Genomic DNA, 72,089 nt, shown 5'->3' with positions numbered 1-72,089 from the left:
ATATTACCATGATTTGATCAACTAACAATTAACTTATATAACTTACTATCCTAAGCAGTCTGTAATAGCACTTTGAAAATACTGGAAATAAGCCTTGTATTATAATTGTTTATTTTTAATTCACTGATATAGAATTTTGTTTATAGATGCAAATTAAGATTAAGTGTAGGTACGTTGGTATAGAATTCAAGTTGAAGATGATTTTTCATGTTGGGTGGTGGTAGCCCATGTCTTTAAGCCCAGCACTCAGGAGGCAGAAGCAGTTGGATTGCTGTGAGTTCGAGGCCAGGCTGACCTACAAAGTGAGCCCAAGACAGCTAAGGCTACACAGAGAAACCCTGTCTCAAAAAACAAAAACAAACACAAACATAAAAGTTTATTCTTCACACACATTATATATATTTATACTCTAATATGCAGTATTGTACCCATACAACTCAATTATAATACAGGTTTTCTAAATGAGCATACAGTTTCTGTTGACTGCAAGAAAATACAGTCTGTGACTTCCACTGACTGGCTAGCAATATATGGAGTGACTTTCGGTCAGTGTACAGAGTTGAACTCCATATAGTTATTTTCATAATATTCCTATTGACTTTATTTTATTTTATTTTATCTTTTGGTTTTACAAGACAGAGTTTCTCTTTGTAGCCTTGATGTCCTAGACTTGCTTTGTAGACCAAGCTGACCTTGAATACACAGCAATCCACCTGTCTCTGCCTCCTGAGTGCTGGGATTAAAGGCATGCACCACCACATCAGCGTCTATTTTGAAGGGGTTATGTTTATATACCAATAACAATGTGGTCTTTGCACTACCTGGTGCAAGCTCTAGATTAATATTCATTTGTGAGATCCCCTATCAAAAAGCCATACATTTTTGGCTGAACTGCCATTAATATAAATATGTTATTCTAAGTATTTTGCAAAATAGTTACAGAGAGGAAATTAAATGTCTTTCTGGGTTTTTATTTTATATAAAACAAGGAGATTTTCAAGGTTTCATTTTCTTAACTGTGTTAATTAAGATTCTGGTTGTCTCCTTCATATCTACAAATGCTGTTTAGTTCTCCTCTGGTCACATCAACTGTGGCTATTTCTCATTAGAGTATTATAAAAGTTTACTAGCTGGCCAAAATATCCTAAATCTGGTATCTGCATAAACATTTAATAAAACATCATGACCTAAACCATAGTGAAACACTTGATCAGTAGAAAATAATAGAACAGGACTATTGCTGTTGCTTGATGTGAATTCAGATTGATCTGAACACTATTTTGTAATTTGGCCTATATTTTGTCCTCCATCTTTTTAGTAGCTTCTGATTTGTTAAGGAGAAATTCAAATATCTTATCATGTCCCATTAGTCAAAACACAAAAACTACTGCCCCCCCGCAAAAATGCACGCTGTCTTGTGTTTAAAATTAATGTTAAATCTCAGCTGCCACTTTACTAAGGTTTTAGAGAAGTTAAATGGAGAGCATCAAAAACAATGAATGAATGAAAGAAAGAAAGAAAGAAAGAAAGAAAGAAAGAAAGAAAGAAGAAAAACACTTTGGTCTCAACTTTTAGAGAATAACTGATTTATTTCATTGTTCTGTGACATATATAACACAGGCAAGTGCTTTGTCAGCACTACATGAAATTATTTTGAGGGTACTCAATTCTAACCTTGGATGAAGACAGAAGTACACAGATTTTACAAGTGTCCTGAAGTCTGTCTTGATCTGTCCCTTGTCTACTTTATACCATTATGCCACTGTGTTTTCTTTAACATTTCCTTTAAAATGTCATGTCGAGGGATAGATATGGAAGCAGTACACCGGACAGAGTGCCAAGAGTATAGGGTGGCCCTGCCAGGCCACAGAGAAAGAGGTCATATGTAGTACAGGGGACACTAGATGAGCTAAGGTCAGACTTTAGGGTAAGAGGGCTCCCCTTTCTAAGGACTAGGGGAAGGAGGAAGGGGGTGGGATTGGGAGTTGATGAGGGAGGGTTGGGATTGGGAGGGGTTGAGGGGGGCTGAAATTGGGATGTAAAGAATCCCAAATATGTGGGGACAGACTGTAATGTTGGACCAAATGAGATCAGAAGCGTTCTACAATGCTGTCTGTGAAGCTGTTCAATTAGGGGACAAGATCTTTTTAGGTCATGATAAAGGATTTAAGATAATAGAGATGAGATATGATAAATACTGAATTTCATTCAGAAGCTTAAACCCAACAAGACAGGAAAAAATGTTTACTTCAAGTCTGACAAATACAAATAGCCAAATCCCTATGAATGTAACATTTATATAACTCATGACTGTCTCATGGTTCTCCCTGTTATATGTAGTTTGTTTTATTCATGTGTAATAAAATAAATGTATATGTTAAAAAAAAAAGAATTTGAATTGCAGAACAAACAGGTAACTTATATTCCTAATCCTACAGCATGGGAATAGCTCTGAGACTGGCAGAAATATGAATGTAAATGCATACAGAGGCTTCATGTTGGCCACAGATTCTCTGTGACTTATTACTAGAGGCCATTCTTAGTACAGCATGAAGGACCATTTGCAGATGCCTTACATCGGCTCATGCAATGAGCAGAGAACTAGTCTTAATTGTTCTGTGCATCCTGCATACATCATACAATTATAATGTTAGAACCGTATAATGCTTGTGAGAAATTATGTTTGTAGAACAAAAGAACCAGACACTGATGCTGGATCAGACCTAAGAGGATCCATTCCTCTCATCATGCTGGACTCTGACATCCTACATCCTCCTTGTTCCAGCTCCAGATGCCTCTGCTGCTGTTACCCATCAGATTTAGGCAGCTACCTGGACAACATTGTAGAAAGCTTCTGATCCAATTTGGACCAGCATTTTAATCTCCTATTAAGGCTGGAATCACTCAACATTTAGAAACTGGACCACAGTGCAGTCTCTGGCTTGTTTAACCATTTTTCCCATTCTTAGGGGGCCCAATTAAGCCTGAAAAACCTCGAGAACACGATGTCACATTCAATTTAAGGGGGGTCAGGTTGCCCTTATTTAGGCAGAATTCTGTCTGTGGTAGAAATAAGGATATTTTGCATAGTGGCTTGTTTGCCACATTTGAAGTCATCTCTATAAGGAGGTTCTTTGATGCTCATCATCCTCTTTGAGGTGGGCCAGGAGTTAATCAGTCTCACTGTCAGTGAATCTTTAAAATAATAAAAAACATTTTTATATGCCATATTCTGCATTTCTCTGAGGTTTTTGAGGACCTTATCTAACTATCCTACCCTGTCTTTCTGGAATTTCTCAATATTTAGAAACTGGACTACAAATGTGATTCCTAGCTTGTTTAAACATTTCCCCAATTTTATTTGGACCCCAATTAGGTATTATTCCTCCCAAATCAGCCGGAAGAAACCTTAAGTGAATAACACCCCAATTCCTTTAAGGGGGGTCAGGTAGGTCTTTAGTTGTTCTCTTGGGCTATAGACGGTTATTATCAATGGACTTGGTAACAAGTTATTATTGGTCTTATTTAGAAAGGAAGCAATGTTAGACTCAGTGATTTCTCTCTTTTCCCTAATTTTCCATTCTTAGGTTTGAAGATAAAGGTTGAAAAGAAAGAAGGGTGAATATAGAAATATACAGAGTAGATAAAACAAAAAGTAGGTTTGTGAATCCACTGCTGAACTTAATGCCTCAATTGTCAGTCTCAAGCTTATTTTTAATTCACTGGTATAGAATTTTGTATATAAATGCAAAATATGTTTATTTCTAGATACCATGATATAAAGTTCAAATGTAAGTTTATTCTTCCCACACAGTGTGTGTGTATATATTAATATATATATAATATATATTAGATATATATTAATATGAGGCATTAAACCCATATAACTCAATTATAATTCAAGGTTTACATCCCATACTTTGAAAATTTATTGCAGACTGTTTAGGATAAATAAGTTATACAAGTTAATTCTTAGTTTATCAAATCATGTTCATGTCAATCACTAGTCTACTTTTATCACAAGAAAATACATGTTAGGTGTGGCAATAGATATATTTCTATTAAAAATCATTTTTTAAAATAAAAAATTCTGCATTCTTCTCTATCTTGAAGCCTCTGATATTGCTCTCAATGTCTGCCCACCACAATATTTTCAATTCAGCAATGGAAGAATAAGTTTCATGAATGGTTGATGATGGACATTCAAACCAATTGTTCGGCAGAAAGTCTGCAAATACTGAATTAGTGACCCCTAAACTTTTATTCTGAAGGGAAACACATTGCTATCTCCATCATCATGTAGTCTCACCATCAACTAAATCCCCATTGATATTTAGATATTCATAGCTACAAAATGACCCAATCTCTTCAGTACCAGAGACACTTTCTTTTATATAACCCCTTTCTATATAATCTTTGCACCTATTTCTTAATATTTTTCTAGATTTTAGGATTATGAATTCCGTAGTCCTTGAGTACCTCACAGATACCGCATTCATATTTTCCACAAATTCCATAGTTTTAGTGTTCAGTGAATGTACATCATACTCATGAAAGAAAATTATCCATCTAACTGATGCTGAAGATCCTAATCCATGCATGAGATTTTCGGAACACCTGCTGCCCATATTACGCATGCAGATACTACTGCGAGAAGAGATATAGGTGTGAAAATTCATTAAATTTTAAATGCTTAATAAGAGTGTGTGCGTGGAAGCGTGAGTACCTTAAAGGGCCTGGAAAACATAGAAATATACATGTGTTATATACATATGAGTAAGTCATTGATTTATGCACAACTACAAAAATTTTACACCACAGAGGATTTAATAATTATTAGTCAAATGACATTCCCTTATCAATATTTTATTATACAAGGTACATGGATTAAAATAACTATTTGATGAGGTTTGGGATATCACTTATCTATTAATATAATGCAAACATGGAGCAAAGAGTAATGTCAGGTATGTCCCCCTTAAGATGACAGAGAGTGACAGACTCCCCAAAGCCCAGGGACGGGGATCATTTTGATATCTAGTTCATTCAATCTTACTTGTTTAGCAAATTTATGAAAAATGATTATATATAGATACACATACAAATTCCAGAAAATGTTGTTAAAGCTGAAGAAATTCCCTTTCTACCTACTATGGGGTGAAAGCGTTTGAGTGATGTTATACACAGCAGAATAAACTCAAGTGTAATATTTTGATCTATTAAGTAAAAATATGATTATATTTCCATGTGTAAGCAATGCTACACTTTTATTTAGAACGAGTGTAACACTTTGAAGAGACTTGATATTAACAAAATGGCATAAATATAACTTAAGTTATGGTAATTTCATTTCTAACTTCCTCAGAATAGAATATATCTTCTGTAGAAAAGAACAATTTGTATTTATCTTGAATGTTTTTTAATTATAAGAACCTTCCATGTGATTCAAGTGTAGATACAGGACTTATTTCTGGAGAAACAGTTGAGGCCTCCCAGGCAGGTTCTGAGAAGATGAGATGAATGATAACAGCAAGGAAACAGATGAGAAGTGAGTGCACAGTATAAGAAAATTCAAATGGGCTCACTTGTCTCCAAATATCTCCTCAATAATGCTTGCTATCCTAGCTTAAATCACTGTTATTAAAGCTGTAAATTTTGGCTGAAACATTGTTTTCAAGTTGACTGGGGTAAAAATATATTGTATTAACAATGACCCAATAATATCTACAGTAAAATGACAAAAATGTACCTCCTGTTGGGTATTTTGCAAGTGATACACAATGCATTGTTGACCTAACCTCCTACCCATCTTCCACTATCATCACTCTCAGATACTCTCCCATCACCAAAACTGAAGAGTTTAATTGTTTTTACAATGCATTCCTCCTCCCTCTTGAGAATTTATGAATTTTATTTTTTTTCCATTTTTAAATTTTTAATTATTAATTTATTCTTGTTACATCTCAATGGTTATCCCATCCCTTGTGTCCTCCCATTCTTCCCTCCCTCCCCTTTTTCCCTTATTCCCCTCCCCTATGACTGTTCCTGAGAGGGATTACCTCCCCCTGTATATGCTCATAGGGTATCAAGTCTCTTACTGGTAACCTGCTGTCCTTCTTCTGAGTGCCACCAGGTCTCCCCCTCCAGGGGACATGGTCAAATGTGAGGCACCAGAGTACGTGAGAAAGTCATATCACACTCTCCACTCAAGTGTGAAGACTGTTCATTGGCTAGATCTGGGTATGGGTTTAAAGTTTACCGCTGAATTTATGAATTTTAATAAATGCACATGGCTGTATTCTGATAATCATGTCTGCTATCATGGTGTCAGGTGATTATCAAAATTAGCTGTATATGAAATCCTAATTGTCCTTTAACAAATAATTTAACATATGCTCAGATATCAAATGTGGATACCGCTGTCTAGCTAGCGTTTTAGGTGATGCGTCATGCTTCATTTTATTCAGAGAGTCAATCAATAGACAAGTGTGATTTGAATATTAACAGAAAATCAATTTCCTTCACAGATTGATCATTAGACCAACATCTTAAAGGTGGTAATATCCCAACAATCATTAATGTATATCACCAAAACAAAAGCATTTTTAACCAAAAGCAGTCAGTGATGACCCAGATTTACATCCACAATGGTAAGTGTATATAGTCATGTAGTGGATACCAACAAATGCAATTTATTTATAAATAATAATAACAATATTGTAAACAGATTTTCTTTTTTTTCCTTCAATTTTTTAAATTAATTTATTCTTGTTACCACTCAATGGCTATCCCATCTCTTGTATCCTTCCATTCTTCCCTCCCTCCCATTTTCCCCTTACTCCCCTCCTCTATGACTATGCCTGAGGGGGAATTCCTCCCCCTTTAAGATAATACAAATATATGGAGTTTATCAGTAGGAATTACAGAATTAATATTGTGTAGTAACTATTTACATATTATCACATTTTCTGTCTTGTGTACTCTAGCAGTCTGACTAGATGCCAAATGTAAATATGCATTTGCTATGCTATTCTGTTCTCCAGAAACTTAGAGAATTTCTTTCCAAAAGTCATTCTTACACACACACACACACACACACACACACACACACACACACAAGAGCAAGAGAAAAATAACCAATATTATTTATTGTGTGCTTTTAAAATTAGTGATTTTATACCTTCTAGTACATTCTAAACTCAACTTTATGCTCATAGCCATCATGTACATATTTTTAGTAATTATGTGTCAAGCTGTCTCATAGTTACTCATTTTATTTATTTATTCTTATTTACATCCCTTTAATACAGTAACAGGGGAAACTGAAATTAAAGACCAAGTGCATGATATTAGTAACCAAACTTAAGACAGCACAGTATATTATGAAAACATCTTCTCACATCCCTGTAGCTTCTTCCAGTAAAGACACTGGTCTTGCACGGTGTGATTGAACAGTGGTGTTTCTTAATCTCTGAAATCTGAAGCATGCATTGACTTAGGGAAAATGTCAATGTAGGAGAAAAATACATAACAAAGTAGCAGTTTCTGATATGATTTCCAAATGTGAGTGTAATAACATTGTTACTAATATATAACTTAATATATATGTATATATATATATATATATATATGATTAATACATATTGTTCAACAATGCCTGAGGTATGGGTTTGCTATTTTAATACATTATATACATTATTTTATGCTTCAAAATAAGTTTAAAGCTATGATTTAAGAAAGTATTTTCATTTCTGTTTTCTCAGCAGGATTTTAAATAATTTATGACTTTGGTTATATTTGTTCTCAGAGTGAAATCTACTGCCCAATATAGCCTTTATGCCATTCTTTGTTTCCACGGATTTTATCTTAATGTCACCCATAAAAAAAAGACTATAAATCCTGCAGTAACTTTGCCATCTCAGCAATATTTTGTTAGCACTTATTTTTCTTTCTTTTTATTTTGATGTGGGTTTTTTTTGTTTTGTTTTGTTTTGTTTTTTTTTTACAATTTCTAAAATCCAAGGAAGGTTGGAGTCATTGTGAAACTTCAGAGTTTAGATTGGGGGAGGACACAAACACTGTCAAGTCAGCTTCACACAAAAATACCAACAGAAGTGCTCCTGTGAAGAACTAGGAGGTCAGGTGGAAGAAAGATCGGAGTCAACCAGGAAAAGAAATGAGCTGGCAAGCATATCTAAGGAAGGCGTGAGCAGACTCTTGACTTCAGTATAAAATACACAGGTAGAATTCTATTTCATGGGTGAAGAACTGGGCATAGGGCAGACTTGTCTTTAAAAGGTATAATTGAACATCAGCCATAAAAATTTTCTTTATTCTGAAGGATGCAAATCTTTGTGTCTGTGAGACATTTCCAACCCAGATTAGAACGGTTGTTGAGAGAAGACTTTGCTGTAACTATCTGAGAGTCACTAATAGTCTTTGGTATCATTTTCAAATTTCTCCAGGTCATTCCCAAATAAAAGCAACATCTAAAATTCGTGAACTGCAAGCAACATAAAAGGTAAAGGCTGAGGCAGAGAAGCTGAATTTGCTACATGTAGCTATACATCTAGTGTACAAGACAATTTTAGAATAATAATTTTGGTACAAAGTACAGCTCTTAACTCAGAAAGAATGAGTAGTTTGTTCTTGAAATGTGAGTGATCATGGACTTGGAGCATGGCTTCAGATTATCCCAAGCAACATGTTCCAACATGAAAAGACCTCAATTTCATCTTATAACTACATGACCAAAAATAAGAAATCAAGGTATTTCCAAATACATTTGTGAAGATATAAAATATATAAACTATAACAAATTAGTTCATATATGCTATAGGTGAAAGTTAGAGTCCTGCTAAATCAATATATTCCCGAATGACTTGCCTTAAAAATCACTATGACAACAATATTTACTTTCAACAATAAATTATCACCCCAAACTGACATCTGGCTTCCATGTGCATCTGTGTGCACATATACACATGTAAAGAAGGACACCGAGAGAGGGGAGGAGGAGAGAAAGAAGGAGGGAGACAGAGAAAGGGGTGGGGACAGAATGAACATTATCTGGGCTAAGACTTCATGTCTCATGAAAGCCGAGGCTGTCCTAACCTTGGAACTATATCCCCTACTTCTGTGTGGCCACAAGGCTATCCCACCAAGGATCAGTGATCAAATCGCAGGCCCAAAAGTTCATGTCAGAGGCAATCCCCACTCACAGTCAACCTCCTCCTCCATGATATCAGAATGGTCTATCCATCAGAGGATTGTCCTTGGCTGGTGCATCAGTTTGTGCACAACCCGGTGTTTCCAGATCCGCTGACTTTGGTCATGATCTCCCTGTGGAACTCCTGACCCCTCCAGGCCCTTCCATCACCCAACTATTCCATCCAAGTCTCAGCACTTCGTCCAGAGTCCAGCTGTAAATCCCAGTATCTGCCCAGTCTCCTGCTGGGTGGAATTTATTATAAGTGAGTATATACAATGCCTGTCTTTCTAGGGTGGTGTTAGCTCACCCATGATATACTTTTCCAGTTCCATCCATTTGCGTGCAAATTTCAAGATTTCCTTAGGTTTGATAGGTGAATAGTATTACATTTTGTAAATGTACCAAATTCTCTTTATCAATTATTTGGTTGAGGGACATCTAGATTTTTTGAGATTCTGGCCTTTATGAATAAAGCTGTTATAAGCATAGCTGAGCAAATGTCTTTGTTGTGTGGTGGAGCATCTTTTGGGAATATATCCAGGGGTAATATAGTTGGGTCCTGAGGTAGCACTATTTCCAATTTTCTGAGAAAGCACAGATTGATTTCCAAAGTGGTTGTATGAGTTTGTACTCCCAACAGCAATGTAGGAATGTTTCTCTTTCTCCACATCCTCACCAACAAGTGCTGACACTTGAGTTTTTGATCTTAGCCATTCTGAAAGTTGTAAGTTGGAATCTCAGAGTGGTTTTGATTTTCCATGATAAGGATGTTGAGAATTTCATTAAGTGTTTCCTAGTCATTCAATATTCCTCTGTTGAGAATCCTCTGTTTAGCCAGATGTGGTGGTCCACACCTTTAATGCCAGCACTCTGGAGGCAGAGGCAGGCAGATCACTGAGTTTGAGACCAGCCTGGTCTACAAAGTGAGTCCAAGACAGTCAAGGCTACATAGAGAAACCTTGTCTTCAAATATATATATATATATATATATATATATATATATATATATATATATATATATATATATAGAGAGAGAGAGAGAGAGAGAGAGAGAGAGAGAGAGTGCCCTCTGTTTATTATGTACTTCAGTTTTAATTGGGTTATTTGTTTATATATTTTGGATACTAGCCCTTTATTGGATATAGGTTTGGGGAAGATCTTTTCCCATTGTGTAGACTGATTCTTGTTATTGTTGTTGTTCTGTTAACAGTGTCCTTTGACTTACAGGAGCTTTTAATTTTCATAACATCCTATCTTTTAATTGCTGACCTTAGAGCCTGAGCTATTGGTGTTTTGTGTGGAAAGTTGCATCCAGTACCAAGGAGTAAAGGCTCTTCCATACTTTTTCTTTGAACATACTTAGTGTGAAGATATTACTGTTAAGACATTGCAGGAGTATCAGAAGAGACTTTGAACTTTGGACTTTTAAACAATACTAATACTGTGATAGAATATTGGGATGTTTGAAGTAAGTCTAAATATATTTTGAATTATGATATGATATAATCCTATGGAGGCCAGAGAGTGGAAGTGGTGGTTTGAATGAAAATGGTCCCCATAGAGCCACAGGAAATAGCACTACTGGGAGCTGTGGCTGAGATGAAGTAACTATGGCCTTCTTGAAGAAAATGTGTCACTGATGGTGGGGATTTGAGGTTTCAGGTGCTCAAGCTTGGCCCAGCATCTCCTTCTCTTACTGCTGCTTGCCAATACATGTGGAAGTCTACTTTCCCATTACCATGTATGTCTGTGTCCTGCCATGCTTCCCACCATAATGATAATGGAATAAAGTTTTGAATTTTAATCCATACCCAATTAAATAATTACTTTTATGAGAGTTGCCATGATATCTCTTCACAGCAATAGAAACCCTAAGAGACCGTCTCAATTTTATCACTTTAGTGTCTTCATCCATTCTGAAGCATAGACATCAGCTGTGTCATGTCACTTATTCAGATACAGGTATTATGGTTTCTATGGTTGGTCTCATGTACCAGAAGTCATTCAATCATACACAGTTTAATCAGGTAAGGAAGAGTAGGTTGTACATAGCTTATGAGTATACTAGTCATTCATTATTACCAAAGACTACAACAGCATTTCCAATTATGCCACAAAAAACTTCCATCTTAAATTAATACCCACCAGAGTCAGCTGGCAAGAGTGCCAAAATTCAACAAACCTGATGCCTTCACTGGTATCAGAAACACAGCTTTCCAATTAAATATTTTCTCCCCTATACCCTCGATACCACTATCATGTGCAGAAGTTCTTACCCTAATTATCTGTAAAATCTACAAATGTTTCCATATCAATGCAAGCAAGAAAAGAATATTAATGAAAACAAAGCATATTTTCTGTTTAGATCTGTACCCCATTTTTAATTGGATTATTTGGTTTGGTGGTGTTTAAGTTCTTGTTTTCTTTATATATTTTGGAAAGTAGCCCTTTGTCAGATGTAGGGTTGGTGAAGATCTTTTCCCCATCTGTAGGTTGACATTTTGCTCTGCTGACAATGTCCTTTTGCTTACAGAAGCTTTTCCATTTCATAAGGTCCCATTTATTAATGGTTGATCTTATAGTCTGAGCTGTTGGTTTTCTGTTCAGGAAGGTGTCTCCTGTGCCAATGAGCTCAAGGTTCTTCCCCACTCTTTCTTATAAGAGATTTAGTGTGTCTTCTTTTATGTTGAGGTCTTTAATCCTTATGGACTTTGTGCAGGGTGATGGATATGAATCTGGGATCCCATTTTATAGCTATTATAATAGCTAACATAAATGACTCAGGTGACAACACATGTTGGTGAGGATGTGGAGAAAAGGAAACATGCAGCAATTACTGGTGGGAGTGCAAACTTATACAACCACTTTGGAAATCAATCTGGAGCTTTCTCAGGAAATAAGGAATACTTCTACCTCAAGACACAGCCATACCACTCCTGGGAATATACCCCCAAAATGCTGTATTGTAAAATAAGGATGTTTGCTCAGCTATGTTCATAGCAGCTTTATTCATAATAGCCAGAATCTGGAAACAACTTAGATGTCCCTCAATGGAAGAATGGATAAAGAAACTGTAGTACATCTACACAACGGAATATTATTCAGCTATTAAAAACAAAGAAATCTTGAAATATGCAGGCAAGTGGATGGAACTAGAAAAGATAATCCTGATTGAGGTAACCCATACCCAGAAAGACACACATGGTATATACTCACTCATAAGCAGATATTAGCCACATAATACAGGAGAACTACACTACCATACAGAGACTGAAACATCAACCAAGGACCATGTATGAGGTGGACCTAGACCCTTTGCTCTTATGTAGTTGCACAGCCTCCTTGTGGGTCTCACAATGTAGAGTGAAGGGACTACTTTGGACAGGCACTATGGCCATTGATCTTTTATTATTACTTCCCTCTTGCTTAGCAGCCTTGCCAAGCTACTGAGGAAGAGGTTACAGGTAATACAGAGTGGATATGCTGAGGTCAGATGTTAGGGGAGGAGGACTCCTCTTTCTAAGGACTAGATGAGGGAGGGAGAGAGGTGAAGGAGGAAGGGGGTTAGGGAGGGGTTGAGGGTGGGGACATTTTTTAAAATTAATAAAGAAGAAAAACCACATATTCATTACAAACCTAAAAAAAAAAAAAAAAAAGAAAGAAAAAAAGGAAGGAAAACAAAGGCATATAATTCCACTAAGAGTATGCAAGAGAACACCAATGCCAACTTCTCCCAAATGGTAACACAGACTTTTCAAAGAGGACCTACAAAGAATTTTGAGAAGCAAAGCAAACTTTATGAAAATATAGAAAGATTCCGCAGTACATTCAAGACAATATTAGCAAAAGCATAACATTTCTGAGCTGAAAATGCATTAAATAAAAGGAAAACACAAATGTTGATTAACAATACCAGAGTTTATTTGGAGAAAGAACATAAGAAAGAAATTAAGACAAAGTATTGAGAATGTATTATAGCAGAGAAAATTTAAAAGTACTAAAGGAAACTTTGAGATTTATGTAAAAAAATGAAAAACACCAAGATTTTGATATGTGGTAGATTAAGACGTGAAAAACAGAGAGAGGGTTTAAAGACTGATGAAAGAAGACAGAGATGCCCACTCTTTTGCAAAGAATGTAAATATACTGCCACAAAAAGATCAAAGATCTTGGCCGTGGGGTGGTGGCACACGCTTTTAATCCCAGCACACAGGAGGCAGAGGCAGGTGGATCTCTGTGAGTTTGAGGCCAGCCTGGTCTACAAAGTGAGTCCAGGACAGCCAACGCTACACAGAGAAACTCTGTCTCAAAAAAAAAAAAAAAAAAAAAAAAATCAAAGATCTCAAGATCTCAAGTCAGAGTCAACACAAGCAAAGTCTCCTCTGTATAGTCAACTTCCAATATCAAATAAAGAGAAGACCTTAGAAGAGGTGAGATAAAAAGAGAATAACTTGCCATAAGAGGTTTGGATTTCTTAGGCATCTCAACAACTGTAAGTTCAAAAATACTATTGCCATAGTAAACACTTAAGTTTCATGATAGACATAAGTTCTATGATAATCATGATACAAAAGCCACATTGAAAAGGTAAGATGGTATGTGAAGAATCAAGGCATGACAGATGTAACCATGCTGCATTCACAAGGAAGTCAGCACATATAAAAAGTAGGTAGAGATTCATGTAAACTAGTTAACCTATAGAGTTGCAATGCAGCCCCTCCCCCCCTCTCTCTCTCACACACACACACACAAAACTCCGAAATAAGATGCCAAAAAGTATATCACATTAAAATCTAACCAAAACAATGTATAGTGACTAATAGTAGAGACATGAATTAATTCAGTATTTCTGAACTAAAACAAAGGTTATGATTGTTATGTAATAATGAAAGTGAATTGTACATATATACTCAAACATTGCCTCTGAAGTAAATGTACCAAGCAGTTTTAATAGTTTTGAAGTAAACTATAATACAATAACAACAGAAAAAAATTTGCCAATGATGAGCATATCCAGATAGAAAACCAGCATAGAAACATGAGATCTTAACTTCAATTTAGACAAAATGGGCGAATAAACATATATAGACATTGTACTCAATAACATAAGAATGTACATTCTTTTCAAGCACATGTAGAATGGTATATGTATGCACAATACTTTAGGCGAAAAGTAAGGACTTGAAACACCTGTGAGAACTGAAATGATCCTTTGTATCTTTCTAGGACACAGTATCATGAAACCAGAAAAGAAGAGGAAAGCAATGGAGAAGGAGGAAGAGGAAAAAGATGAGGAGGAGAAGGAACAGGAAGAGAAAGAGAAGGAGAAGTGTAGGAAAGATTGGGAAAATCATGGGGAAGATGGAGAAGATGAGGGAATGAAGATTAGAAAATGGGCAAATCGATAAAAGTTAGCTATATATATATATATATATATATATATATATATATATATATATATATATATATAGTGAAGAAAATCTTAAGTTTGAATTCTATACCAATGTATATAAAATTAAACTTATTTTGCATCTATATACAAAGTCCTATACCAGTGAATTAAATATAACCTTGTGAATGTCAAATGAGGCATTAAGTTTAGGAGTAGATTCACTAATCTACTTTTTGACCTATCATCCCTATATAGTTCTATATTCCTCCTTCTTTCTTTTCAACCCCTATATCCAAACCTAAGAATGGAAGATAAAGGAAAAGAGGAACAACCCAGAGGCCAATCTTGTTTTCTCTCTAAATAATACCAATAATAACTCTCATTGAAAATAACCCTCTATAGCCCAAGAAAGCAACCAAAAACATACCCCACTCCCTTAAAGGCAATGGGGCATCATTCTCTTAAGGTTTCTTCCACCTGATTTGAAATGAATACCACCTAGTAGGGGCCCAAAAAAAAAATTGGGGAAATGGTTAAACAAGCTAGGAATAACATTTGTGGTCCAGTTTCTAAATGTTGGGAAATTCCAGGCTTACTTAGATTCCTGTGTGGGACAATCCAAAATGCTGGACCAACTGGGATTGGAAGCTTTCTTCGAAGGTGGCCTGAGAGCTGTCTTGTTCTGATGAGGAACAGCAACTGAAGCACTTGGTGCTGGAACATGAAGGATGAAGGATGCCAATGTCCAACATGCTGAGAGGAATGAATCCTGTCAGGTCTGATCCAATCAGTGTCTGGGTTTTTGTTGTTACTGTTGTTGCTCTGAAAGTATACAATTTCTCACAAGCATTATACTATCCTAAAATTATAAATGTATAAGGTGTGTGTGATACACACAACAATTAAGGTGGGTTTTCTGCTCTTTATATGAGCTAAAAACAAAGACAACTGAAAATCTCCATTCACGACCTACTAAGAATGGCATATAATAATAATTCATAGGGATTCTGTAGCCAACAAGAAGCATTGTCTATGCCTAGACATTCATGTCTCAGCCAGTCTCAGTTATCCCCATATAATGGGATTAGCAAAATAAGTTACATGCTAGTTCTGCAGTTTAAATTTTTCATATTCTGATTGGAGATTCCTCCCTTACTCCCTCGCAATCCCCCTCCCTCCCTCATTTCCTCTCTCCACCTCCCCTAGTCCTCAGAAAGGAGAGCCCTCACCTAACATCTGACCTCAGTCTATCAAGTCTCATATGTACTACCTGTAACCTCTTGCTCTGTGGCCTGCCAAGGTTACCCTGCCAGGGGAGAGTGATCAAAGTTCAGTAGCCAAAATCCATGTCTAAAGTGGTCCTTATTCTCCATATTGTAGGACTCACAGGAGACTGTACTACTACATCTGAGGAGAGGGTCTAGGTCCATATCATACATAGTCCTTGGTTGATATATCAGTCTCTGTACTGTAGTGTAGTTATTCTGTATTATGTGGCTAATATCCGATTACGAGTGAGTATATACAATGTGCCATGTCTACCACAGATAGAATTCTGCCTAAAAAAGGGCAAGCATGGATGCAGGCAGAGTCCATGGCCAAACTCGGCCAAGGCCAGATAAGCAAGTCCTCAATAGTTCCTGCCTCACAAATATGCCTGTCAGATATATTGGGCCAGAAGGCTGAAGATGATGCTCCAATGTTATATAGAAAGTTTTGTGTGACTGCTCAGGTAGCAAACGTCTCTGTTATCTTCTCACTTGGAAAGCTGCTGACATGTACTCTCTGTCTACTGAAGTAATTAATTTCATTCCTTCTCAAGTCTCAGATGGGGTTGAATACCAGATAGTTTAATTTTGCAATTAAGCTTTGTGGTTTAGGGGTTAATATTCTTTTAGGTCTAGATAGATGTTTTAATTTGATGATGACAATATATGATAGACACAAATTTTATTCAGAATTTTAGGTGCACCAAGATAGCAAAGATGTTTCCTTCACGGCTGCCAAATACAAATAGCCAAACACTAAGAATGTAACATTTATATGATTCTTCATTGTTTCTTGCTTCTGCTTGCTGTTCATGGTACATATGTGTAATAATATAAATGTGTATATAAAAAAATAAAGAATATTTAATTTTTAAAAAGGGGAAAAAAAGAAAGAAGACAGTGCAACTGCCACCACAGGAAAACAAAGAATCATAAGCTATTATAAAACAAACTATACAAGTTTGTGTTAGATAACCTATAAGAAGTAGACAGATTCTGAGACACAAACTAATCAAAACTTTAAGATAAGAAATGGGGTGCTGGGCTGGAGATGTCACTCTGTCAGTAGAATGTTCGCCTAGACTACATGAAGCTCTGGGTTCTGCCCTCCTGTGATGGCTGTTCTTGGTTGTCAATTTTACTTCATCTGGAATGAACTAAATCCCCCAAATGGAGAACACACCTGTGCAGTGGGAAGATCTTCTTCTAATCTGAATCTTTGAGATAAGAAGACACACTTTTAATCCATACCAATAATCAAGATTTAATCTGGGTCATTCTGGAAGCCAAAAGTGGAAGCATATTGCCCTTTGCCTTCTTGCTCTCTAATTCCTATCAAGTCCATTCCTTAACAGGCATTAGAAACAATTTCTTCATATTCAGTATATACTAAGACCAACTTGGGCATTCAGCTTCCTGGGCTGAGAAACTACTGGATTTTTGGACCATCTGTTCATAACCAGCCATTTATTTATTAGCTGGAGCACTCTAGAAAAAAAGTACCTTCCAATACATGTATAGAAAGGTACATTATAAAATTTGAGTTACTCTAAAGAACCCTGACTAATAAACACCTAATCTGCATAAACCAGTTATGGTGATAGACACCTCAATTCCCCACATTAAGAAAAGAGAGGCAGGAATACTGGAAGTTGGAGGTCATGTTTGGTACTTAAGCACTTCCAGACCAGTATGGCATACATTGTGAGACAATACCTCAAATCAGTCAATGATTTATGAATCAATAAAGGCAGGCAGAGAGAAGGAAAGAAAGCAAGAAAAAAGAAAGAGTTAAGGAAATCATTTTAATGGTTGGCATAGATTTAATACAATCAGATAATGTTTAATCAGTTGGTATAATCAAATAATCAGATAAAGTCATGGAATCTGAAGATCTAAGTGAGCCAGTAACACAATTATTATTTCCAATATCATCATTTATTCCCACAGTCAACTCAATGCACATAAATGGTAAAATGCCTTTACCATATAAAACCAAATCACGTAGTTATAAATTAGGTCCCTTTACAATAAACAAGGCTGTCTGTTTTATACATACTACTTCCTGAGATACCCAAGGAGACAAACTGTTCTCCAAACAACAGAGACCTAAGCTCAGCAGTGTAAATGTGATGTTTCAGGAATGTTTGCATTAATGCCCCAGGAAGACAGAAATCTTGGTTTCATCACCTGAAAAATGAAATTGTTGAAGATGTGATCCTAAGTTTCCCTGTAGTTGTATGAGTTATTATTTCTTTTGAAATCTATCCATTTTGTCAAAACAATTGACAACACTTTTATATTTTCTTTTCTAGTGAGTGCTTGTGCCTGAACACATTCTCTTGCTCAGATATTGTGCAGCACCTTATATTTGTTTCCTGGAAGACATTTTATATGTATATGTATATGTATGTGTTTGTGACATATATTTTTTCAGCTTTTTTCACAATCACAGGGGTCTGAGAAAAACTTGAGATATGATAATGAGAAAGATTTACATTAAAATCATGTCTCAAGAGGATATAAGAAGCAATTCCCTTAGGAGCAGATTTCCATACCATGTGGTTAGACCAGAGTTTAGTCCTCAGCCATACATAAACGTGGTATAATGGTGTATGCCTTCAGTCTCAGCACTCAGATGTAGCAGACATAAGGATTGAAAGTCCAAGGCTATTCTTAGCTACACAGTGAGCTCAAGAACAGCCTAAGCTTCACGCAACTTCTTTCTTAAAATATTTATAAAGCAAGAAAAGAATAATACATCTTGAAAGCCAGGGGACATATTGTTAAGAACTCTGTGTACCATATTTCTTGTTTAAAAACCATCAAAACTCTTCAAGATTTAACATCTGAAAACTTGCCCTTCTGTCTCATTTTCATACAAGGTTTAAAGACGCATTTTGACATCTAGAACAGTACCTTTTTTAACTTATTAATTCCATCTAGACTTTAAGATTGTTACCAGTAACTTGACAATGTTTTTTATGTCTTAATTGATGAAGAAAGACTGTACGGTAAGAGCACCTAAAAAAGAAAAAGATATTCTTCAATAATCACCTCAGAGATTCTTTTACAGTAGACTTTGATGCTATAATCTTTCCTCCTATGTCGCTTCCCTACATTGAAATTGTTACATATTTTTCAACTTCTGCTTGTCAAACTACAATTATGGCATCTAACATGAGAATGCTACTGATAATTAAGTTTCTTTTTTAATTTTATTAATTTATTCATATTACATCTCAATGGTTATCCCCTCCCTTGTATCCTCCCATTCCTCCTTCCCTCCCATTTTCCCCCTACTCCCCTCTCCTATGACTGTGACTGAGGGGGACTTCCTCCTCCTGTATATGCTCATAGGGTATCAAGTCTCTTCTTGGTAGCCTGCTATCCTTCCTCTGAGTGCTACCAGGCCAAGATAATTACCCTTCATAGCAGAGATACACACACATACAGAACCTTCTCTGGTTCTACAATCTTCTTGTGTCATCAACCAACCCTGATGTTTTTGTAAAAGTACTATACAAAAAATGGGTTTTACACACCTGGACAATCCCCTTCACAGAATTTTTCTCAGTGAACACTGTGAAATCTTCAGCATGAACATCTGTCCCCCTTCAATTTCTGTTGGTGCTTCACGTTCAAGTCCTCTCTCCAGTCCATTCATGGATAGATTCATTCTCAAAACATAACTTACTGCTTACTTCACAAGAACCTCCTCTTAGTATCAGCTATAACAGGTAGGGTCCTTCCAAGAAATAAATATTACAATGGAATGCAGCATGCAAGAGAATTACAGTGGTGGGGCAGAAGGGATGGCTCAGCAATTAAGACAGCCCTTGCTATCACATAATATATTTAGTATCCATCACCCATATGGTTGCCCATAACCTTCTGTAACTCCAGTGCCAGGTGTTCTATGGTCCTCTTTTGGCCACTATGGGCATTGTATACAAGTGCTACATGTGCATGAATGCTAACAAGATACACACACACACCTATAAAATATTTCTCTTTATAAAGAGAAACAGGGTAGAAAGTTCCTGAGAAAAAAACTGGAAATGAAGAAAATTGACCATGAACCCCAGGACATTGTTGGCAAAATAAAACAGCTTTGTTGTTTTAACAATTTCAAAGTTGGTAAACTTCATTTTATAGCATAGAATATGGCTATATGTGTTATCTTAGTAAGGGTTAACTGTAGATATATATATATTTTAATATTGTCAGATCATTGCCTTAGTCAATTCTAGGTATCTAGATGACACTGTTAAATTATCTTTTTATACTAGTTTTCTATTTAGCTTATCTATCTGTTGTTGAAAATTATATTTAAATTAAGCTGAAGTAAAAGTGAAAATTAATAACTTTTTTTACTCATATACATACTGTGTCCTGTATTTAGTAGCTGTTTGGTAAGTGTCCATTAATAATACATTGTCTATTTGGAATATATTATTCCTTTTATCATTTTAATGTGCTCATTGCTTCATTAAGATTTTAATTATTATAATATTATCATTGGCACAATTTTTATTTCTTTAGCTCAATATTTGGATAATATGTTTCACATATCTCCCACTATGTGCTTTATTTAGGCCGAACCTCCTGTGAATCAGGTACATCTTTAAGTTTCCCCATAACCAAAGCCAACCTTGAACTTCTGACCCACCCCACCTCCCAACAACTCCCGGGCGCTAGGAGGACAGATATGAGCCACCATACTCAGCCACACTGTTCATTTGAATTCTATTTTTATGTATCCATGTTGGCTTTGACTGTATACATACACAATGCATATGTGACATACACAGAGACATATACATGAGTGTATATAGAGATATATAACTATTGTAGAGATGGTACTAAGTATTATTTGATATTACTAAGTATACAGAGTTAATTTAGATTCATGGTATCATTACTTTACAAATTTCACTGAAATGTACAAGGTTATGTTTACTCTTCTCCTGAAACCTTCTACATTTATAACATTATTATCTCAAAAATCTTTCTTTACTTAACTGAATGAAATCAGTGAATAATCCAGCCATGTTTCAATTCCTGCAGCATCTCCTGGACCAGTGTGTTCTTACATTGTCCTCTATTCCTCCCTTTTAGAAATGCTTTCTTCACTACTTCCTTTCCCTCTGTCAGTGTTTTCTCCACTGTCCCTTCATCAATATCTGTCCAACAATTGTCCACTAGTTCCTTTTTATCTACAAAGATCTGTCTTTCCTTTCATTCATTTTTGTTCTAACTGTAGATAGAACACTGAATTGTAAAGTCCTTTTATGATTTATTTTCTGCACTAAAAACATATGCTTTTTTCTTTCTGGCATCCTTAACTTGTGAGGATAAAACACAATCATTGGAATTTTGGGGGATTTCTTTAACAGGGCAAACAGATTTCTTCCCCTTTTTTCCTTATTTTTCTACATCATGGCTCTGTTAGATTTCTCAGAATTTTTCCAATTAGGAATGAAGTCAGCTTGTGAATTTATAATTTTATCTCCTTTTTCAAATGTTGTAACAATATCGTACTTTATAGCTAAAATTAAAAACTCCATAACCATGGAAACTTATAAGAGTAAAAATTTACTTTGGTGTTCACAGTAGTAGAGGGTTAGAATTCATGACCATCATGGTAGAGAGCCTCACAGCAGGCAGGCATGGTGCTGGAGTATATCTGAGAGCTCAAACCCTTGTCTAGGAATAGGAGGGAGAGAATAGAGGAAAGATAAATCTAACCAGAAATGGATCAGGACTTTTATTCTGAAACCCTGCCCCCAGTGTAATACCTCCTCTGACAATTCCACACCTTCTAATCCTTCCCAAATAGTTCTACCAACTAGGAACTAAGTAGTCAGCTACATGAGCCTCTGGGGATCGCCCTCAAACCACATCAGCCAGTTATTTATACTTTAATCTTTGTGTCCTATTGGGACTTTGATGATCTAGTTATAAGCTGAGTACACACAGCCCTACACTCCATCCCAATGTTTTATTATTTATCTTTGACTTCATTTAATCTTTTTTTGTAATTAGATTTCTCACACAATCATATATTTTTTGAGTCAAGTATTTGGTACAGAGGTGATATCTGTATTTTATAAGGACACATATAATGTAAGGCAACTGAGCAGCTATATTTATAAAAGTAAAAGCCTCAGAAAATACAAAATATTTTTAAAGAGACACTGTTAGGGATTTCATCCATTAACATTACCAAGAACAGGTAAATGATAAGTATGATTTCATAATACTGTGTGAAATAATTTAAAAGTCACTATCCAATAAATAGCAAAGACTGAGAAGATATATTATTTCCTGGCAAACTTAAATTCAAGTGGAAAGACACTCATACTGAGAATGTAAGAAGTGAAGAGAGGGAGTCTGCTAAGCTACTACAGTCATTTTAATTTTATTGTACTTTATAGATGATACTTTTGGGGAAATATAGCAATAGAGACACAAGCAGGATTGGTGTTCTAGAGATAGATATTGGCATGAACTTTTTCTAGTGAGTATTCATTCAGATAGAGATGCTGGTTGTTAAGAATATAGAATAATACTGGACATAAACACAATATTTACAGTTATTAAAAACAAACCATATTGGTGAACTAGAAACAAGACCCAGATAAAGTTACCCCTATGGAGTATTATAATTTTTCATATTTTATTTTTTTTTTCTTCATTCTTTTTTTTTTATTAATTTATTCTTGTTACATCTCAATGTTTATCCCATCCCTTGTATCCTCCCATTCCTCCCCCCCCCCATTTTCCCATTCTTCCCCTCCCCTATGACTGTTCTTGAGGGGGATTACGTCCCCCTATATATTCTCATAGGGTATCAAGTCTCTTCTTGGCTACTTGCTGTCCTTCCTCTGAGTGCCACCAGGTCTCCCCTTCCAGAGGACATGGTCAAATGTGAGGCACCAGAGTACGTGAGAAAGTCGTATCACACTCTCCACGCAACTGTGGAGAATATTCTGACCATTGGCTAGATCTGGGAAGGGGTTTAAAGTTTACCTCCTGTATTGTCCTTGGCTGGTGCCTTAGTTTGAGCGGGACCCCTGGGCCCAAATCTGCCTATCATATTGTTCTACTTGTAGATTTCTAGGACCCTCTGGATCCTTTTATTTTGCTGTTCTCCCATGCGTCTCTCATTTAGAGTCCCAATAGGATGCCTTCCCCTCTGTCCCAGTTTCCTGGTAAGTGAAGGCTTTCGTGGGACATGCCCCTTGGGCTAGTATGCAGATATAACTGAGTATATACCATTTGATTCTTTCTGCTTCTGGGTTAACTCACTCATTATGATCATTTCTAGCTCAATCCATTTATCCACAAATTTCGGGAATTCCTTGTTTTTAATAGCTGAGTAGTATTCCATAGTGTATATGTACCACAGTTTCTTTATCCACTCTTCTACTGAGGGACACTTAGGCTGTTTAAATTTGCTACTTTTCCATATTGTTCTGGTTGTTATTGTTCTGAAATGATTAAAATAACAATTGTTTTCAAGGTCGTAATTTCATTAATCCCACACCCTGCTTAAATTATTTCAATCTGCTTATTCACCAATTATTAGAAACAGGATTTTATCTCAAATAATGTCTCATTTTAACATATTTAACAATTTTTCTTCACAGTATTTACTATTAAGTTTCTATTATTTAAATCCTGGCTTCTACTGCCAAATTTAAAATATTGCTTGCTTTTGCAACTACATCTAGATGTTAATAAGCAAAGTAATTCCAACAGGCCTAAATTGTTTCTGAAGAGCACAAAAGCTCTTTGGATGAAGAACCAACTCTCTTTCTCAGCATTTTCCACAGTATAGGACTGTTCTGTCCCCACATTCAAACCCCATGTTTTCTTTGGTGAAACAACCATACTCCTTGTGATGCCATGATAAAGAGAAAATAGTATCTATTCCAGAGAACCACTCATAAAATACAACATGATGGATGTTCTTGTGACAAGAGTGTGTTGTTTGTTTGGAACTGGAAGGTTGAAACAACACCACACAGTTCAGGAACTAAGCGTTCACACAGAGAATGTGGTGGCCTGGGGAGCCCTATGCCTCCCACCTACACTGCTTAATTCTGCCAGTTTTCTTGATATCCAGAGTATTTAATTTCACATAGCAATGGGCCTGACAGCACTCACATCACATTAAAGAAACCTTCAGATTCTGTTGGCACCTTCACCTCATTTTCAATAAAAATAAATAATAAAAAAAAAAAACTCCTCTATCCCTCATCGTACATTCTGTAATTACCCAAAAATCAGCAGCCTGATGTTGATGATAGTAGAGGAGATGAGTACAAATCATATTTTCTCCGCACACAGTTTTTTCGACCATGTAGACAGTTGATGTAATTGCAAATAACAGGCTTGCTCTGAAACTCTCTTAAACTTCCATGGCTTACGCCTTTACATGTTAAAAATCCCCTTAAAAGAATCAGACGTTTCATGCATTTATTAAAGCTGCGTGCTCTCTTCTTGTGTTTCAAGGAGGTAATACAATTTGTTTCATGATTTTGAAAACCAACTATTTGCAGCAGGTTAAGACATTAATTAACTAGGGTTACCATTTAATTAATTGGAGTGTGTGTGTGTGTGTGTGTGTGTGTGTGTGTGTGTGTGTGTGTGTGGTGGCCTGTTTGAAATTATAGAATTGAGAATTCAGTAAGTCTTAAGTTCCCTTGATTTTCCAGTCCAAACTTATCTGAAATTATTCTTCATTCTTACTTTCTAAATGGATGGCTGATTATAGGAATGAGGCACTCATCGCCTAGGAAATCCACCTAGAAGAATGTTTCAGGTGCGCTGGCTTACTCTAATTACATATCAGCATTTTCTCACTAAAGAGCAGTAGAAGAGTGGATAAAGAAACTGTGGTACATATACACTATGGAATACTACTCAGCTATTAAAAACAAGGAATTCCCGAAATTTGTGGATAAATGGATTGAGCTAGAAATGATCATAATGAGTGAGTTAACCCAGAAGCAGAAAGAATCAAATGGTATATACTCAGTTATATCTGCATACTAGCCCAAGGGGCATGTCCCACGAAAGCCTTCACTTACCAGGAAACTGGGACAGAGGGGAAGGCATCCTATTGGGACTCTAAATGAGAGACGCATGGGAGAACAGCAAAATAAAAGGATCCAGAGGGTCCTAGAAATCTACAAGTAGAACAATATGATAGGCAGATTTGGGCCCAGGGGTCCCGCTCAAACTAAGGCACCAGCCAAGGACAATACAGGAGGTAAACTTTAAACCCCTTCCCAGATCTAGCCAATGGTCAGAATATTCTCCACAGTTGAGTGGAGAGTGTGATACGACTTTCTCACGTACTCTGGTGCCTCACATTTGACCATGTCCCCTGGAGGGGGAGACCTGGTGGCACTCAGAGGAAGGACAGCAAGTAGCCAAGAAGAGACTTGATACCCTATGAGAATATATAGGGGGACGTAATCCCCCTCAAGAACAGTCATAGGGGAGGGGAATAATGGGAAAATGGGGGGGGGGAGGAATGGGAGGATACAAGGAATGGGATAAACATTGAGATGTAACAAGAATAAACTAATAAAAAAAAAGAAAAAGAAAGAAAAAAAAAGAGCTTACTAATTTGGACATTTTTATTATTATTTGAATTAGTGATCATAAAGAAAAAATACAGTTAGTATTTTTTATGAACATAATACTACCACTCTTCATTACTGCCAGTGTGCAGATATTAAATATAGCCACATACATCTTAACCATTGCATTTAATTTTGAAACCTTTTGCAATATCCTAAAACAGATAAGACAGTGTTTTATATTTGTGTTATAATATATTACAGGTTACCACTGTGGAGTAGATGTCCTGTTTTATATTAGTATACTTGATACTTATAGTTCTGTGTTCTTTTGGAGTTTTCACATATTTTTTCAGCATGAAGAAGACAGAGGAATGTGGTTTTCTCAGTTTGAGACAAACTTGGTCTACAGAGCAAGTTCTAGGATAGCCAAGACTATACAGAGAAATCCTTTTTTGAAAAAATAAATTTGACCATGTCCCTTGGATGGGGACGCCTGGTGGTACTCAGAGGAAGGATAATAGGTCACCAAGAAGAGACTCGATACCTTATGAGCATATACAGGGGGAGGAGGTCCCCCTCAGTCACAGACATAGGGGAGGGGAATAGGGGGGGAAGCGGGAGGGAGGGAGGAATGGGAGGATACAAAGGATGGGCTAACAACTGAGATGTAATATGAATAAATTAATAATAAAAAAGGGAAAAATAAAAACAATAAAAATGGATATTCTCATATATATAAAAAATAAAAACTAAAATAAAATTTTAAAAATTGGGAGTTATTTTATTTAAATGTTTTTATATATACGGTTGTGACCTCACCTTGTTCTACAGAGTTATGTTGTTGGTAACGATACTTGTGTTTGATGATCTTAGTATCTTCTATTACTTACTGTTGGAAATGTTTTTGTTTCATAAAATGGAGGCAAAAATTAATTAGATATTAAAATGAATATTTTTGCATTTTCTCTTACACTTGTAGATTTCCAAGAGATACAACCTAAAGGTCCCAAAAGGACCAATTATAGAATGCAAAACAGTTATGCAAGATTGTAAAGTCCTGTGTCCCTGGCCCTGCAGCATTGTCATTGCCACAAAGCAGTATATTTCATGTGCTTCAGCCTCACATGTGGAGGACATTTTGTTCACATTGTACAAAGTAAAACATAGCCTACATGGAAAAAGTATGATGCCTATACTACAACAGCAGGTAACAAATGTTTGTCAAGTAAGTTCCATGACCTCAGGATCAAAGTCTAAGATAAAATCATTGTTCTAGAGCTGGGTGTGGTGGCACAAGCTAGTAATACCAGCATTCAGAGAGGCAGAGGCAGGGAGATATCTGTGACTTCAAGGTTAGCCTAGTATACAAAGTGAGTCCAGGATAGCCAAGCATAAACAGAGAAACCCTGTATCAAAAAATAAACAATAAATAAATAAACAAATCATTGTTCTAGTTCAATGATTCTCTACTTCCCTAATGCTGTGACTCTGAAATACAGTTTCTTATGTTATGGTGACCCCAAAACTCCAAATTAGTTTATTTGCTACTTCATAACTGTAATTTTGATACTGTTATGAGTTGTAATGTAAATATTATTGTAAATAGAAGGCTACCATAAGAGTTACACACAAACACTAAGAACCAATGTTATAGAATCATCTCATGTAGTCAAGAAGTTTGCTTTGCAGTTCTATTTTTTCTACATGTTTTTAGACTTATGGTTCTCTCTCAAAAAATCGTAGTAAATTATGTGAAAGTACATCACCAATTGATATATTTGCAAGACTTGGATGAAATTTTATTTTTAAACCCCAAATTACATTTTTAAAATGCTATAGCATTATTTCTTTTAAACTTATGACTAGAGGCTAAAAATTTCATTTAATTCTCTTAATAAGTAAAAGGTAACAAGATTCCTTTGATCCCTAAGTAACTGAAAGACATAATTTGTTGGTAACATGCTTCTGACAGTGTGAATGAGTCTCAGAAATTTTCTAAGAGAAAACTGTGAAAATGCTAAGGCCAAATACACACACACACACACACACACACACACACACAAACATTTACACATACACACATGTATACACATTTATATACAAGCACACACATTCATAAAATGTGAAGATATATTAGTTCAATCTATTTCCTTAATACCTTTTACTTCATTTATTTCTTTAAATACAGAAAACGGATGCAATTTGAACTATATTTGATTTACCATTTTTCATATTTAAAATTTTTCTGCCTTGTGATATGATGTCTTTGTCTATGCCCTTGGACCTTTGCTTACACTGCATGAGACCTATTTTTGAGTAATCCAAAGAAAATTGCTTTAATTTCATGATATTATGGCATGCTACCATGGAATCATAACATACATTTAGTTCGACTCACCAAACATTACTTTAATTATAAAGACATAGTTGAGAATGAATAGTTTTACATACATAAGTGTTCATTTTATACTCATTCTAGTCAAATATATCAACCGTAGATGGCTTGAGGGTCTCTATGCTTGATCACTTCATACAAGCTTCCAGGTGAGTGTGACAATGAAAGGACATTTCATGTCCCACTAGAAACATTTTAAAAGAGTCACACGAATTGACACAAGGAAATCTCTTACAGTGATTTAAAAGAAAGTAGTCCAATGCAACCCTCTTTTTGGTACAACAGGGCTTTAATGTTTGAAAACTTTTATTCTACATGACTATGGAGGTAAAGTAGCTGTGTCTGTATGAAAGAAACATGGCATCTTTAATCTATGGCAATCTTAAACGAACACAATAAATGTTAGTGTCACTATATAGCCTTCTTTTCATAAAAAAAAAAAAAAAAAAGAAACAGAAAACGTCTAAATCCTCAGTCTCCGGGCTTCCCAGCAACATACATAAAAGCCTGCTTGTGCTGCTTGGGCTACAGTCTAAATGGACGAGTAGAAGAACATTCGACCATGTGGAACTGAAATATTCATGAGGTGCCCAGAGAACAATGAAACTAAATATCTTCAGATGTCCTGGAGGAACTAGAGTCAAGGAAACACAAGAATAATGAGACACCATTCTATTTTAAACTTTTTCTTTTCTTTTTTCCCATTAGATGATAATTTAATCTTGCTACGTTATGAATAAGATTTGACAAGCTTACTAGTCTATGCTAAAATTTGACTAAAGCCTGTAGCCCTTTTAAATATATGTGTGTGTGTGTGTGTGTGTGTGTGTGTGTGTGTGTGTGTATTCATATCACATCTCAATTGTTATCCCATACCTAATATCCTCCCATTCCTCCCTCCCTCCCACTTTCCCCCTATTCCCCTCCCCTATGACTGTGACTGACGGGGACCTAATCACTCTGTATATTCTCGTAGAGTATCAAGTCTCTTCTTGGTAACCTGCTATCATTCCTCTGAGTGCCACCAGGTCTCCCCATCCAGGGGATGTGGTCAAATATGGGTCACCAGAGTTCGTGTGAAGGTCAGTCCCCACTCTCCACTCAACTGTGGAGAATGTCCTGTCCATTGGCTAGATCTGGGTAGGGGTTAGAAGTTTGCTGCACGTATTGTTTGAGCAGGACCCCTGGGCCCAGATCTGCCCATCATAATGTTCTTCTTGTAGATTTCTAGGACCCTCTGGATCCTTCTATTTCCCCATTCTCCCATGCCTATAACCTTTTTTAGTTCCACACCTTGAGTACTATGGAATCTTGGAAATTAATTTAGAATTAAAGAATTAAATAAATGCGTTGGGACTACGCATACTACTCAGCTATTAAAAACAAGGAATTCCCAAAATTTGTGGATAAATGGATTGAGCTAAAAATGATCATAATGAGTGAGTTAACCCAGAAGCAGAAAGAATCAAATGGTATGTACTCACTTATATCTGCATACTAGCCCAAGGCACATGTCCCATGAAAGCCTTCACTTACCAGGAAACTGGGATAGAGGGGAGGACATCCTATTGGGACTCTAAATGAGAGAAGCATGGGAGAATAGCAAAGTAGATGGATCCAGAGGGTCCTAGAAACCTACAAGTAGAACATTATGATAGGCAGATTTGGGTCCAGGGGTCCTGCTCAAACTAAGGCACCAGCCAAGGACAATACAGGCGGTAAACTTCAAACCCCTACCCAGATCTAGCCAATGGTCAGAACATTCTCCACAGTTGAGTGGAGAGTGGAGTATGACTTTCACACGTACTCTGGTGCATAATATTTGACCATGCCCCCTGGAGGGGGAGATCTGGTGGCACTCAAAGGAAGGACAGCAGGTTACCAAGAAGAGACTTGATACCCTATGAGCATATACAGGGGAGGAAGTCCCCCTCAGGCACAGTCATAGGGGAGGGGAGTAATGGGAAAATGGGCGGGAGGGAAGAATGGGAGGATACAAGGGATGGGATAAGCATTGAGATGTAACAAGAATAAATTAATAAAAAAATTTAAAAAAAGAATTAAATAAATGCATAAAAATTTGAGCACAATTTTATTCATCTAAATACATATTGTAGACTATCTTGGGGCATGTTAGTACATAATATTTTTTAGAATGTGACCCAAAAATTCTATTAAAACAATTGAATGCGCTTATATTTTGTATTTTATCACAGATGTTCACTAAACACTTTCATCAAAAATAACAGCTATCGCTTATATGGCAATTTCTACATAGACACATGACTTTCCATGTTAAATCATGTGTGTAATTTTAGAATTTACAGTAAATCTTTAAATAACAGCCATACAGTGAAAATGTTTAAAGAGGCATTTTATTATTGGTGCGTTTTAATTAGATGATAATTATCCATCGAAAGTGAGTTTGAGTTCAATTCGGGCTACCTAAAACTTTGTGCTTTTATGTGCTTAGTGACATTTAGAAACATATTAGGATGTAAGGCTGTTAATTCATTTCATAATTAAATAAATTTATGGGTCTGTGCTCTTCATGCCTACCTCTTAGAAATCTGCCTTTGTTCTTGAGATCTTTCACTCTATGTTACTGCCTTCCATAGTAGCTTCAGATCTGGAAGCAATATGTGGCCCCAAATAAGAAGTCACTACCACCACTTTCCTCAATCAACTGGTTGTTTGCTCAGTTAAACTACAATTGTCTCTGTCTGTGGAACCCACTAAAGGATCACTCCTGTTTGCTCCTGTTTTCCAAGAATCTATTTTCTGCCCTTTGCAGGAGCTCAAAACGGCCCCATGAACCTCTAATACTGATGACTTTAAATATATCAGTATTCATGTACTATACCTATCCCATCTTTTCATTTCTGCATCTCTGTACCTGTTTCATAACTCCATGAATTTAAACAACTTGTGATTCATCAAGGGATTATTTCCTGTGACACTTCTGAAATTCTTCTAATGCCCTTTACTCTTCATTATCTTCTCATAGATATGCATATAGCCAATTGCCATGAAGAGAAAAATAGCATCTTCTTCCTCTAACAGAGATGGAGGATTGTTTTTCTAGCAATGAAAAAAAAAAAAAAAAAGACAATATCTGTGGTAAATGTGGGAAATATTTGTAAGCATTCTTCTGCTACATTTATAGTTTTCTAAGCCTGGGGTCACTTGGCAGCAACACAAGCTCATTGTGTGGGCAAATACCACTAGTACTTACCTCTGGGTGGTTGTCACGGGAATTAGGAAGCAGAAAACTTGTTGAAACTGAAGGTATTGCTGTCTGACTAATGAAAGTATTAATATTTCATCTCATGTCCTGGAGACCCATGACACCAACCTACAGCCGTGATACTGTCACAGAGTCCATATACTCTCCTAAGTACATGCACTCGTAGCCGTAAAATCTCAACTCTTCGCAATCCACTGCTATCATACTTACAGTGCAATCCCAGTCTCTAACCTTATTGCTTTACCTTTCTCAAATCAGCACACGCATTTTCTGAAGTTTCATCACATACATTTCTGAGTCTTTATTGTTCTATTTTCCACCAAGTCGCAAGTTGTCATAGTGAACCTCTACTTGCTGCATCTCATCTTGTGGTACCACTGGAAAAAATCCTTATTTTGTTTATGTTTTTTTTTTTTTAATCCTGTAATAGTCATGAATACTGCTCATGCTTCTACTCAGGTAGAAGTTTACAGATGTATTCCTTCTCTTTCAGAGTAGTTTTCACTATTTTGTTATGTTTTTGGAAATAGACTAAAATGCATATACTTAAGATTGATTTTAATTTGATTTTCTTCTTTTTGAGCCCTTGGATTACATACAAAACAAAAATAAAGCAAAGCCAACAAAAAATCAAAACACGTAAAGGTTAGTTTTGTTGCATTTTTTCTTTCTTTCCTTTTCGTCTTTGTTTTTTTGGGGCATGGGATTTTGTGATTATCTCTGACAATGTTTTATACACTCCAGTGCGGAATATAGGAGAACAATACTGCACCACAGATGGAAAGATACAAAGAGGCAGAGGGTATATTAAAAAAAAAAACCTGCTTGATGTATAATGACATGACATTTATATTTGAGCTTGTTTAAAGCTTTGCGTGTGTATTAATATATTGTAAGTTCTAAATGCAGCATCCCAGAGAAATTCAGATTTCAACTATACACTTAGCCTGTAATAGAAAACTAAACACAAGGAAGGCATGTATATACATGGATGGTTTGTGTGTAGAATTATGGAAAACCTCTTCAAAGCTTATCTAACTAGTTATATGGCAGGCCATTGTGAACACTCAGCACACAATCATTGTTGCTATTGTTAATATCTTCATTAGATTTCTAGTTATTCTTACATTGCTTTATAAATGCTCACTCTATAATTAACACTTTTAATAATTATCTCTCAATGAAGTCTAGAAAGACATCTCTGCTAACACATGGAACCTTCTTATAGCACCCTAAATTTATATTATATATACATATCACTGTGGTTATTTGTTTTATTATTCTCCATTGGGTGTGCTCACACACAACTTTTGGAAAAAATATCCTAATGTCTGCATCAGGAATGACTCCTAAGTATTCAGATATAGTCATCAATTGTAGTCAACTATTTTACCCATTAGAATAGCACTGTACAATGAATTTGATCATTTGCCATAATGTGACAACACATACCTCAGCACTGAGCAGACACAGACAATGAGTCTGTGTTCACTAAATGAACATTTAAGCTGCACCGCCTTTTTTATAAAGTCAGCAATGTTTCTCTTGATAAACCTTAACCATTCCCTCACTCGCTAATAAGACAAAATGGTGGAAGATCTAGAAAATCTGTTCTAGAAACATGACAATATCAACCATGGCTTGTGTACTGCTCGTTCATGAGCTTCCTTCTCAAAGCATGAGCAGCAGCTTCTGGAGATCTCAGAGTAGCTAGGAAAATAACTAATTTGTTGTTTACATAATCATAGTGTGTTCAGGAGAAATGTAGAAATATTTTATCCACTGAGGTTTAGAAATGTGAATCACTACTTAAATGCAGCATGAAGATCATGACCTGTCATGGAGCAGATAACTGCAAATGAAGGAATATTGCATCTGAAAGCCCAGACATGCTTTCACATTTTATGAATAATAAATAATACATTAAAGCAAAGAATCTTTTATACATTCACTGAAAAGAGCAGCAATATCTTTGGATAATTATGCATTATTTAAAATAAATCTGCATTGTATTATGTGTATTATTTAATGTAATTTTACATTACTCAGAGAATCAAAGGATCAATCATTTACTTTCTTTTCCCAAATTGTAACTATTGAAAAGGAGTCATAAGCATAACTAATGCAAGTTATATGATGGGTATTGCTTTTTTAAATAATGAGCAATAATTAAGAATCTATTTATTACATTAGGCTAATTCAGAAACATATTCAATATCATTGCCTAGATATTAGAAGAGAAAATAAGTGCTACTGTCTACTATTGTAACTAATAATATAATGAATATTCTATCTAATGCTATATATAATATAATGTAATAATATATAACCATTAAATATAGTTTCACATACAAATTATATTTATATATAATCATATGTGTGCTTTATATATAAATATATATAAACATATATAAAAACATTATAGTTGTATGTATATGTAATGATGAAATACTCAAATATTTTGCATGGTAATTAAAAATAATATTTTAAATATCTCTGATAAGGGTTTGGCTGATGGCTGAATGTGTAAAATCACTGTTACACAAGCATGTGGGCCTGAGTTGATATACTATGAGTTAAAATACTAGGTATGAACACTGGGTAAGCCAATGATTCCAAACTGGGAAGCAGAGACTAGAGTATGGCTGATATGTGGTGGCTAAACACACTGGCCTAATGTCATTAGGTTCCAGACTCATAAAAGACTTTCCTCAAGGGAGCAAGACAGAGAACAATAAATACACATGAATACATGGAACTAAGTACCTGCACACACACACACACACACACACACACACACACACACACACACACACATATATATATATATATATATATATATATATATAAGAGAGAGAGAGAGAGAGAGAGAGAGAGAGAGAGAGAGAGAGAGAGGAGGGAGAGAGAGAATTTTAAATGGCTATATTAATTAGTTTTCCCAAAAACACTCTAAAAATAATGAGGTCATGGTAAATTCTATTAACCTTTTTTGAATAAACATAAAATTTCACATAAAATATACAGTAGGTTTCAATTGTTTTATTGGCAATATTACCAACACCACATTCAGTCAGATTTAAATATCAGATACTTTTAGTTCCACAAGTACGTGAATCTCATGTGCCCCTTCTGTAGTTAGGTGGGAATCCAATTCCACTCCTTAGAAATAAATACACATCAACAATAAGAAGTTGAGCAGTGCACAATAAAACAGGAAAAACCCCAAGGAAAAATATATGCAGTAACCAGCAAGTGAATCCTGTTACGAAATGGCATGTCTTGTCTTAGGTTTTATAGTTTTATCATGGATCAGCTGCATCATCTTCTAGAGGGGGTGCCCTGTTCATGATTCTTTAAGTGTTTGACAGCCACTTCAGCAAAAGGATGCTAAGAACAAGTACTGATGTTCATCTTGATACTCAGTCTCAATGTTTCCCAGGAAAGCACACGATGGATTTGCCTCAGAATATGCATTAACTAACCATCCTGGATTTTTTATCAAACCTGCTTTTCTCAGAATTTCTTTTAAAGAAAACAATGGAATGTATATATTTAAAACATTTTTTTATTTTTTACATTTCCGTTTGCATTATTACACATATATAAAGTAAACTACCTATAGCAAGAAGAACCATGACACAATCAGGAATTATATAAATGTTACATTCTTAGTGTTTTGACTATTTGTATTTGACAGCCTTAAGAAGACATCTTCCACCTCCTTTTTGTGGAGAGGCCTGGTGACACTCAGAGAAATAATAAACAGAAAAAAAAAAAAAAAGAATAAACAGGCTACCAAGATGAGAAGTGATAGCCTATGACCATATAGTGGGAGAGGAGGTCCCCCTCGGTCATAGACCTAGGGAAGGGGAATAGGGAGAAAGCAGGAGGGAGGGAGGGACGGAGGGAGGGAGGAATAGGAGGATAAAAGTGATGGGATAACAATTGAGTTGTAATCTGAATAAATTAATTAAATAAAAATATTAAAACAACAAAAAAAGAAGACATCTTTCCTATCTTGGTAGGTCTAAAATTCTTAATGTAAAACAATATCTATCATTATCAAATTAAAACATCTATCTAGACCGGAAGACATCCAAACCTTTAAACAAATAAGCTTCATTGTAAAACTAATCTACCTGGTCTTCAGCTCCATCAGAGACTTGAGAAGGAATAAACTTGATTAACTGAGTACACCAGGAGTGCAGGTTAGCTTTCCAACTGAGATGACAGAGGCAGTATTCTACCTTGAATATTCACCAAACTCTCTATTATATTGGAGTATCTTCTTCAGCCTTCTGTCCAAATATATCTGACAGACATACTTGTGAGGGAGGAACTATTGAGGACATGTTTACGCTGTCTTGGCAGAGTTTGGCCATCGACTCTGCCTACAACCAAGCTTGCCCTTTTTTTTTTTTTTGGCAGTATTCTGTCTGTGGTAGAAATGAGGGCATTTTGCCCAATGACTTCTCTGCCACATTAGAAGCTATCTCCGTAAGGAGGTTCTTTGATGCTCATCATCCTCTTTGAAGTACGCTGGATGTTGCCAGGAGTTAACTTGTCTCATTCTCAGTGAAACTTTAAAATAATAAAAAACATTTTAAATGCCATATTCTGCACGACTCTGAGGTTTTTGAAGACCTTATCTAACTATCCTACCTTATCTTTCTATAGAATCACATCTATCTGCTGTACCTAAGATGTATATTCTTGTGATAAAAGTAGACTAGCAATTGACATGATCATAATCTGATTAGGTAATAATAACTTATTTAACTTATTTATCCTAAACAGCCTGCAATAGCACTTTCAAAATATTGAAAGTAAACCTTGTATTATTATAATTGAGTTATATGGGTACAATACCTCATATTAAAGTAGAAATATATATATATATATATATATATATATATATATATATATATATATAGTGTGTTTGTGTGTGAAGAATTCAATACCACTGTATCTAGAATTAAACTTATTTTGCATCTATATATAGAAAATTCTACAACAGCAAATTAAAAACAACCTGTGAGTGACAAATGAGGCATTAAGTTGAGGAGTAGATTCACTAATCTACTTTTTGTTCTATCTCCCTATATATTTCTATATTCCCCTCTTCTTTTTCTTTTTTTAAAATTTTATTATTAATTTATTCTTGTTACATCTCAATGGTTATCCCATCCTTTGTGTCCTCCCATTCTTCCCTCCCTCCCCTTTTCCCCTTATTCCCCTCCCCTATGACTGTTCCTGAGGGGGATTACCTCCCCCTGTATATGCTCATAGGGTATCAAGTCTCTTCTCGGTAACCTGCTGTCCTTCCTCTGAGTGCCACCAGATCTCCCCCTCCAGGAGACATGGTCAAATGTGAGGCACCAGAGTACGTGAGAAAGTCATACCCCACTCTCCACTCAAGTGTGGAGACTGTTCTCCAAACCTAAGTATGGAAGATAAGGGAAAAGAGAGACATTGCTGAGTCTAACCTTGATTTCTTTCTAAGTAAGACCAATAATAACTTGTAATCATCTCCCACTGATAATAACCCTGTATAAGCCACGAAAGTAACCAAAAACCTACCTGACCCCCCTCTGAAGCAAATGGGGTGTCATTCTCCTAACGTTTCCTCCAGCTGATCTGGGATGAATACTACCTCGTAGGGGCCCAAATAAAATTGAAGAAATAGCTAAACAATCTAAGAATAGCATTTGTGGTCCAGTTTCTCAATTTTGAGAAATTACAGGCTTAATTAGAGTCTTGTATGGGACAGTCTGAAATGCTCAACCAATTGGGATTATAAACTTTCTTTGAAAGTGTCCTGGGAGCCGTCTTTTTCTGATGAGGAACAACAATTGAAGCATTTTGTGTTGGAATATAAAGGATACAGGATGTCAGTGTCCACCATGCTGAGAAGAATGCATCCTGTCAGGTCTGATCCAATGTCAATGTCTGGCTCTTTTGTTCTGAAAGCCTATAATTTCTAACACACATTATATATTCCTAAAAGGATAAATTTATAAGGTATGCATGATGCACAGAACAACTAAGTCTGGTATTCTGCTCTTTGTATGAGCAGGGAAAAAAGGCCTCTGTAAAACCCCATTCCTGTCATGTGAAGAATGACATCTAATAGTAATTCATAGGGGTTCTGTATCCAACAAAAAGCATTGTTATGCCTAGACATTCATGTCTCAGCCAGTCTCAGAACTATTCCCATATACTGGGATTAGCAATATAAGTTACCTGCTTATTTTGCAGTTTAAATTCTTCACATCCTGGTTGTCTCCCCCTCCCTCATTCCCTCCTGATCACCTCTCCCTCCCTCATGCCCTCTACTTCCCTCCCTTAGTATACAGAAAGGGGAGCCCTCTTCCCCTAACATCTGACCTCAGCCTATCAAGTCTCATCTGTATCCTCTTCCTCCGTAGCCTGGCAAAGCTGTCTTGCCAGGGGGAAGTGATGTTAGTTCAGCAGTCAGAGTGCATGTCCAAAGTAGTCCATACTTTCACACGTAGGATCCACAAGGAGAGTGTGCTACTACATTTGAGCAATGGGTATAGGTCCACATAATACATGGTCCTTGGTTTATGTTTCAGTCTCTGTGTTGTAATGTATCCTGCAGTATATGTCCTGTTGTAGTTATCCTGTATTATGTGGCTAATATCTGCTTATGAGTGAATGTAAACCATGTATGTCTTTCTGGGTCGGGGTTACCTCCCTCAGGATGATCTGTCAAGTTCTATCCATTTTCCTGCAAATTGCAAGATTTCCTCTTTTCAAATAGCTGAATAGTATTCCATTGTGTAAATGTACCACATTTTCTTTATCTATTCTTTAGTTGAGGGACATCTAGGTTGTTTCCAGATTCTTGCTATTATAAATAAAGCTTCTATGAACATAGTTGAACAAATGTCCTTGTTGTATGGTGTGGCATCTTTTGAGTATATTCCCAGGAATGGCATGGCTGGCTCCTGAGTTAGAGTTATTCCAATTTTCCTGAGAAATCAGGAGATTGATTGCTTGCACTCCCACCAGTGGTGGAGGAGTGTTCTCTTTTCTCCACATCCTTGCCAGCATATGCTGTCACCTGAGTTTTTTATCGTAGCCATTCAGATAGGTCTAAGATGGAATTGCAGAGTTGTTTTGAGTTGCATTTCCCTGATAACTAGGAATTATGAGGATTCCTTTAAGTGTTTCTCAGCCATTAGATAATCCTCTGTTGAGAGTTTTCTGTTTAGTTCTGTACCCCATTATTAATAGGATTATTTGATTTGGTGGTGTTTAATTTCTTGAGTTCTTTATGTATTTTGGATATTAGCCTTCTGTCAGATGTAGTGTTGGAGAAGATCTTTTCCCAGTCATAAAAGTATATTTTAAATAAGTTCCTTGTATTACTTTAATAAAAAAGTATAGAAATAACTGGAATATACGATGAATATATTGCATAAGTTTGTATAATAAAAAATATGAATACTGTAAGAAAAGACTGATTGGTTAAGAAATAAACAAAAACAGAAAAGAAAATTAATCCAAAAACAATATCCTCCTTATATTAAAATCAGTTCCTTCCAATTTTATGGGTAATCATGATCAATCAAAAATGTTACCATATCCGTATCTATTTTTAATGATTTATATAGAAGTAACCAATAAGATGTTTAAAAATAATATCCTTGGATAAAGTAAAACATTAACAAGCAAGTTTATAAAATTGAGCAAAGGAACTATGGTTTCATATTCAGAGTTCTTCATTGCTATGGACCAGAACACCTGTGATTTTCAGCATGAATATTCCTGACAAGAATAAAACTAGTAGAAACAAAACTTAAATACCTTTACTTGAATCAAATTATATCATATTTTATTTTATAATACATTTCCCTCTATTCTGCAAAATAATATATAGATCTCTGTGTGTGTGTTTGTGCATACATGCACATATATATGTATAGGAATGCCTGCGTGTTGTCCTGTGTGTTTAGGTATACCTGTACCTAAGCACATGTGTACCTTCACCAGTGCATGTGAATGACAAAGGACAACATCATTTTCCAGGTAGGTCTAGCCTTGTGTTAATCTGGCCAGATGAAAGGGAGTTTCCTCTAGAAAATTAATTTCTACAGAACATATTTATATGTATGTACATATAAACACATGTGAACACACTGTTGTTTCTATCATCTATGTATCTATCAATAATTAATTTATCTATCTATAATTTTCAGATTGCCATACTCATTTAAGTTTCTGCTACAAAGTAGTCTTTATAAAATCTTGCTTTGGATAAGCCACAAGCTGGGAGTCTAGAAATTGTTCTGATATGAAAAACAATATGGACTGTTTCGCTTCAGAAAAACCTGGATTGTATCTGAAGAGGAAACAGTTTTGTCAGTGGAATCATGAAAGTTTTAATTTTAAAAATAATATGGAATAAACAATTCAGTAAGGCAGAAGCCTAAACACTTTTTATATGTCATAATTGCAGCCAGGTGAAACAGGTCCAGCATATAATCATGAGAAAGCTAGTCAGACTCTAACAGGCAAATAATGACTCACTATATTTCTCTGGACTTTGAGCTTTATATAACCTGTATTAACACCTCCTCTCAGGCAGATATCACTAATCACATACTAATCCAATCAGTTTTAAATGTCTGTGATCAACAGAAAATAAGAATAATTGTTATGTATACCTCATTGTTTTATTTTATGCCAACTGTGCACTGAGCAGAAAAACATGAGTAATTTATATATAGAAATATTGTTCATCATTCTACTGCTGAGGATCCTGAGATTAAGGCTCCAGCAGATCTGGTGTTGGGTTGGGGTCAACTTTCATGCTTTCAACATAATTTTTAATTGTGTCCTCATTTGACCCAGAAGGATCTTCTATAAAGATCTTAATCTCATTACTGAGATCTCTTCTCTCTTGTCGTAATCACTTTAAAGGTCCCAGTTCATGCTGATATCCCTGTAATGTAAATGTCCAACCTCACATTGTAATTTTAGTGGTAACAAAAAGGTCACATCTCCTAAATTATCTCACTGGTACTTTAATCAAATGAGAAATTCCTGGAAACAAATCAAATGATGATAATACTTTAGCTTATTAGTTTATGAATGCTAATTTTAAAACAATTTCATACAATTATGATTAACTTGAAAACCTAACTTCTTTCCACTGGAGTTAGGTAACAAATATTAGAAAATAGTACCCTGAAGAGCCACATCTGGTGATGTTTATTTGGACTAAATTACGACAAATTGGGCAAAACAATATCATACAAACCAGTAGCCTGGCAAAACTGTGGCTTGAGATTAAGTAAAATACCACAAGAGTGATCCCTTCCCACCACCGCACCAAGAGGCCTAGGCATCATCACTTGATTGGCTTAGGAGAGGTGGTCCAGAGGGCAAAGAAACAGGAAACCTGGTTCTGCTACAATACCTGGTAGAGTACCCACTGCACCTCATCTGGGTAGTGGCAGGAGAAGTGACCCAGGTGGCATGAACACACAAGAGCTATTGGGCTGACCAACGTAGCTACGATTCAGATCCATATCCTGGGCTTTGAGTTGACCCATCCAAACTTCTACCCCATCTACAAACTACTGGAGTGAGTGAACAGGCAGTTCTCTCAAAACCAAAGCTACAGGAACTCCCTGAAACAGGGAAACAACAGGATACCTGAGAGGAGTACCAGTGAGGATCCACTGTTGACAGTGTAGTAAAAGTCAGAGGCCACAAACCAGACCAATGACTCATTGCAATGAACATTTGCAAATAAAACTGTTTGGGCAAAAGTTTATACTATATGGCACATCATGACAAACTGTAGTTTTTACAGCGTTTTTTTTTTTTTTTTTTTTATGATTTTCTTTTGTTGGACAGGTTGCAAAGGGAGAGGGATGGAGGGATTTGTAGTAATGAGGCTCATGTTGTGAAAATCACAAAGAATACATAAAAAGTTAAAAAAAATATTACAGGAGATGATTTCATTTTAAAAATCCCCTAAACTGAACTTCAGGACTAACTCTGAGACTAAGATTAGCTGATGTGCCATTTCACTTCCTAAGATGTGGCATTAAGCTATAATGAGTGTAAGGATGTCATCTATTAGGAGGCTTGGTCACATATTGAGGAGGACATGCATTGCAACCTTCTGTTTTGTTTGCAGTAGGATTTTCTCATACTATAGTGTCTCTCAGGGTGGGTTCATTGATCTACGTCTAACCACCTCAGCCAAACAGAGCAGGACCTTGATAGTTATGTAAGACCCCAAAACATGAGAGCGTTTGGCTTCAGTGCATTCTGAATTGGTCGTGTAGCTTGTATGACTTTTTTTCTTCTTTCATTTAATACAGTCATTAAAATTTTGACCTCTTCATTTAATTTAATCATGCAGTGTGTTGGCATAAGCATGCTCCAAGTACTTGTGTGCTAAGATTAAATCAAGTTATGCATGTTTCTCTTCCTGATGATTCTTTTCCCATCCTCCCATGGACATTTTAACTCTAGGGTCATTAATGTGAAAAGAAGGTCTCCTTTTCATGACATCAGGGTGAAGGATCTACAGGATATAATCCTGTGTACATTACTTGAGCCAATTATTCACTCTTTATATTTAATTCTGGGTTTACACTTATTTTACTGTGGAACAGCAGTGTAAATACTCTGTCAAATACAATGTCTGTCATGTGATTATTTATCTATTAAGAGTAAGGACAAAATGAGAATTGGGTGGGGGTAGGGTACATGCCCTAGATACCTTACTTATGATAGGTACCTCAACTTGCAGAGTTTGAATTTTAGTCTTTTCCCCAATAAGCAACGTACTAAAAGGTGCGGTTTCAATGTGCAGTGGTTTGGATGCATCTTCGACTGAGCCAAATCAGCAGCAGACTAAACTATGCAGTGCTCTCTGTTGTTGAGGGTGTTTAGTAGGTTGAATGCTTTAAGTGCAATCTCAACCACTGGTAATTATGGATTATGTTTTTATCTTGTTGTAACACCATTGTAGGTTGGAGAACACTGTTGTTCATATTTCATATGCATATCACAAGGTAATAGCTTATATTTCTTGCTAGATTCTGGTTTATATTCTGTTCATCCTATTCAGCACAAAGATAATAGCTGATATTAGAAATAGTGGATGCCCTCATTTTATACCTGCTATACCAAAATTGAATGTCATTATCAATTTAAATATTATTTTATATATTATTTCTACTCTGTGCAACTGGAGATAGATATTGGTGCTCTTGGTTACAAACTATGTATATTTTTGTGACTAATTAAAGCTTTACCTCTGACCTGAAGTATTTAAAGTATATATAAGTGTATAATATGTATATATTTTAAAATACACTTTTCAGACCCTTTTTATGAACATAGACATAAGGATTAAGCTAATAAATATTCTAAAATCTAGTGATATTTGTACTTACAAAGAAATACTTACTTAATAATTATTAATTAACATGTTGGCTAATAATGAATTCTATCATTAATATTTTGCTGAAGAAATTTCACACAACTTTTAGTAGCATACTGAGGGATTATTTTTCCATGCCAGTGTTAGAAGGGAAGGAATAGTGTAATTTCACTTAATTATACAGTTCATTCAGTCACATAAAAGCAATAAATCTATGTCCATTTTTCATTTCACTCTTTGATTGAATCAATGTAAACACTCTGGAGTATGCACAGTTCTTTTACTATGTATATATAGTAAGAATGAAGTGAGGAATTAGTTGATGGTGTTTTACTTACCTAAAATAGCTAAAAATTAGAATATTTAAACAGACATCTATAGCTAGATCTGAGAAGTACATTTTCAGTTATCAATAATTACTGTATTTTTGAAGCTTATCAAAGAATGTTGTCATTGTAAGTTAGTAAGTATCTTTAATCCTAACTGTTTTGCAAATGTATGGTATATGTGTGCAAATTTCTCCATCTCAGTTCAAGTGTTTTTAGGTACATGTACATATGTATATATCCCTGTGTGGTGGCCATAAGAAAATTTAAAGTGTTTGGTGGCAAATGTAAGATGTTTTGTCACAATATATTATGATAAGAACGATTCTTACATTTTTATGAAACCAGAACATTCACTATAATTCATGGGAATTAAAACACTAACTTGATATTGCTTAAGATTTAATACTGTTATTCTATTGTATTATTCAACCTATTTGTTAAACCTGCTCTTTTTCTAAAACCTATTTTTAAAATTTATTTATTTATTCATTTACATCCTGGTCATAGGCTGTGTGTTTTCTCCTTCCAGTCCCACTGTACCTCCCTCTTTACCTATCCCCCTCCTTTATTCAACAGAAAAGAAGAGCCCTCCCTCCCACCTACCCCAGATTATGAAGTCACATCAGAACTGATTGTTTCTTCTGCTCCTGTGGCCTGGAAATGCAGTTTCACCAGGGGGAAGTGATCAAAACACAGGCAACAAATTCAATATTAGAGACAGCCCCTGTTCCCCTTAATATAGGACCAACAAGAAGTCTGAGTTGCTCATCTGCTACATTTGAGTGGAGGCCATAAGTCCAGTCCATGCATGGCCCTTGGTTGGTGCTTCAGTCACTGCAAGCCCCTCTAAGCCTTGACTAGTTGGTTCCATTGGTCTTCTTTTGGATCTCCTGTCAATTCCAGGTCCTTTCCCCTTCTCCCACTACCACCCTCCAGCCTCACTTTCCCAAAAGACTTTCTACTCATTGCCCAATGTATGGCTATGCATCTCAGCATCTGTTTCAAACTACTGTTGGGTGGACTCTCTCAGAGGACAGCTATGCTAAGTTCCCTCTACAAGCATAGTAGAGAATCATTAATAGCATCAGGGATTGGCTCTCTCCAATGGGATGTGTGTTGGGTTGGGCCAGGTATTGGTTGGACATTCCCTCAATCTGGCCTCTATTTTCATCCCTTCCTATCTTGTAGGCAGGGTAAATTTGAGGTCAAAGTTTTGTGGGTGGTTTGGTGCCTCCTCCCATTATAAGTCTTGTCTAGTTATAGGGAGTCTTCTTCAGTTTCTATGGTCCCTGCTACTAGGAGTTTCTGGGAGTGCCCCTCATATCCTCCCAGGACCCAATCCTAAATTAAGCTTCCAGCTGTTACAGATGTGTCCCCATCCATGGTTTATCTTTTCTCTACAGATATTCTGTCCTCCCTCCCTGCTCTCCCCAGGTCTGATCTCCACCCACATATCTATCTGTGCTTCCTCTCCTACCTTTTTCCCTTTCTTCAGTCACTACCTTTGCCTATCCTATTTCCCCTTCTGAATCAGATTTAAGCATCCTCCTTTGGATCCTCTATGTTACTTATCTTCTTTGGGTTTGTGTAGTATAATATGTTTGCCATGCCCTACATGGCTATAAGTGAGTGCATACCATGTGTGTCTTTCTCCACCTAGGTTACCTCACTCAGAATGATCTTTTCTAGTTTCATCCATTTGCCTGCAAATTTCATCATTTCATTGTTTGTAATGGCTGAGTATTATTCTATTGTGTAAATGTACCACAGGTTTTTAAAAATATTTATTTATTACATATACCCTGTTCTGTTTGTATGTACACCTACAGGCCAGAAGAGGGTACCAGATCTCATTGTGGATGGTTCAAGCCACCATGTGGTTGCTGGGGATAGAACTCATGACCTCTGGAAGAGCAGTCAGTCCTCTTAACCACTGAGCCACCTCTTCAGCCTCAATATCACAGGCTCTTTACCCATTCCTTGCTATATCTGGGTTCTTTCCAGATTCTGGCTATTATGATTAAAGCTGCTATGAACATAGTTGAGCAAGTGTCCTTGTAGTATGGTGGAACATATTTTGGGTATATACCCAGGAGTGGTATATCTGGGTTTTGAGGCTGTTCCCAATTTTTGAGAAGTGCCAGATTGATTTAAGAAGTGGTAGTACAAGCATGCACTCCCACCAGGAATGGAGGACTGTACTCCTTTCTCCACAGCTTGGCCAGCATGTGCTGTCACTTGAATTTTTGATCATAGCCATTTTGACAACTGTAAGATGAATTATCAGAGTCATTCTTGTTTGCATTTCCCCGATGACTAATGAAGTTGTACACTCAAGTGCTTCTCCCTTTTGACATTCCTCTGTTGAGAGTACTCTGTTTAGCTCTGTACCCCATTTTTAATGGGATTATTTGGTTTGATGGTGTTTAATTTATTGATTTCTTTGTATACTTTGGATATTAACCCTTTGTTGGATGTAGGGTTGGTGAAGATCTTTTCCTAATCTGTAGACAGCCATTTTGGTCATTGACAGTGTCCTTTGTCTTACAGACCTTTTCAGTTTCAAGAGTTCCCATTTATTAATTGTTGATTTTAGAGCTTGTGCTATTGGTGTTTTGTTCAGGTAGTTGTTTTTGTGTCAATGAATTCAAGGCTCTCTCCCACTTTCTCTTCTAATACATTTAGTGTACCTAATGTTATGTTGAGCTCTTTGATCCACTTGTACTTGAGTTTTGTTCAAGGTGATCAATATGGATTTATTTACATTTTTCTTTTTAAAATATATTTTATTAATTTATTCATATTACATCTCAATTGTTATCCCATCCCTTGTATCCTCCCATTCCTCCTTCCCTTCCATTTTTGCCTTACTCCTCTCCCCTATGACTGTGACTGAGGGGGACCTCCTCCCCCTGTACAAGCAATATAAAATATTTAGGAGTTACTCTAATCAAGCAAGTGAAGGACTTGTTTGAAAAGAATTTCAAAACTCTGAAGAAAGAGATTGAAAATGACATGAGAAGATGGAATGATCTTCTTTGCTCCTGGATCGGAAGATTTAACATAGTGAAAATGGCCATTTTACCAAAAGCAATTTACAGATTCAATGCAATCCTTATCAAAATACCTACACAATTTTTTAAAGACATTGAAAGTTCAATTCTCAACTTCATATGGAAAAACAAAAAAAACCCAGAATAGCTAAAACAGTCTTGTACAATAAAAGGTCCTCCAGAGAAATCTCCATACCTGATCTCAAGCATTTTTCTATATGTAAACATCCAGTTAGACCAGCACCACTTGTTGAAGATGCCTTCTTTTTTCCACTATATGGCATTGGCTCCTCTGCCAAAAATTGTGTTTCCTTAAGTGTATGGGTTTACAACTACAGATTATCATATGTTGAAAAGTTGATTATTTGAAATATTCAAGGCAAGAAAATGGATTATTAAATTACTCTCTTTTTTTTTCTTTTTTTTTAGTTTTTTTTTATTTTTATTTTTATTTTTTATTAATTTATTCTTGTTACATCTCAATGTTTATCCCATCCCTTGTATCCTCCCATTCCTTCCCCCGCCCCATTTTCCCATTATTCCCCTCCCCTATGACTGTTCCTGAGGGGGATTACCTCCCCCTGTATATTCTCATAGGGTATCAAGTCTCTTCTTGGCTACCTGCTGTCCTTCCTCTGAGTGCCACCAGAGCCAGTTAAACTATTGTTCTGTGGTATAGCTTGAAATCAGGGATGGAGATACTTCACAAGTTCTTTTTATTGTACAAGACCGTTTTAGCTATTCTTATATTTTTGTTTTTTCATATGAAGTTTAGAAGTGCTTTTTTTCAAGGTATATAAAGAACTATGTTAGTATTTTGGTGAGGCATTCATTGAATTGAATCTATAGATTACTTTGGGTAAGATAGCCATTTTTACTCTGTTAATCCTACAGATCAATGAGCATGGGGCAGCTTCCCATTTTCTGATATCTTCTTCCATTTTTTTTTTTTCAGAGACTTGAAGTTCTTGTCATATAAGTCTTTCCCTTTCTTGGTTAGAGTTACACCAACATACTTTATACTCTTTGTGGCTTTGAAGGGTGTAGTTTTCCTAGGTTCTTTCTCAGCCTGTTTGTTGTATGTATACAGGAGAGCTACTATATTTTAAAATTACTCACATCCAGCCACTTTGTTGACAGTATTTATCAGCTGTAGGAGTTCACTGGTAGAGTTTTTGGAGTCACTTATGTATACTATCATATCATCTGTATAGCTGTAATCTTAAATTTTATACTTTTTTCATGCTTCTAACTCATAGTAATTCATGGAAGCACATATACTAGAAATTGAAAACAATCTTACAAAATAAATATCTATCATAAATATTTAATACAACACTTGAATATTGCTTAATGTTTTGTTTTTATTTTCTTCTGTGTGGGTTAAAGTCATTTTGAGTCAATTACTTAATACCTTGTAAAATTCAATTAAAGATTTTTGTAAAATATCCTTCATTCCTTTCCCCATGTGATGCATTCTATGCTGTTCAATAAGTGTAGAGCAAAGCCTTTTGTCAGGCACAGACACACAGTCTCGTGACAAATAAACACATACAGTCACACAATGGACAGACCTCACAGACACAAAAGCAGACGCATTACAGACTCAAAAAGCAGACGCATTACAGACTCAGGGAGCACAAATGGAGAGAGTTCAAATTTGGATTTACTCTTTGTTAAATGAAACCCCAAGGAGAAGTGTTTTCATTTCTTTCCTTGATCCAAAACTTGTACATTACTGGTGATTCTGTAGTTTTTCATACTATTATCTTTGAGACACTTCTCTCAATGAACCTGGAATTTACTGAATCCAACTTATTTTCTGGCCAGCAAGTCTCAGGTAAACTTCTGTCTGTGTTACCACAGCAATTATATTACAAGAACATGACTCTGGATTTATGTGAGATCTGGAGGTCCAACTTCAAGTCCTCAGACTTAAATAGCAAGCATTTTACCAACTGAGCTACTCATTTTATTCTCTACTCTTTACTCATATTAGTTACACCTATAGAAATTGTCATTACCCATACTCATATGTCGATGTTCAGCTTTTTTTCATCTTATGCAGCATAATGATAATATGATGTCATTAGAAAACATGGGCTCAAGAAAAGAAGCCTGAAATCCAGACACTAGCCTGGCCATAGTCTTTCTCTTAAAAACGTTCTATTTGAGATATGGTCTGTCTTACCATGTAACCCCAATAAGCAAGTAACTCAAAGAGGCACAGCCTACCATTAGCTCTCAAGGAAGGCTATTAAATGCATGCTCAGTCACACAGGAGGTCATAATCCTTTAGGCATAGTAGGAGAATTTTAGTCTTTGCCATTTTTAGACTTTTTTTTAGTCCATGCCTCCATATTTCACACTTTCTGCTTTTATGTACTCTCTTCTTCTACGCCTCAAACACTTTTGGTTCTGTAAGAATTTATTGTCCATACATATGTGTTCAAGATTACCTCAACTCAAAAATCAATAACTACATGTTATCTGCCAGCACTATATTTGCCAACTATCACCACCATGGATACTTTAGACAGAAACATCAAGGAGAGTGTTATGACATTTGTAATCAAGACTGTGTCATTGTGCTTATCAGGGTCCTATTTGTCAAGTTTTGGCTGAAAGAATATATTTCCTTTTTAAATACTTTTTGTTCTCTCATTGTTTGCAAATATTTAAAGAGCATTTCAATGGTGTCTTAAGGAAAATATTGTGTGAAATACTTTGCACTTTATGTAATTTACTTTTAAGTGTATAGTTTATTTAGCCATAAGTAAAACTGTGTTATAGATATATTAAATCTTATAGAAAGCACTTGTCTGTGATCTATGTTGTATACTTTCCAAAAAAACAAACAAACAAACAAAAAAAAACAGTTGTTTATGGCTTTCAAGTCCATTTGTTTTCATTGAATCTAATTATTTATTCCTTAATTCATTTTGTCATATCTCTGCTCAGTGTCCTTCCATCCTTAATATTTGTTTCACTGGGCATAGTGTTTGAGTATACTCTGTATGGTGCTTTTCTTCTCCCAGAAATATTAGCAACACACCCTTTTTAACATGGCAATCTCCAGGCTGAAGTCTCCATATGCAAATGTTGCAGGCATAGACTTTTATTTCAATCAGCATATTAATAAGAGCTGGTGTCTGAGATAGCATCATTAACAGTTTCTTGTGATGAAAATGCATTCTTTATAGACTTTGACATTTACATACTTTGATCTAATTTATATTCTTGCAAATGTCTTCTTTTCAATTATATAGTTTTTACTCTTTCCTTTCTAATAAAATAACCTACAATGTTCCCACTGGTGATAAAGTTAACTTGGGTTATAATTATATAACACACCCAAAAATATAACTTTCACTATAACAATGTATGCAGTTTGTGTGCTTGAGATAGACAAAAAAGAAAACATGATTTTAGGGCAAACATAAAGTATCTTTCTTTTCCTAAATAGTCCTTCAAATGTCAATTCTTAAATGGACCCTTTTCTACATGCATTCTCACAACAAGACAAAACAACCATCCCCTAACAGTATTCCTGTTGTAATATTTATTCTGTGACCAGCTCTGACTTTTTTTGCATAGCAGAAAATATATTCTTAATCAAAAGGGAAGAAATTATCATCACTTTCAGTAAATTTATGTGGTAATGGTAAGCTACAAGATCTACTTTGACACACACACACAAATTTTATAAAATGGTATATAGCTACATACAACTGGAATAAATAATGGGACATAAGAAAGTATAATTTATGTAATATACATAAATGATATACAGATACTAAATCCCAGGTATATTTAAAGTACAATTATTGTGTTGTTTCCCTAAATTGGTAACTATTTTGTCTGTTGTTATGCTCCCTTCAAAAATGAACCAATCTGGATACAAACACCAGGTTCATTTTTTGTACCTCTTTCCTAAAATAATTCAAGTATATTTCTATTAATCAGACTCTACCTAGCTATTATAAATCCACTCAATATAGCAGTCAGAAAAATATGAAACACAAAAAAATAACTGCTTAAAGAGTTCTAAAACCAGCTAGGGGTGGCAGTGACAATCTGCAGTCTTCACACAAAGGTTCTCTTTTGTGTTTGTAGCACAAGCTGGATGCATCTTTCCAACTTCACATTCATAGTTCTCACTACAGGAATATGTACTAAGAGACCGAGAGCAAAGAATCTTAGGAGTGTGGCCTCCAACTCCTGTGATGTGGAATAGGATGGTTTAGAATATTGTTATCAGTAATCTATTACCTTAGTAGGAGTAACGGCACTGATTTAATACCCTCACAGATTAAAGGGTGTAGACATTACATATCATTGATTCAAATAGTTCACATGAAGCATAGTAATAGACTCCATTATGTTAAAAATCAAAAGGTGGGCCAATTTTTCTACTACTAACACTGATATTACTGGATATTTCTGATGAATCTCCATAGAATCATTTATTGCACAGTAATTCTGTTAATAAATAAATGCTATATGCAGAAATTGAACCAAAACTATTTAGGCATCCATAAAGTCTTAAGGACTACACTTCTTTTAAGATGTGCAACATTTTCTTTATCCACTCTTCTACTGAGGGACACTTAGGCTGTTTCCATGTTCTGGCTATTATGAATAAGGCTGCTATGAACATGGTTGAGCAAATTTTCTTGTTGTGTGCTGGAGCATCTTCTGGGTATATTCCAAAGAGTGGAATAGCTGGGTCCTTAGGAAGCCCTATTCCCATTTTTCTGAGATAGCACCAGATAGATTTCCAAAGTGGCTGTACTAGTTTGCATTCCCACCAGCAATGAAGGAGTGTTCCTCTCTCCCCACATCCTCGCCAGCATGTGGTGTCACTTGAATTTTTGATCTTAGCCATTCTGATGGGTGTAAGATGGAATCTCAGAGTTGTTTTGATTTGCATTTCCCTGATGACTAAGGAGGTTGAGCATTTCTTTAAGTGTTTCTCAGCCATTTGATACTCCTCTGCTGAGAATTCTCTGTTTAGTTCCAAGCCCCATTTCTCAATTGGGTTATTCGGTTTGGTGGTGTTTAATTTCTTGAGTTCTTTATATATTTTGGATATTAGACCTTTGTCAGATATAGGGTTGGTGAAGATTTTTTTCCCAGTCTGTAGGCTGTCTCTTTGTTCTCTTGACAGTGTCTCCTGCCCTACAGAAGCTTCTCAGCCTCATGAGGTCCTATAAGAGTGGATAAAGAAACTGTGGTACATATACACTATGGAATACTACTCAGCTATTAAAAACAAGGAATTCCCGAAATTTGTGGATAAATGGATTGAGCTAGAAATGATCATAATGAGTGAGTTAACCCAGAAGCAGAAAGAATCAAATGGTATATACTCACTTATATCTGCATACTAGCCCAAGGGGCATGTCCCATGAAAGCCTTCACTTACCAGGAAACTGGGACAAAGGGGAGGGCATCCTATTGGGACTCTAAATGAGAGACGCATGGGAGAATAGCAAAATAAAAGGATCCAGAGGGTCCTAGAAACCTACAAGTAGAACAATATGATAGGCAGATTTGGGCCCAGGGGTCCAGCTCAAACTAAGGCACCAGCCAAGGACAATACAGGAGGTAAACTTTAAACCCCTTCCCAGATCTAGCCAATGGTCAGAATATTCTCCACAGTTGAGTGGAGAGTGTGATATGACTTTCTCACATACTCTGATGCCTCACATTTGACCATGCCCCATGGAGGGGGAGACCTGGTGGCACTCAGAGGAAGGACAATAGGTTGCCAAGAAGAGACTTGATATCCTATGAGCATATACAGGGGGAGGTAATCCCCCTCAGGAACAGTCATAGGGGAGGGGAATAATGGGAAAATGGGGGGGGGGAGGAATGGGGGGATACAAGGGATGGGATAAACATTGAGATGTAATAAGAATAAATTAATAAAAAAAAAGATGTGCAACATAAAGCAGCTTCTTCACAAAGTGAACTTCTGATGAAAGAGTCCATTCATAGCTGACCCCAAATGCTACTCTAATCTCTGGAAGGTCCTTGGGCTCTTCATGAACTTCACTGATAAAATGCGTGCTATATATTATCTATTTCATATGTTCACTATAAGGAATCAGTGAGTTAGTTAACACATGAAAAGTACTCACAGTGTGGATATGCATCTAATACATTCTCAATATGTCATTTGTGTTTTTGAAAGAGATGTGGGCAATAGTAATACTAGTGATTCCTATCTACTGTTTTAATTGCTTAAAATTTCAATATACAGAGAATCTCTTTTATTCAAAAAGGAAAAAATCCTAGTAGGAAATATTGGTACCACCTCAAATTATTATTCATTCTTAAATATTTTCATAGAATTTTGTGAATGCCATCCAAATTAGCTTGTCATAAATTGTAAGAGATAATTATTTGAGTGGATATGTCAAAAAAATAAAAAGAAGTCATAAAACAAGAGGGAATTAGGATTAAATACAACCACCAGCCAGACTTAGTAGGGAGTGCAGAAAGCCCTTCTTTAGTCCGTTTCACTGGCATTTTACAATATTTAATAAACTCCATTTTCTCACCTTAAGATGTTCACTGATGAAATGCAATGACAGAGAATTCACTGCTCATGTCTCACATTGCGTAATCACAAACACACCATACTCCTTCAAATTGCACAATATTTAATGCAAAATTCCTCAGCATCATTTTGTTCTTTAACTCACCATTGCTTTATCCTCTGTGATACCTCCTTACTTGAGAAAGCATGTAAATAGATTTCCTGTCTATGGTTCCACTGATTCTTAGCATGGTGTTCTGTGATGAATGCTTTGCTTTGAGTTATTTAGTTGAGATTAAAATGAATCTTCATTTCATTCCATAGAATAATACTTGAAGAACCACCAAAACATTTTCTTTTCTTTTCTTTTATTAATTTATTCATATTACATCTCAATGGGTATCCTCTCCCTTGTATCCTTCCATTCCTCCCTCCCTCCCATTTTCCCCTTACTCCCCTCCCCTATGACTGTGACTGAGGGGGACCTCCTCCCCCTGTATATGCTCATAGGGTATCAAGTCTCTTCTTGGTAGCCTGCCATCCTTCCTCTGAGTGCCACCAGGTCTCTCCATTCTTTCATCTATGACTTTCAAAGCCTCGGATATGTCTTTGACCTCATGCGGCTTATTCTAAAACATCTTTATGGAAAAAATGCTAATAATGTTACTTCTCTAAACCAGGCCTCAAATTGGTAATTGTCTAATGAAATATCTTAAGATTTGATTAATCAAGTAAGATAATAAAAACACTTGAGAAAACAGACCCCCAAGTGAAATAAGGTATTAACAATATAGAAAATAAGTGTGTTAATTATATTTAAATAGCCTAAAATGTACAAATATGTGCATCAACTAGGATAATAGAAACATTCAAAATTAGGAAAGAATGAAGAGCTATAACCTCTGACTCTACAGCATCAAAAAGTTAATAAAAGGGCGGGGGCTATGGCTCAGTGGGTAAAAATATTTAATTAAGCTACTTTATTAGAAAGAATATGTGGAAATTTATTCTACAAATTGGTGTAGCAATTGTTGTAGAACTATAACTATTGTATAGTTCAATTAAAAGTGATAGTTAATGTTAAGGGAAAAAATCATAGAAAAAGGACTGACAGACTATAAACAATAGAGGAACAAGACATCTGCAGCCATGTAATGTCCTGTATATATGACAGGGAGGCTACACTCATGAAATATTCACTATATAGTCACCTAAACAAGACTAACACAGTAACAGTAGCAGTTAATATGTTTTACCAGTAAATGAAGGGCTATAGGAAATCAGTGACTGCTGGGCGAGAAAGAAACTGTCCTCTCCAGAGATAGGCCACCTACTTGGTTATTCCAAATGGTCAGCACTAAACTTATGTACATATGAGCAGTTTGTGCTCATACAAAATATAAAAATGAAAATTAAAAATATATTTATTTATTAAACTTTTGATGATGAAAGCTCATAATGATAAAACTACATCAACATTACCAAAGGCAAAAGACCAAATACACTTAGAAGGAAAATTCAGTGCTCAATGAAATAATTGTATAAGATTTACAAAAGAAACTCTTTAGCAAATTCACACTTTGGTACATCAGTATGCTCACATGAGCCTTATGTGAGTAAAAAGTGGAAGTGACAGAATATAAGTGGCATTTTGCTTTCCAAACAAAATATTTAGACTGCCCTTTGAAGCAATGCTTTAGAGTAAGTTTCTTTTCAGTAAGAAACATAGGCATAATGAGCAAAACTTTCTACCTGGAACAAGCTTTAGCAACACCTTGGCAACTCTGCAAAATCCTCCCATATGGTTCACTTACATGAAGAGCTTTTTGGCAAAATCCTTCTGAATATCTACGCCTCAAAGTTGATGATGAGACAAACAGGCTTCCCCACAAGTAGATGGATGCCAGCCTAGACACCATGATTGATGAATAATTGTTTTAAACACATACTTCTGTCAAATTCCTTCTGGTGGAAACCTAGAACAAATGAAAGTCTTTTTTGCCTTTGTTTTGTCATTTTGAATATTTTATCAACTTAATTTTCTTGAGTAAAATGATCAGTGCATAATTTTCAACGTGTATCTTTGGTTCAACTATGATTAAAATTAAGTTTGTGTGCTGTTTCAGGATGTGATGTACTATAAAATAACCAAGTTCTTTTGTTTTTACTCAGCAACTTACAAAAATTTTATGTGTTAAAACATAGATCACAATGAAAAACATAGAAAATCAGTAGAGACAGTCATAACAAATATTGGCAAATGTGTATATTGTAATAAAGTTAGCTCAGTTGCAATTTGCTGCTTATGACTTGCAAATATATCCTGGATTTTATATGATACAGTAGTTTAATTGTGCTACACTGTGAACTTCTAAGTAGTTTTATTTGTGTGTTTAAGAACAGTGATAAATTGCTTGGCTCCTTTAATTATATTTGCAAAGCTGCACTTTTTAAAACCTTATAATTCCCAAACTAGTTTATCAGAAAGCAGATTTAAAGCTTAGTGCTGACAATGCTTCTTGTTTCCCAACATGTAAAAATAATTTCTCAAAATATCGACCTTGATATGAATACCACATTGGTGTGCTACCTATGCGGAATATCTAAATATCCAGGAACCAATTTATATCATTCCATCTCTTCAGCAAAATGGAAATGTATGTTCTGGCAATATACATTTCTGCACCACAACTTCTGAACCAAGTTTTTCACTCAAGGATAAAACACTAAGAATCAAATTTCATTAGTGCCCTTGAGCTCAGGGAGCCCTGGAGTCTTGGAGAGCATGGAGCCCTCTACATGGTTTAGGATCACTTTGAACTTCAGACCAACACCTTCCACATTCTTAGTGCTGGATTTTAGAATGCTACACCACAACCAATTTATCAAGTGCTAGGAATCAAACCCAGGTCTCATGCATGCCGGATAGGAAATTTATGAACTGAACTATGTCTATAGACCAAAATCCAAATGATTCGGGAGAACAGCTAAGCATATTTTTTAAAAGACAATAAAGATATATAGCAGAAAACTTGATATGCTTCAGGAATCCTCTCAAGCCAGATCTTCTTGACTCCTCAAAAATTGTCTAACTCCATTTATGGGTCTTTCCTCTGCCTTAGGCTCCTATTGTGAAGTGCAAGGGATAGCAGAAATACTATGGGAACAGAATCTGGACAACCATGAGATGAAAAACTCAACCCAAAAAGTTAAACTACAGGTCATGAACATATTCAAGAACATGCATATAGAAAGAAATATGTACACTGGAGGATCTGAACCAATGAATCAATGTATGCAAGCATAAACATGAACAAAAACACAGGGCTAGGCACATAAGGTAAAAAAAAAAAAATATGCTATAGGCTACATTGTATTTGAAAAGCATTAACCATGAGAAGAAAACCAAGGAAGCACTGACAGCAACACAAGATCCACTGTCATCCTTGGCAGTGATCTGACACCACTAGAGTCTAAGTTTACCATTAGGTGCCTCACAACTAAAAAGAAGAGAGAGATCAGTGCACAGAGATAGACCTATCTGATGCTCTCACATGAGAAAGTAGAGAAGACTCTATTTTCTTCATCTTTGGCGTTTCCTGGGAATGAAGGATATTGTGAATCACAGAAGCTTTACAGTGGGGAAGTGAATTGAAATTTCTAAGCTGGGCAGTACTTCTCTCTAGATGAGCATTATCCCCACTTAAGAAGCTTTGTAGGAAGAATTGTAAGCTTTTTCACAGGCTAAAGCAGTCATGGTGGCCTTTGCCCTTGGACACACCACAGATACTCCCTGAGATTAACCTTGAGATAGACTGAGTGGAGCCATCCTGGGCCTGGAATTCTGAAAGTGGACCTGGGGAATCCACCTGGATTATTGTGTTTCTAATCAACCCTTGATGGGTGGAGGAGACCAGCCTTTGCATGTGAGAGACAGACAAGGAGGGCGAGAGGAGGCAGTAGATTCAGACTGAGCTCAAGCACATGTGGATCAAAAAAAGGATCAGCGAACAGGCTGGACTAGCATGCAGGGCAAAGACACCTAGGGACCTGTCCAGTGGAAATGATACCAGAAGATTCACTCTTATTTCCCATTAACCGTTTTCCCCTCATGTATAAGAAAAGTGGGTTGTATAATAAAGCTTAATTGTTAAAAAACAGAACCAACAAAGATTTTCTGAAGTCTTGATCTCTTAGGAAAGAGTCTGAGTTTTCCTTACATATATGTTACTTTCCTGCAAGTTAATTTTGTGGAATTAGAAGAGGATGAAGTTTCAGAGCATTGTCTCTTCGATTTTAAGATATTAGCCAGGTATGGTGGCACACGCCTTTAATCCCAGCACTCAGGAGGCAGAGGCAGGGGGATTGCTGTAAATTCGAGGCCAGCCTGGTTTACAAAGTGAGTTCAGGACAGTCAAGGATACACAGAAAAACATTATTTTGGAAAGAAATAATTTCAAATATTTTGGAAATGTCTGGGTTATGAAAGATGGGAGGGATTAGGAACTGCAAAGGGGATAGTATCCACACATCACAAAACTAAAAATTATTTCCTTGGACCTTAGGATTGAAGGACTGGAAGGGAAATAAAAGATAACATTTTTTGTTATTGTTGTTAAAGGACACTAATCCCATACATTAGAGCTCAATATTTATGACAGAATTAATTCATAGAGGCCCCACTGTATTGTGTTGCATTGGTGCTTACATTTGAACGTACAAATTTCAAGAGACACAAATCCTAGTCCATAACAACACACTGCTTCCTTTGTGTGTAGACCTCACATTTGTATGGTTGCCAATGGAAGCCAGAATTTAGATATCGGCTCTATCCTGAATCTCACACTCCTTTTTTGTGAAGGGTCTCAGAATCTCACTGAAATCTGCAGTTAGGCTGGCCTTCCAGAAACACAAGAGACCCTCCTGCATATGCTCTCACAAGCATTGAGATTACAAATGTGCATCACCCATGCAGGGCTTTTCACTTGGGTGTTAGCAATCAAACTCAGGCCAGCATGCTTGTGTGGCAAGCATTTCCCTACTGAGCCATCATGTCAGTTCTATCAGCCCTTCTGAGATGATTTATGGATGCATTAATATTTTTAATAATTTTTACTTTCTCCTCAAATTCAGATACAAAAATCTGAGTGAATAGTTCCCACAAAAGAGGCCATTGTAATCTTGCTGTGCTGCCTGAGTTCCCGTTCAGGTGATCACTGATTGTTTTAATAGGGTGCCCAGAGCAGCGTCAACAGGAAACAGGAGTGTCTTAATAATACGGAAACTCAAAGGTCTCTAATGGGGTCTGCAGCCAAGTTTAGCCTTTTTCTTTATGAATTGATATAATATGCTTCTTCCCGGATTTAAATATTTGATTTAAAAGATAAAAGTGCATTAAACGGAGCCATTTTTATGAGAGTAGATAATACACACTGAGTACACTTCCCATACCCTGACACATTCCGTGTTCTCAGTTACCATTCCTTCTTTCCATCAGCCCACTTTGTTCTCCTGGACAGTTTTGTGCCTCCTTTTGTGACATACATGCATACATACATACATCTGTACATACATGATCTCATATCTGTACACAAAACCAAAGAACCACAAATAAGAATAATTATGTCTATATCTTACTGGATTTTTATGTTTTATTCTTTATGATAATGTGTTGTGTCCAGGATTATAAGGGTTTTCTATGTTTTCCTAACTTATCTAACACCTTTATAAAAAACAAAAGAGTAATCAGGACAAGGACCTCTTAGAAAAATGTATTTTTGTTCCAAATGCTTCTTGAGGCCTCACTGCTTAAAGAGGAAAGTACCTGAAGGACTGATTAAGGTAAGGCAGAGACTCTGTGGAGAACGTATTATATTTCCAAAAGATTAGAAAATGTGTGCTGAATTATTGTCATGCTAATTATCCAGTGCTGGATTTATCTTGGTGTTAAAAAGTAAGAATAAAAGTCTTGAATAGGTAGAATAATTATACTTAACTGTAGTAATTAATGAATTAATTTTAGAAGATGATTCATACCAAAAATGAATTATAATGATTGAAATTTAAGAACTTTGTGCTACCATTTCCTGCCCCATTTTAAAAAATTGGGTTGAGTTTGTCATTTAAAATATTTTTTGGGATTACATTATTTTTGTATCCAGCTATTAATTATTTAAGCTGACTATTTTAATATATAATTAATAATTGAGTTTGGCTATGCTAAAAATGTGTGGCAATGATTCTTCTACAGTTAGATTAATTGACCAAGACATCGTGCTGTGTGTCTCCTTGTGTACAAGTGCACACACACATACACAGCTGTGTGCTACTGCTGTCCGTAGACTGATTCAGTATTTATCACCAAGGCTTACAGAAACCTTGTCTTTCAGGTCAACACTAATTTGTATGCTTTTAATGCTCTCCAGACTTCATTGCCTGCAATAGAGTCCACACAGCATCAAAGGAGGAATTGCCATTGGGTGTGACTGACTCAAATATTTGACTAAGAATATTAAACAGCCAATTATATGATTTTCTTTGAGAATTCATTTGTTGAAATGTCTTTAAAATGAACTAAGTTCTTTGACTGTTCTTGCTGAACTCCTGGGAAAGGCATGAAACCTAATAGGTGCTTCTCTAAGTGAAGAGAAGGCGTGCTTTCTGCCTCTGTCAGGAGACACCCAAGCTTCTTTGTGCCTCTTCAGTGCCTATCAGAACTGCACCCTACAAAGACACCTTATTGTATTCGAATAAAACACAATTTCAAAATAGTTATGTTACAAATTATAAAACATTAAAAAAATTTTAAATGCTACTCTGTTATCTTATTAAGACATTTCAACACTTTACCTTGACATGAGGCATTAACTGACTTAGAGACTCTGGGTTGTCAGCATCGCCCCACTTGCCTCCTGATTCTTCTTGCTACTTTTTCTTCTTTCCTGCTTTAATGGTAACTGTTATTTCATTCCATTTTCCCCCTAAGATTCCAATTCTAACACCACATTATTCTCCGTCATTTGTTCTTGAGGTCTGGCATAATGTGTCTGAGTGCCTCTTGAGTGTATGTGTGTGTCTGTCTGTGTGTGCATGCACACTTCCGTGCCCATAATAATGGAGGACAGGGGTGGGTATCTTCTTCAATTGCTCTCCATGTTAGTTTTTAAATTGTGTTTTCTTTTAGCGTATGTGTGGTGATGCTTTATCTGCATGAATTCTACATAGCACATGTAGGCCTGGTGTCCATAGATGCCTAAAGGGAGAGATAGTTTCTCAGGAACTGGAGCTACAAATGATATGAGACTGGGTATGGATGTTAGGAATAAAACTCACTTCTTATAGAAGAGCAACCAGTGCTCTTAACCACTGAGCCAGCTCTCTAACTGTTTCGCCACATTTTTTAGACAGTTTCTCACTGAACCTGGACCTCAGATATTCAGCTGGACTCCCTGGCCACTAAACTCTAGGAATACTGTTTGGCTGTCCAATGCTGCCTGACTTTTACATATCTAGTAGGGATTGATCTCACATTATTAAGCTTGCACAGTAAATGCTTTGATGACTGAACTATCTCCCAAGCCCCCTAATGAGTTTTTTAAATCAAAGACTAGTGCTGAAATCAAAACAGAACTCTTCAAAACACTATTAGTCTTCACAATAAGATATCAAACACTTCTTTCTTTTGACTTTAGGAAAATCAGGTTTACCTTCTTAGTAGTATTTAGTGTAGGCATAAAATGAGGGAACACTTTACAATGACATGGATTGAATGAAAAAGTTGAGCAACTATATAATTAACTTATCTTGTAAACATAGTTTCTCATATCTTATAATCTCACATGAAAATGAATACATCCAAAAATCCTAGGGGCATTGTATATAGGAGGAAAATTAAAATTGCTCTTGAAATGTTTCTGTCACTGCTCACCTAATTAACTGTATATTTGTTAGCAGTCATGGTTTAAATCGACCTTCCTCAAATTCTGACTCCCCAATCTGTATTATGTGTCGGTGAGATAGTATACTTATCCTAATTTATTTACTTAGAAAATATGTTCAGTATGTGTGAATCCAGGACAGAGAAATCTAGGTCCCTTCAAGACACACATTTAACCATTCTAGGATTTGCTTGTGTTGGTGCTTTGGGCCACTGTAGGATCAGAACTATGCAGGTTCACACGCTGAGCAAAGCTCACACTGTAATTATCTATGGTCAATTATAACAAGTTTTGCAGTTTGTTTTGTGAACATAAAAGAATTTTACTATGGTCCTGCAAGATGAATCAGAGTACAAAGGCCTGTGTCACCAAGCCTGAGATTCTGAGATTGAGACTTGAGTCTGACATGGAAGCAGAGAACTGACTCCTGCAAATGGTTCTCTGACCATCTTATGTACAAGTAGAAATAATGTACTCAACACTCCCTTGCCACACACACAATTAAATAAGAAAATGAATGAATAAACAAATAAATAAATAAGTGTCATGTAAAAGGCTTATAATCCAAATGTTTTTGTCTTATATCACTAATATGTATTACAACTGCACATTCTGAGTTTAATGGTTCTCTTTGTTTCATATTTACTTACATGTATCTTAGTAGAAATTTAAATTATGTGTAGTTAACTATATTTTGAAATCTCTAGGAGTTGAGTGCTGGGATTTCTGTTTGTTGCATTTGTTTTGTTGCAGTACTAGGGACTGAATGCCAGCTTTATGTATAGTAAGTGAGTCACTTTTCACAGTCAGATTTTTGTAAAGATGTACTAAGGGCAGTAGCTTATTCAGCCTAATACATAGGAAGTGACAAAACTGCAGTGTTCATCTAGAGGTCTTCTCATTATCACCTGTGGGGTCACGTGAGTCCAGTTCACATACACTGGCTGTGGATGGTATAATGTGGCTTTTCTCAGCGTACTTCTTATAGCCTGCTGGAAGACCTGCATCTGTTCTTTGGGCACAGGCAGGACTTTTACGGAAAGAGTGGGAAGCAAAGAGCCTCCTAAGGCCTGGATTTGGTCTTGCTCTATCGTATTCTTAACATTCTTCTGACATGAACAGCCCAGACTCAAAAGTACTGAGAAAGTCTCCATTCTCAATGTAAGAACTACAAACTGACAAGACAGAAAGTGTGGAAAGAGGAACAATAGAAACCTAGACAGTTTAGTGGAACTAATTTTAAACCCTGATATAGAGAGGAATTAAAACTCAAATGGAAACAAAAGTTTAAGTGATTGCTGTGTTGATGACTTTAAACTTTAACTATGACGCATAAGAAGGTCCTGTATCACCCAGTCTTAAGATTCATGCCCGACTTAACTCCTAACGGTCTCACCTTGAGTACCTCCCCCAAGTAATTTTTTATCCTAAAAAATATAAAGTAATGCTTTGCTTTCCATCTGCTTTTGGATCTGGCTGTGTTTTCTTTAGAGATATGTGAGTACTCGGTATGTGTGTGTGTGTGTGTTCGTGTGTGTGTGTTTGTGAGAGAGAGAGACAGACAGAGACAGAGAGAGACAGAGAGACAGAGAGAGAGACAGAGAGAGAGACACAGAGAGAGACACACACACACAGAGAGAGAGAGAGAAACAGAGAGAGATGAAGATTTTTGTTATCACTGAACATCAAAATTTGAAACTTGACCCAGCTTTCTATCATTGGTGGACATTCAAAAGAAAAATTTTCGAGCTTCATAATTTTTTCTGTGGTTCTTAAAGAAATGGCTCATCTATTCCTCAAATGACTCAGAAAATCATATGCCTATCTTTTGTGTTTTCAAGTCACACAAGAAAATAAATATTTGAATTTGCAGTCTAAACAAATTAGAGACATTAAAGGTAAGGCTTGTCTATCAACACATTTCTATGTAGCACTGAGTTGGGAACTCTGTTCTCTAGACAAACAAGAAAAATAATCATGGAGGTAAAGATGCCTGATCATGTTTTATCCCTTCTAATGAGAGAAGAGGTAAGGATAGCTGAGTCCACCTGTTGGGTAGAATTCAACAGCAAGAACTCCAAGGGGGGTCTTGTCTTATACATTATGACTAATACAAGAATTTGAGAACTATCAACATTCTTGTTTATGGTAAAGGTTTTCTGATGGTTCAAATGGCCTCTTAAAAATACATAAATTAGCAATCTTACATAGGCTTAAATATAGATTAATATAATGAAAATATTTGTTTGAATATGGAACTATACTTCTTTGTCAAAAATATGTAGGGGCAACTTTAGTTATACATACAGAAGAAATTCTGGGTTTCATGTTAGTGACGAATAAAGTAAAGCATATAAAACATATTTTATGTATGTTATTTTTTTTAAGAATTGTTTCTGATTTTTTTTTCATTTTTTGTTTATTTTTGTTGTTGTTGTTGTTGAGGAACGGTCTCTCTATGTAGCTCTGGCAGCCTGAACTTCATGCAGACTTGGTTCGCCTCACACTCACAGAGATCCACGTATCTTCTGGTCCTGTAATTAAAGGCCCGTGTCACTATGATTAGCTTTGTTAGAAATTTTGGGTATTTTGAAGGTCATGCTAGTAATTCTTACTGCTGTTTCCATTTTTCTAAGGAATGTTGTATTTAGTACAACGTCTGGCGATATAACTAAAACGTGTAACATCTTTAACATGGGGCTTTATATGTCTAATTGAAAAATAAATTCTTTCTAATGTTTATGTTCCCTTAGTTCATTTGAGACTAGTATTTCCCTACAAATATTAATTACTAAATTCTGAATGTATAGGTAAAAAGAAGAGACAAATAACACAAAAAGAGAGTAACTTATACAAATATATCACAGTTTTCCTTACAGACCACTGAAATCAGTCTTTGACAGATGGCTTTGCTTATCAGTCTCTGTCAGGGTGCTTGTCAAGGGCCAAAGAAGATACTCTGCTTTGACTAAAGCAGACCACGTACATAACGCTGATGGGAATGTTAACTTATGGTCGGTGCTGTGCTACCAGTGGAGTATACTGACTCCCCGAAAGATGCAGGCCCATAGATTTATTAAGGCAAGATTACATATTTCCCCTGAGGTGTAATTACTAAAGTAGGAACATTGTGAAGAAAAAAAAAACAAAAACAAACAAACAAAAACAAAAATATAGTGTCTAAATTTTGAAATCCATATTTAAAATGAAAATAAAAGAAGAAACTAGGAGATCCAGTAGCTTAAATAAGTGAGCCATTGTGAGTCATTCTTGTATTCTCGGCACGTGAGTGGCTCAGGCATGTGGTTCACATGATTGGGGACAGGCTATACTACATGCTTATCCATCTATCTATCATGTTTCTCTGTCTGTCTGTCTGCCCACCTGCATGTCTGCTCCCCCAAACACCCTCTTCCTCCCTCCCTCCTTCCCCCCCCCCCTCTCTCTCTCTCTCTCTCTCTCTCTCTCTCTCTCTATATATATATATATATATATATATATATATATATATATATATATATATATAACGACCTACCTGAATAGGAAAGGGAATGGAGAAGAGAGAGAAACTCAGAGATTCCTAGTGACACCATCAAGTCGTAACGGCCAGTCCTGCTTGAACTCAAGCACAAAACAACAGGGTATCATGAATGTAGGAAGGAAATAAATAAGTAGGAAGAGTAGACATTACAGGAGATAAAAGAGGATAGAAGGATAGAAGTGAGAGTGACAAATTTAATAGTATAAAAGCCATTGCATGAAATGCAATAAAATTAAAAACTAAGTAAAATTAACTGATAATCTCTCGTGTGTTGTGTTATTGTATGTAGGCATGTGTTTTATTATGTTTTATATTTTAGCATATTAGTATTATAGAAATGTTTCTGAATAGATATGACAATTAGACGTCAACATCATGTTCATGCTTACAAATATCTTCGGACGTAGGAAAAAGAGAAGTGCAAGAAAATATATTTTGTGTCAATTTTCTGGATGGTTCATGTGAGCAGAAAGTTGTTTCTATTTGTGAATAGAAAATATTTTGGTAATTCCATAGACTTTGATCCTCCCAGTGACATACTGCATTTGAGGCTCACATTACTACTCCCTGATAAACAAACTTGGAAATGCATTCGTTCATCCTTTGTAGTTGTGAGATTATTGTTTGGCATGCTGAACAAGCAGCATCATGTTCCGAGATCTCTGTTCTTTCTGAATCGTGTTCTCTCCATTGACAAGCAGATTGGCGTTGGTTCAAATTCTTTCTAAAAATCACTGTAGCACAACCGCTAATGGAGTACAAAGAGTTACGTTGACATCTTCTGATTAAAAATTGAAAATACTTCGTGCTGTTTCAAGATAGTTAAAAATTTGAGTTTTCTGATTTTAAAATGTGTGAATCGCCTCTAAGGATGCCATTTTTATGGTTATTGTTTTTGTTTTCAATGCCACTAGTCATTGGGCTTCGATTTTTGGTGGAACCACCCTTAATTTTACATTTAACTGTTTTAGTGCCATAAATAATCACACAGAAAATTGATAAAGTAGGGTATACTCACAGTTTACAAAGCAAGTTTTGCTAACATTAAAATTGAATTATATCTGATTTCAGAAACGAGAAGATCTCCAAAATAAAGCAACAGCTAAACATTGGGGGAAAAGACAACAAGACAAGACAAAAAACCTTATATCAAGGCTGAACGTGGGAACCCAGCAGAAGTAAAATATTCTCAAGAGCAGAGAAAAGAGTCAGATATACACAAACATCTATTGTTAGTAGTCCCACAAAAACAGTCAAGCTAACAGCCATAACGTATACACAGAAACCCACGCAGGGTCTGTACTGGCTACTTCAGTTTTTATGAGCCTATGTGAGCCCTACTTAGTTGATTAATTGGGCTATGTTTCCTGATGTCCTTCATCCTCTCTGACTCCCACAATAAATCCTCCTCATGTAGGACAAAGTCTGTCACTGAGAGTGGGCTTTGAGGTTTCAGATGCTCAATTCAGGGCCAACAACCTCCTGTGTCTCTCTGTCTCTCTGTGTGTCTCTCTGTTCCCTGACTGCAGAGTTCTTCATAATAAGTGGCTGTGGGTCTCTAGACACCCATCTTCTACAAGAGTAAGCCTTTTTCATGACAACAGGAGAAGACACAGATTTGTGAGTACATCAGAACATTAGGAATCACCATTCCATTGATTTAAAGAGAGAAAGGGGCTTGTTAGTGATTTCATATCCACCATATATACTAATGTATGGCCAATGCTGACACACTTAGTTGGGACTTTTCCTGAAATGCCTATACCCACCTCTCAGAAAAAGGGCCTTGTGTCTAAGCCAAGATGCCTAAAAGATTAAAAGAATCTCTGAACTTGTAGCTGATGATAGCCTAAAGGGGAGCCACTGTTACTGCCATTGTTGCCATCATTTCTATAACCCAGCCACCATGTTGGAAGGAATCCCCGGCTCTCCTGGCTCACAGAGAGAGACATTTCAGGCATGACTGGATGAAGTCTGCAGAAAGGCTCATGATACACTACTCTGCAGGGTGTAGAGACTGTTGGTCATCTCTCTGCCCACTGTCACTGACTGATCGTCCCTCATGAGATTCTTTTTTTTTTTTTTTTTGAAGAGAAACAAGGCTCCCTTTGTGCTAGATGTGAATTTAAGTGAACTTCTTGTTACTTTCACAGGACAGGCCTCTCGCTTCTTTTGCATATAGCATTTAACTAGAATACTTACAAAATAATGCTGTCTCTACAGAAAGGTACCTGCAACTGCGAATCAGAGATAACTTGACTGTTAAGGCTGACCTCTCTACTAATGTCCCTACTGGAACCTTCATTAATATAGTTCAAAGTTGTTTCTGTCTTGTTGGGTCTAGATTTCCAAATGAGATTCAATATCTATCTTATCTCAACTGTAATAGCTTAACTACTTCAAATGTTGAATGCAGAAGGCCAAGTCACTATGAAAGTAACATATATAGAACTCATTATTCTCATGATTGTCACATGGTTTTCCCTGCTGTATATAGTTTGTTTTATACATGTGTAATAAAATAAAAGTATATAAAAAAGAACAAGTAAGCTCTTGTGGTATAAGATTAATACATAACAATAAATTGTCTTTCCATATGCCATGTTAAAGCAAAAACATTATTATTATTGATATATATATTTTTTCAAAGTTAAACTTGTTTCTAGAGATCCAAGCTAGCAGTGCACACTGTGTCTTAATAGCAGGACAGCCAGGATTGCATAGCAACCTAAAGACAAAACTGAAATCTACAAAACACCAATGCTGCTAATTCCCAGGAGAAAGGGATCCACATTGTGTGGAGCTTGTGTGGGTCTGACCCCTAGCCAACTAGCTAACTCACAGAAAAATCCCAGGGAACAGACCACATTAACCGCCATCTTGAGAAGGACTGTTGAATATTCGTGCAGCTGGGGCACTCACCATCCCTCTACTGCTTGCCGGATCAGGGTTGGGGAGTGAACATGCAGAGCTGAGTCCTGGCACCAGACACAATCCACATTAGCTGCCTCCTGAGAAAGACTGTGGTGCACCTAAGTACCTTTGGGCTTCTTGCCAGCCTAGCCTAGCTAGGTCACACAACAGATAGCTAAGCCGTGCCATCTGATGAGGCCCTGTGGAATATCCAACAAGCTTTGAGTTCTGATTTCTCTCAGCCTCCAGCCACTTACCAGCAGGGCCCATCTGTGACACAGAGCATACAAGCAGAGCTGAATCCGGGTGTCACCCACAATCCACATTAACAACCATCCTATGAGTAACCTTGAGCCTGGGTCTGTCTCTGCCCAGCTGCCCAAAGAATACTGTTCTGACACAGCTAAGATACAAAGCAAACAGGCTGAACAGAGACCTGTGTGGGTCACTGTCTGTGTTAACTGCTATCCTGCTAACAGCTTCTGGCTCTGGTCTTACTCTGCCCACCTGCAGTTCATTGGCCTCATCCATCTAAGTCACAGAGAAGAGACCTGCACAGACCATACACCACATTAGCTGCCATTCCATGGACAGATGTGGGCTCTAATCTCTCTTCGTTAGCCAGCAACTTACCTGCCTAGCCCAACTGGGGCCCAGAGCAGATAAGCAGAACCCTGTCATCTCAAAAAGGACTTGTAGGGCACTTGAGCTGCTTTGGGATTGGAAATATCAGTCCATTCCTCTCCTGCCTGTTCCAACTGGGATAATGTCAGGGAACCCAGCTGAGGTGAGCTAGATGCAGGCTTTAACACCTACTGTCCAACATCCTGAGGAAGCCTCTGTGGAGCTCTAGCAAACAACATTTGGAAATTCTAGAACAAAAAGAAGCAGACACACCCAAGAGGAATAGATGGCTGGAAATCATCAATCTCAGGGTTGAAATCAGTAAAACAGAAAGAAAGAAAACAATTCAAAGAATCAGTGAAAACAAGAGCTGTTTTTTGTTGTTGTTGTTGTTGAGAAAATTAACAAGATTAACAAACTAACTAAAAGGCAGAGGGAGAGTATTCAAATCAACAAATAAGAAATGAAAAGGGAGAGACAAAGACTTACAATGAGGAAATCCATAGAATCATCAGGTCTTACCTCAAAAGCCTATATGCCACAAAATTTGAAAACCTAAATGAAATGTACAGTTTTCTTAATAGCTACCAACTACCAAAATTGATTCTAGATCAGGTAAATGAATTGAATACTCCTATCATACCTAAGGAAATAGAGGTAGTCATCAAAAGTCTCACAACAACAACAAAATAGCTCACAACCAGATGGATTCAGTGCATAATTCTACCAGACCTTCAGAAAGGGCTTATCCCAATTCTATTCTAGAAAATAGAAAAAGAAGGAGCATTACCAAACCCATTCTGTGAGGCCACAATCGCCTTGATACCTAAACTACAGAAAGACTCAGCAAAGAAAGAGAATTTCAGACCAATTTCTCTTATGAACATTGATGTGAAAATACTCAAAAAAATATTCCTTAACTGAATTCAAGAACACATCAAAACTATCATTCACTATGACCAAGTAGGCTTCATCCCAGATGGGCAGGGGTAGTTCAATATAAGGAAATCCAGCAATGTAGTTCATCATATAAACAAACTGAAAGAAAAAACACATACATGATCATCGCTGTAGATACTAAAAATCATTTCACAAAATCCAACACCCATCATGCTAAAAGTCCGGGAAAGACAGGGATACAAGGAACATACCTAAACACAATATAGGCAATATACAGCAAGCATATAGCCAACATCAAACTTAATGGAGAGAAATTTATCAATCCCACTGAAGTCAGGGACAAGACAAGACTGTCCACACTTTTCAAATCTCTTCAATATAGTACTTGAAGTTCTAGCTAAAGAAATAAGACAACTAAAGGAGATCAAGGGGATGCAAATCGAAAAAGAAGAAGTCAAACTATCATTATTTGCAGATGATATCATAGTATATATTAGTGACCCCAAAAATTCTATCAAGGAACTCCTACAGCTTATAAACATCTTCAGCAAATTGGCTGTATACAAATGAACTAAAAAAAAAAAAGTAATTAGCTGTCCTGCAGACAAATGACAAACAGGCTGAGAAAGAAGTTAGAGAAACTACACCATTCACAATAGCCGCAAATAGTATACAGTATGTTGGTGTAACTCTAGCAAAGAAAGAGAAAGTGTTGCATAAAAAAAAAAAAAAAAAAAAAAAAAAAAAAAAAAAAAAAAAAAACTTCAAATCACCGAAGAAAGAATTTGAAGATTAAAGAAGATGGAAAGATCTGCCATGCTCAGGATTGAGAGAATCAACATAGTAACAAGGGCCATCTTACCATAAGCCATCTACAGATTCAATGCAATTTCCATCAAAATACACACACAACTCTTTACAGCCATTGAAAGATCAACTCTCAACTTCATAGGAAGAAACAAAAAACCCCAAAATCTCTAAAACATCTTGTACAATGAAAGATCTTCTGAAGGAATCTCCATCCTAGATCTCAAGCTGCGTTATACAGCAATAGTAATAACAGCAACACGGTACTGGCATAGAAATAGGATGGTTGACCAATGGCATAGAATCAAAGACCCAGAAATAAACCCTCAAACCTATGGACACTTGATTTTTGACAAAGAAGCCAAATCCATACAACAACAACAACAACAACAACAAAAGCATCTTCAACAAATGTTGCTGGTCAAACTGGATGCCTACATGTAGAAAAATGAAAATAGATCCATATCTATCACCCGTCACACAACTGAAGTCCAAATGGATTAAAGACCACAACACAAAACCAGAAACACTAAATCAGTTAGAAGAAAAAGTGGGGAATAGCCTTGAGCTCATTGGCACAGGAGACAACTTCCTAAACCAAAAACCAATAGCTTAGGCCCTAAGATAAACCATTAATAAATGGGACCTTATGAAACTGGAAAGATTATGTAAGGCAAAGAGCACTGCCAACAGAACAAAATGACAGTATATAGACTGGGAAAAGTTCTTCATCAACCCTACCTGACAAAGGGTTAATATCCTAAATATATAAAGAACTCAAGAAATTAAACAACACCAAACAAGATAATCTAATTTAAAAGTGGGGTACAGAACTAAACAGAGAATTCTCAACAGAGGAATATAGAATGGCTGAGAAACACTTAGGGAAATGTTCAACATCCCTACTCATCATGGAAATGTAATTCAAAACAACTCTAAATTCTATCTTACAACTATCTGAATGGCTAAGATAAAAAACTCAGGTGAGAGCACATGCTGGCGAGGATGTGGAGAAAGGTAATACTCCTTCCTCCATTGCTGGTGGGAGTATAAACTTGAACAATCAATTTGGAGAACAATCTGGTCGTTTCTCAGGAAATTGGGAGTATTGTACCTCAAGACCCAGCCATACCATTCCTAGGAATATACCTGAAAGATGCCCCACCATACAACAAGGACATTTGCTCAGCTTTATTCATAATAGCCAGAATCTGTAAACAACATAGATTTCCTCCAATGGAAGAATAGATTTAAAAAAATGTAGTACACTTACACAATAGAATACTATTCTGCTATTAAACATAAGGAAATCTTGAAATTTTCAGGCAGATGGATGGATCTAGAAAAGATTATCCTGAGTGAGGTAACCCAGACCCAGAAAGACACACATGGTATATTCTCATGCATAAGTGGATATTATATATATAAAATACAGGAGAGTTAAATTATAATACAGAGACTGAAACATCAACAAAGGACCATGTGTGATGTGGACCTAGACCCTCTACCCAAATGTAGTAGCACAGTCTCCTGGTGCATACCACATTTTGGAAAATAGACACTACTTTAGACGTAAACTTTGATCACTTCCCCCTGGCAGGGTGGCCTTGCCAGGCTACAGAGGGTGAGGTTACAGGTAGTACAGATGAGACTTGGTAGGCTGAGGTTTAGATGTTAGGGGAGGAGGGCTCCCCTTTCTGAGGAGGGAGAGAAGGAGAGGGGATGAGGAATGGAGGTGGAATTGGGAGGGAATGAGGGAAGGGGATCAGAATGCGAAAAATTTAAACTGCTGAACAAGCAGCTTATTTATATTGATAATCCCACTATATGGGAATAGATCTGAGACTGGCTGTGACAATGCTTCTTGTTGGCTAGAGAACCTCTATGAATTATTATTTAGATGCCATTCTTCACAAGATATCAATAAAGATTTACAGATGTCTTTTTTTTCCGCTCATATAAAGAGCAGAAAACCAGCCTTAATTATTCTCTGTATCACGCATACCTTATATATTTATAATTTTAAGACTATATAATGCTTATGAGAAACTATATGTTTTCAGAACAAAAGAACCAGACATTGATGCTGGATCAGACCTGACAAGATTCATTCCTCTCAGCATGCTGGGCACTAATATCCTGCATCCTTCATGTTCGAGAACCAAGTACTTCAATTGTTGTTCCTCATCGGAACAAGACAGCTCCCAGGAAGAACGCTTCCAATTGTAATTGGTCCAGAATTTCAGACTGTCACACATAGGACTCTAATTAGGCCTGGGACTTCTCAGTTTTTAGAAACTGGAACACAAATCTATTCTTAGCTTGTTAACATTTCCCCAATTTTATTTGGGCCCCACAAAGGTATTATTTGTCCCAAATCAGGAGGAAGAAACCTTAAGAGAATGACACCTCATTTCCTTTATGGGGAGTTGGGTAGGTTTTTTATTGCTTTCTTGGACTATAGAGGGCTATTTTCAATGGGAGTTGGTTACAAATTATTATGGGTCTTATTTAGAGAGAAAACAATGTTGGACTCAGGGATGCCTCTCTTTTCCTCTATCTTCCATCCTTAGGTTTGGAGACAGGCATTGAAAAGAATGAAGGGGGAATACAGAAATATATAGGGAATATAAACCAAAAAGTAGATTAGTGAATCTACTCCTCAGCTTAATTCCTCAATTGTCACTCACAATGTTATTTTTAATTCACTGGTATGTAATTTGTATACAAATGCAAAATAACTATAATTTTAGACACAGTGGTATAGAATTCAAATGTAAGTTTATTCTTCAAACACATTATATATATTTCTACTCTAATATGAGGTATTGTACCCATATAACTCAATTATAACGCAAAGTTTACTTCCAATTCTTTGAAAGTGCTATT

Source organism: Acomys russatus, chromosome 15, assembly GCF_903995435.1.
Source record: "Acomys russatus chromosome 15, mAcoRus1.1, whole genome shotgun sequence".
Taxonomy (NCBI): domain Eukaryota; kingdom Metazoa; phylum Chordata; class Mammalia; order Rodentia; family Muridae; genus Acomys; species Acomys russatus.
Note: the sequence above shows the minus strand (reverse complement) of the source record.